The sequence below is a fragment of the Anguilla anguilla genome, chromosome 10, assembly GCF_013347855.1.
Source record: "Anguilla anguilla isolate fAngAng1 chromosome 10, fAngAng1.pri, whole genome shotgun sequence".
Taxonomy (NCBI): domain Eukaryota; kingdom Metazoa; phylum Chordata; class Actinopteri; order Anguilliformes; family Anguillidae; genus Anguilla; species Anguilla anguilla.
The window spans coordinates 4499200-4571288 of record NC_049210.1 but is presented as its reverse complement, the minus strand read 5'-3'; the positions used below and the strand labels follow the sequence as shown (position 1 = coordinate 4571288).

General features: G+C 42.4%; 1 long non-coding RNA gene across 1 annotated transcript; it reads left to right on the top strand.

Annotated features, from left to right (window-relative positions):
• The first annotated feature begins 40144 nt into the window (after positions 1–40144).
• Positions 40145–49014, top strand: LOC118206878. The gene is made up of 3 exons (XR_004761263.1): positions 40145–40275; positions 47928–48099; positions 48213–49014. It is a non-coding gene; the product is annotated as an uncharacterized LOC118206878 (long non-coding RNA).
• The last annotated feature ends 23075 nt before the right edge of the window (positions 49015–72089 follow it).

Sequence of the window (72089 nt, the reverse complement as noted above, 5' to 3'; positions counted from 1 at the left end):
TGAATTGAAAACTATCTCTGATCAATAGCAGACAACGCATGTTACAGCTGTTCTCGGCTGAGTGTCTTTTCATGTTGTGAATTATCTGCATTATTAATATGACTGATGGACAGAAAGTCAGCAGTGGCACAACACCCGTTCTTTAATTCAGGAGCTGCCTGAGACCGTGGGTGGAGAACATCCGTCATTTTTGAAGGACTTGGTTTGCTGGTCCCGGGGAGTAATTCAGTTTTAGGAGACGGGGCGCACGGCGCGTGCAGTCCTCCGGGTTATTCGATCAGAGTGTCCGAAGCAAATTTGACAGTCTCATTATAGGTGTGTTCACGACGCGATCGCCAAGCTGCTTCCGCGGCCCGTAATGCAAAACAGAAAGTGAAGTCTTCAGAGTGTATGATCCTGCATCGCGTGTGCGTGTTTTGAGCTGCCTGAGATAAGGGTGTCACGGTACACTGGTGTGATGTCATATACTGTGTTACTGAAATATGAAATAGTACTCTAATAAATTTTTTTATTTTTTAAGTTATTGCATGCATAGAAAATATTCCAGCCCATTAGCCAAGCTAAATATCCGGAGCCAACACAGTTTCTAATGTCATTTAATGTCACCCTAACCCTCCTCTTTGATTAAGTCTCAGTGCACTCAGGCAGTGCCTATTATTCGGTAGGTTAAGTGCCATGTGTGGGCCTGTTTAAAGTGATGGAACGGGATGGGGGAAGAGAACAGCACACATTCAGACTCGTGTTGGGGGTTCCTGTTCCAGTTTTTTTTTTTTTGCTGGGCTGTAAAGCTCAAATAGAAAATGCATCAATAACATTTAAATGAGGGTGTCATGTAATCCAGTAGGTTGTTCTGCGGAAGGTGGCTGTGCTTAGTGGTTAGTGTAGCTTGTGTAGATGGTGAGCTTGCTAGCATGCTAATGGGAATTTTAAAATAGATGACAAGATGCGTAAACTGTTTAAATAATTCCAAAGGTTAACTATGTGTGGTTTTGTTGTTTACCTTGTGTTCAGATTACATAGAGACATTTACAAATAATAAAAGCAGCCCATAATAATTGCAGATAAATACAGTCATCAGTGGATTGCCTATGAATTCATTTTGCAACATTTCTATAGCGGGATCAGCTTTTAAAGAAATCTAAAGAAACTCCAGTGAGCTGATCCATGCCAGGGAAAGATGACAAAAGACAGAAAGACAAAAATGGAGACAGCAGATTTCCCACAGTCTGATCTGCCTGAAGTGTTTTGAGAGACAAAAATGACACTGAATGCTGTCAAAAGCTTACATAAGCTGTGCAACTTCTTTCTACACCTACTAACAATTATGAACTATCTCACTATAACACCATCAATGAAACTGTGTGACTGTGAATTTCAGACATCGATAAAAGTGTTTAATATCGCAGACAACCCTATAATTATGCAAAATTTTTAATTTATAAAGTACAAATGGTAAATATTATTTAATTAAGTTGTTTCATTAAGTTGGTGAAATTTTACTAATTAACCCTATCCTTTTCTCTTTTAATGAATAAAAATAGTTAATTTGCTCATCAGCTAGCTAATACTGGAAGGTTACACAGTTTGATTTTCTCTGTGAGAAAAAGTCGTGTGTGATGTAGGGTACCTTGAGGGGCTCTGTAAAATAATGTGTTGCCGCTGTATAGTTTACTTTTGTTTTTATTTTGCATCAAGTGAATCAGTCCATTAATATCTCTTCATTGAGTTTCATTGCCAATTGGCAAGAGGGAACAATGTCCCTTATTGTGTTGATTTAATTTGCTGTGTCCTGGCTGCATAGCACTCTGAAGTGATAATAAAATGATGAAAAAAACACATTTGTGTGCATTTAAACAGAAAATCTCAACAGGATACTCAAAGAATAACTACCGAGGGCCCTGTTTTGGTGATGACGCTATCACCAACGGAATCGGTTGTTTCCTCTCATGCAAATGGAATATTTTTCACCTGTGCCAGGTTTTGTGTTTCATGGTCTGCAGTGAACCTACATCAACGCTGCATCCCAACAGGTGATGTGTCAATATATAAATGCTTTTGCACTGTGCAAGTTTGGTGATTAATAATCTGTTTGCTTTTAGGCAAGCATTTCACAGGGCTAGGTCAGTGATTGAGTGAGCCTTTGGAATGCTAAAAATGTGTTTCAGATGTTTGGATGCCTTGGTGGTATATTGTAATACATCCCTCAGAAATTCAGTGGATTCTTTGTGGCAAAATACATTTGACATGTAATACAGTTCTCAAAATGTATTCATATCCGTATGTGCAAACAGGCACAGTTAAATATACACTATTATCTGAAGAACTTTTCCCTTTATCCACATAACAACTATTTTAAGTTTTCTTTTCACCTTTCAGTAAGCACACTGCAGGGGATTGTCTGATCAAGTAAAGATTCAATACTTTTTAAATGGCAAAACCCCTGAGGAGAGGAGAATAAACATAATAAATCAAGTAATGACATGAATGGAGTCTCGCTGACTATACTGCCAATACGGCAAATGGGTGAAAATATGCGTGCGCTCTGCGTGGCAAGAAACAGTAACAGTAGTGTTCGGTCTCAGGGAACCTGAGGCCACCATTACATTTCACATTACGTCCACATTCATTAGCAGGCACTCTCATTCAGAGTGACCTGCGATGCAGAAGAACATGGGCACGGTCACCTGATCTATATGAGCAATGGTGCTTTACCTGGCTTAACAGCAGTCTTGGGGCAGCGAGTATACACAACAGTCGCCTGCATAACAGGTAAACTGGGAAATAGGCAGCAAAGACGAGGACATTCTGAAGGCGGTATGAGAGCAGTGGGACCAGGCCTCACATTTATAATTCATTCAGATGTATAATAAGAGGTGCTCTACGCCCTTTTCTTGGCGGAGGACCCGAAACGTGATTAAGCTCCTCCTAATGAAGAGTTCGGCTCCGTGAGAGTGGAAGGAGGAGGAAGAAGGCAAGAGCGACTGATTAAATATTGACTCGAGATCCTCTTTGTTCTCTCGTTGCCCCGGATCAATAATTCATATTTGGTAAGAGAGACTATCTGCAATTACCTGAGACTATGCATGTTTAACAGAATCAGTTTTTTTTGTTGTTGTTGTTTAACCTCCTGATTGCCATAAAAAATGAATAGAGTATCCCCTGTAATTAGTAAAGTATCGCCCTGTAATGAGCAAAGTAACTCTCTGTAATGAGTAGAGTAACTCTCTGTAATGAGTAGAGTAACTCTCTGTAATCTTATTTAACTTTTAGAGATTTTCTGTAACCCTGGTGATGTCATGAGACGTGGAGTAATTCAGTACCACAGAGAAGAAAAAAAAAAAAAAAAAAACGAGACCTCTGGAGTCATGAATTAAATAAGCGTCTTAAATAAACTGATATAGTAAATTAGCATTTAATTGATACCGTTGCGATCTAAACCTTCATTTCCGAAAGGATCTCTCTTTTTTTGCGTCTTTCTTGTTCGTAATTATGCTCGAGTGCGTCGGGAACAAAAACAGCAATTATTTTCAGGCTGCCGCGAAAAAAACGTCGACCTCTTTCATCGCCGCCGCGCCTGGATGAAGCCCGCTGAACGGGGCTCCAAATATCAACCGGCAAACGGCTCTCGCTCTTCCGCCGCCGCGGGTTATTACCACAGCCGCGACCCCGTGGCACGCTTAAGGATCTCGAGTTGCTTCGCGATGGCGGCTCGCCCATCCGTCCTCTAATGGCAGGTTTTGGGGTAATTGTTTTGCTACTTTACCCTTGCTTGACTCCGGGGCCCCTCCTCACGCCCATGGAGAGCGGCTGAGGCTGAATCTTTTATGAGGATCTGCTCCGCATGACAAATAAGCATTCCCCCCCCCCCCCCCCCCACCCCCCCCAGGGCTCTGCTCGTGAGCATTACCGGTTAGGCCCGAGGCGACTCTGCTGTCGGCGACCGCGCGGAGCAGCCCGACACAGGGCATCGCCACGGCAACGGCTCGCCACCAGGAAGTTTGACATCGTGACCCTCCTGCTCCTCGGGGATAAGCCACTAGCTGCTACGGAAAACAACTACGGTGACTTATATTCGCCGAGCGATCCGTCTGGGCCGATTCTGGGCAATGCAGAATTTAAGGCCAAGTAAACTGTCAGGAATCATGACGGCCCAAATGAAACGTCTCGCCAAAATATTAAGTCATGGCGTGCGGAAGAAAGAAGCAAAAATTATATTAGACATCGGAGCCAACTTTTAATTATTTAGCGGGGAAGAAAAATGCCTCCCGGACACAGGAAAATAAAGTATTTAGACACCATGAGCCGATCTGTAATTCAAATGTAAACACATCAATTTGAAGAAACATCTCTGGAGTTGATTATCTGGTGCCATCGCAGCTCGTCGTACAACCTTTTTTTCCCTCCGCACAGACTGCTTTGGCTGTACGTACGCTCCGAAATTGAAACTAGTCTGTGTGAAATTTGTTGGTTTTAATAGCTTAATGTCAAAAAGCATCCCCTGGAGATGGACTCTGAGGGAGTAGCGGGATTCTTCTTACGCTGCCTATCTCTTTCAATGCCACTGACAGCCAACGTCGTCCTGCTTTTCACTCCGCTGTCAAACCCTATTTACGGATTGATCCTTGAATTTTTACTTCACATGCATATACACACACAAAAGGAAGCTTAAGATATCCTCTCCTCTGTGACTTGCACTCATATTAACCTGTACCCCCCTGGGACCGGTAATGAGCATTTGTGTCCGTCTCTTTTAAAATACACAAAATGGCCTGTGGTTGTCCTGGGTAACATACTGGACATTCCTATGGACATAGGTCCCTACTGATGAGCCACTCCTGTAAAGACAGTGTTTGGGTACTGAATTCAGTAACTTGTCTTGGAGGTTAGTTAATGATTCATTGCCCCCCCCCCCCCCCCCCCCCTTTAGATACCAAGAGGTATTATCGATGATGTCAAATGGTCATGTGTGAATCACTTTGAAAAAGGCCCCTAATTAACCTTGTAAGTCTGCTCAGAATACTAAGCACATGCAATTAATTGACTGTGCATGTCATTATTAGTGGGCAAGGCATGTATAGTGGGCAGGAGTCTGGAATTTTTGGAATCGACCCGCAAATTTCATCATCAATCCATCGATGATGAAATAAATTTGAAAAGCTCTGAGCTCTAAATTACACGCCCAAAGAGTACTCCCTACTCCATGAGAAGAAGATTAAAAAAACTATTTTGTGTTTTGTTATTGTTATTTTTTATTTTTTGGGTGGGAAGGATTAAGTTCGTCGTATAAATGAATTTAGGTTTCACCGAAGAATGCTTCGCCACTCCTCGCCCGCCGTCTCACGCGATTTCTGCGCGTTTCTCGTTGGAAGATGATATATGTGTTTTTCACCGAGGGTGCCCTCGGATTGCTAATATCCCGGCTGAAGGAGACACTCTGTGATAAAAATCAATGGTGAAGAATGAAGAGGAGCGAAGAAGGGGACAAGCCGAAATCCCCGTGTGCTTCTTTACAAAGACTCCTCTTTCCTCATACGAGGAAGCCGGCTTTTTTGTCTGAAGCCCTGACAGAGGGGTATTTGCTTCTTTTTTTTTTCTTCTTTCTTTTTTTTTTTTTTTTTTTAGGTGCAGCCATTTCAGATTTTTTTGAAATCGCTCTGTGAAGTGCTTCATCTTCGGAACTTTGAGAACCCCGTGAGTTCTGAAACTGAAAAAGAGTTCTGGAAAAAGTCTGAGACTAAACGCTGAAACGTCCACAGGCTTAGGTTAGAAAAATGAAAGGAAGCCGTCTTCAAAAGAACAAATTAATCAAGGAATTAGAAGTTTTAAATAGAAAGAAAATGCATGTAGTTTTTGTAGAGATAAAACTTCTTTTCCAAGCACCTATTTTAAATCACTTTATTTGTCACCAAAATACTTTATTGAGGTATTTTCAGGTAGTGTTCATTCGCATATCTGAAGTTTTATTTATTTATTTATTTATTTATTTATTTATTTATTTATTTATTTATTTATTTATTGGAAACAATGCATGTAATGGAATGTTCAGATGTAAGTGTACTTATAATGACATCCCATTTACTCATTTACTCCAATTATAATTCCATTTGTTTATGACATCCATTTTATTTTAAGTTGTCTACAACGAGTTCATGTAAGGCTACGATATATATCATCCTTATTTTAAGTCACACAGCAGTGCACATCTCATTTAGTCCGCAGTCATATCAGGATGACTTGCATAAGCCTGAAATCCATCCCAGTCAAGCTTAGTAGGCAAAATATATCAACTAAAAAAGATTAGCAGAAGGAACGGCATAATATGGAAACGAATATGACACTGAAAATGTTGATATAAAAACATATGTATATTTATCCTTTTTACTTCAAAAAAACACAACAAGAATATCTAGAAAGCTGGGCCAAGCAGAACCTTTATAGCTATTTTTGCAGGTTACTTAGGGTTAGGGTGGTCTGTGTTTGTTTTTAGCTGTGTCAGTATTTAACTGCTAAAGCCACAGGTTGGTTGAAGAGTCCACACATGGATTCAACAAGCTGGCCAGGAAAAGCGACAGGACGGTAGATTTCTAGCTGTTGAATAAGGTGTGCTTTGTTTAGGGTTGGAGTGAAAAGCTACAGGATGGTAGATCTCTAGCTGTTGAATGAGGTGTGCTTTGTTAGGGTTGGAGTGAAAACCTACAGGAAGGAAGATCTCTAGCTGTTGAATGAGGTGTGCTTTGTTAGGGTTTGAAAGAGAAAGGGAGTGAAAGTCTTGCAAGGAAATGAAATATTCAAGGCATGTAGATGATTTTCATAATTCATATCCAAACTGAAGAATTCATCCCGTTAGTTTGTATTGTTTGTTTTTTACAGAAGTCACTTTCTGTTGGACTGAATTTCACCTCTAGACTCCCAGATCCCCACCAAATCAGATTGCTGTGCCAGCAGTGTAGAATGTCAAGAGGCATATTTTCGTGAGCAAGGGGCATGATTCTTACCGCAATTAATACAGTTCGGCTTTGGTATGCAGATACACCCCTGAAGATATTACTGCGAAAAGCACCTCTGATGTTTAATCTTGAATAATTCATCATTCCTTCTTCTGGTGGCAAATAAATACACTATCAAATTACATTTAAGAGACTCCCTGGAAGAGAGAGACTCTCTGCCTTGAAAATACCCCCGTTACCTTGGCCCTGAAAATACCTGAAATGAATCAGTTTTGTGTAGGCAGTGATAGATTGTTGTGAAAGCTTTTCAAAGAGCTGAATTAGATCTCTTCTCCTGAAACAGAAGCACTGCACAAACGATAAAGACAATATTGTATAGCATGTGAAATGATCAGCCTTATCCTAAACCATTTTTAATATCTTTTTTAAAGTAGAATTAATCTTAAATGACCATGCAATTTATGTATTTCCAGGTTAGCCAAAGTTACTCTCCTTTGAATGAAAAATGCTTATTTATTTATTTAATCTATTTTTAATTCCGTAAATGTCAAAGAAAGGCAGACTGGAAAGAAGTTATTAGCCTTGACGAAGGCAGAGTACACCAGGCCGTCTTTCTGAGGTGTGAATAACTCTGAAAAGGTGTGATTATTACCACAGAGAAAGCACAGCATGCATTGTCTGACTGCAAGCAAACTAATATCCCCTTTGATGCTGGATATTAAAAATGAATTACGTAAATGAAGAATTTTATTAATTGAATGCTCAAGACATTTAGGAGGCTGGGCCAACACGGTGCCCAAGAGAAGGAGTCCTGAATTCTGAATATAATAATATTAATTAGGGTAGTCAGTCGATGGTATTTAAATATTGCACTCCCGCAATCATGGCGTCCTTTCAGATGAGGGGAGGGGAGGAGAGGAGAGGGCGGGGGGGAAACTCTTTCTTCTTCTGACTTTTTGAATACCCGAAAGACTACAGGCGCTCACTTCAAAGTGATTAGAAAATTGGGTCAAATATTTGTCAGGCGGAATCTGTCAACCTTGAAAAAAAAAACGGTATTAAACCAGCCTTACTGACAAGATAATCTCAATAAATAAAAAAATGTCTTCCCTTCAGGGGCGAGAGCCATTTGTTTAGAAAATCTTTATTTTAATCTTTGCCCATCTCTTCTGGGCTCAGATAGGAGTTCGGTTCCTGCCTGCTGAAGGTTAAGGCCCAGATCTGATCTTCGATTAAGATTAAGCATGAGGGGGATCGCTCAGACATTTACCGTTTGTGGAGTAGGTTCTCGGGAATGTTTCTTGCGAAAATACTAAATCAGTGTTCTAGAGCTCCATCGCCCTCAATTAACCGGCAGTAATTGTGACATCATCGTTAAAATCACACTCAAGCTCGTTGGCCCTCCCATTCCCCATATGGTCTGGGTGCTCCTGGGACAAGTCACCGATAGCTGACCTGATTGTAGAAGCAAAACGCTGCAAGCTTTCTCAGAATATGAGAATTAGGAACACATGCAAAAAAGCAGACCTTGAATTTATTTGGGAAATACAAGCACAAGCATGCTTTGGATAAAAGTGCTATATAAATGCAGTCCATTTACCATTTACCATTTACCATTTACCATATGTGTTCGTGTGTGAGTGCCTTTACACTCATTGATGGGCCTCTGTACCTCTGGATAAGAGGGTCTTCTAAGAGATTGTAATGTGACGTGTGTGTGTGTGTGTGTGTGTGTGTGTGTGTGTGTGTGTGTGTGTGCGCGCGCGTGCATGTGTGTGATAAAACTCAATTTTTTTAAGCCCAAATGTAAGCACTCTATTTGTAGTCAGAGATGCATTTACTGCACAGCCTGTTCATATCATCTCAGGAACTGTTAACATTTTAATTACTTTTTTTTCATACTAGTGTTTTGTGCTTGAATGGTACTTAACCTTTTTATTTAGAAAGCTTTTTGGTAATAACATGATTAATGCTACTCGAGCATCCCAGAGTTGCGCTTGTTTTTTGAACTGAAAACTGCCTTGGAATTTTGGAAAACGTTAATATTTTTAATAATAGATGAAACTAGAAAAAAAATAAAAATAAAAGTCTGGGCCATTTCTTTTCAGCAAACTGACTGAGGGATCTCAGCACTGAAAATCAATGAGACGTCCATGCATTTTTTATGGACAGTGTGAAAGTGAAGTGTGAAACCAAAAAACACTCTTTCAAACCCAACTTTCTAAGAACCCGAGAAGAAAGGATAAGTAAATATGTACGGGGGCGGGGGGGGGGCGGGCGTCAGATACAAAATGCCATTCAGTTCCGTCTCTTCCTTTTGTTCGGTTCTGTCTGGACTGTCAGGATGCGGTCCGAACAGAAAGCTCAGGTGGACTGTGGTCCGTTCTCACTAAGCCCTGACGCTAACTTCTATCTTTGGAAATGTTGCAAGACAACAACTCTAAATTATTTATAATCCCGCTGCCTCTTTCACCATTGCAGAGGAGTCAGGCCGGCTTCATTCTACCCTTCCGAAAGAGAAAGAGACGAGGCCTCGACCAATGAACAAGGAGAATGTTGAGCGGTGGTCCGTCAAGAGTTTCGCAAAACAACCAGCTGTCATTGGCACAATGAGGACAGAGCTACATAGTGTATTCCATCACTGACAATAATAACTGACTGACTGGAACTCAAACCGCAGATTGTAAACAGTGCAAGGGGCTGCACTGCTACTAAATTCAGCAAAGCAATAAACTAAAGAAAGACCACCTGGGGAAACAAAAAAAAAAAAAAACGCTGTCAATTTGTTATGCCAAAACGAAAGGGCTAGCTAATTAACTCATTAAAACAATAATTAGCCTTTAATGTCATAATTAGATTTGAGTTTCACATTAAATTAAAAAAAAAAAAAAAAAACAAACACTGAAACCACTATGCGTGTAACATCAAGGGATTTGTCTACTGTTGTCCTCTTAACAGAAATAGACATGGTATTTATGCTGATTAAAACAGATCTTACAATGGATGCACGGACACACGAACACATGGATTACAAGCATGGTAGCGCCAGATAACGGATTACAGCATAACTTTAATGAAAACGTTCATGTGTGAAAACATAAAAAAGACACACACACACACAGGATTCTAGTCTCTGGAAGCTCAGTGTTCTTTTTGCCCAATACAGACAGAGAGAGGCAGAATGAAGAGGACTTCACAGGAAGCGGTGACCTTTGACCTCTCCCCTCTCTACAGTTCGCACGCTGGGTGCGCGGCTGCCGTTACCGCGCATCGATTCCCATGCAGGCGAGCTGGCAGTGAGTACGGCGGGAAGAGTAAAGGAGAGAGAGAGAGAGCGGAGCGGCGTGCTGAGGTGCTTCAAAATGGACGCCCGGCGGATTTCTGAGGCATCGAGGCGTCCTTTGGACTTCACACAGGCACCCGTCTATTGTTGTGCCTTCTCCGCCACCGCCTGCCCCCTTTCACCCCCGCCAAGGTATTCTTCATTTTGGGAGGGGGTGAGGAGGCGCACGGTGGGGAGGCGCAGGGTCATAGAGAATACACAGTGAAGGGGTGGGGAGGTGCGCAGTCATAGAGAATATACACAGAGAAAGAGTGGGGAGGCGCAGGGTCATAGAGAATACACAGTGGAGGGGTGGGGAGGTGCGCAGTCATAGAGAATATACACAGAGAAAGAGTGGGGAGGCGCAGGGTCATAGAGAATACACAGTGGAGGGGTGGGGAGGTGCACGGTGTGGTGGTGCACAGTCATAGAGAATACACAGTGAAAGGGTGGGGAGGTGCACAATAGGGAGGTGCAGGGTTATTTAAATACACAGTGAAAGGATGGGGAGGTGCACATTCATGGAGTATACACAGTGAAGGCCTCATTCATTATAACCTGGCCTCATTTGGATATCAATACTTTTAATGGCAGGCCTAGATTTAACAAGTTTTAATGAATGACTTACAAATAGACAGTGCTTTGTATGTGTGAATAACTTGGTAGTTTTTGTACGTCGAAAACGTGTTTTTGTTCATTAGCAATAGAGACGGCATGTGTGTGATCATGAGTACGCGGACTCAGGGATGCGATGTGCGGATCAGAGCTTCTGATCAAAGAGCAGGAAGGGCCAGCTGCAGCCGCTCTCCAGCGCATAAAGGACGGACAAAATCAATGCTCTTTAGTTACACCAGCCTTTCTTCGCTCGGTCTTCGCAATTAAATTAACACGGTGAAAATAACACCGTCTGAAACCGTTCTTTGGCTTTGGCTTATCTAACTTAAATGGGCCTCTGGTTTTTTTAGCCATCTTTGCCATCTCGATTTTATTTTCCAAACAAGAAGAAGGAAAACAAAAAATGTAACGCAAACCAACGGAGAGGCTAATTGACGAGGAGCGGCGTCTGACCTCAACGTTTTCTTCAGCGTGAACGAGATAAGCCTATAATTTGGAGCGATACTTGTTCTGAGAGTTTTGAGCCCCACCGAAAAAATTGAACAGTGTCATCCGTGCACCTAGGCTCTCCAGAGAGATCTTATCTCAGTGGACACACGCCGCAGTCAGAAAAGGACAAATCACTCCTTGCACAACCCTGGTAATAGAACTGCATAGCGCAAAGACGGACTGCACCCCGGTCGCCGCCCCTTTAAATCGTCCACGCGGCTTTCCGATGAATGGGGTAAGCGTTATTTTTCGATATCCATTCGGCGGACTTGCGAAACACGCTGTGGGAGGAGGTCCACTGGAGCATTGATTCCAGAAAACGTCTCATTGCCTCCAAAGCCACGCCGCCAAACACAAAAATCCCCCCTTTCGTGTGAATTGATATGTAGCATAAACCTCTAGGAATTGGGCTTGTAACTCAGAGGTTGCCAGATTGATTCCTTTGGTGGGAGCTCTGTTATTGTACCTTTAAACAAGGTACTTAACCTGGATTGCTTCAGTAAATACCCTATAAATATATATATATATATATATATATATATATATATATCATATATAGATTGAATGTTAAAAAATATATATAACCTCTTAAAGCTTCCCTGGATCAGTGTTTCTCCCAAACGTGAATAGGCCTTTTTTCATTTAATGCTCAAATCTGAGAGGTCGCTTTTTGTTTAAACCATAAGAATAATGTTGGTCTTTGGGATTCTCCATTCTTCTTGCCCCGGCTATTTCCTCACACACCTGTTGCAAACCCTCCCTGGAGGCTACAGGCACTACCTCCCTGTGTGCTGGCTACTGTCAGCACAATCTGGGTTCGATGCCAAACTGCAACATAACAATACTGTAAAAAAAAAAAAGTGCTGTAGCAGAATGATATATCTCGCAGAGCATCATCTTCTTGGTTTACATTTTTTTTCAATTTAAATTTACTCACTATGAATCTTCATAAGGCATTCATAAGCATCGCAAGAAGGTTATATTGCTATTGTGGAGGTACACGCACATTAGTTTGTATGGTTGCAGTGAATATGAGTTCGATATGTATTCATGAATAAGCTCCACATTATATGGCATAGCAGTATCATAGTGTATGTGTTTGAATTGTAATGCCTTTGTGATGCTCCTGAATACTTGAAAAAGCATTCATGAGAAATGGTTACCCAAACTTTTGTACACTTGCTGCAAAAAAATTATATTTATGGAGGCTTGGTCAGTTTTTGTTCAGCAAATTATGCCCAAGCCAAGGCAGAATTACCTGCTTTCTCTTGCATCGCCCCCATATTGATAATTTGGGCATAATTACTTTGTCAGGGCTTGTGCTTAGAGAAGTAGCCATACCTGAATTGATGACACTTTTTTTTTGCATAGCTCTGAGCAGCTCTGTTTATGACACAGTAGACGGCGTTTTCAGAAGGGAAATGCAATTTAATCTACGGAGGCAGACTAAAGTAGCAACCGTGCGGCCATTTGCCAAGATCAGCATCATGTACCAGCCAATTAGATGCACCTCAGTGCATGGATTCTCCCACTGAGATTTCAGCGCGATTTTTTACAACCTAGTTTTTAGGCACCCTTACATCATGTCCTCAGTGTCCCCAGAATGGCACTGAAATGTGGAGTTGGGGTGAATTATGGCTACTGCATCGATAATCTTATTACCCCTGTTTTTATTTTGTTTTTGTTTTTGTTTTTGATGGTTCACTTTTTCTGAAGAAACTCTGTGAACTACATCATTGAATGCTGTCAACTTGTAAATTGTGTTTAATTACTGAGCCCAGACCACTGCTTTCATTTCATTCCACCCTAGTACAGGTCCCACTTCAATACTGTTCTAAAAAAAAAAAAAAACTCATATTTAGCAGTTTGAGAGTCAGGCACAGCGCTACAGCTAAACCACAGATGCCCACAGGGCTTAGACTCTTTAACCTTTTGATGAGTGCGGTATTTTTTCTAAATCATAACCCAGTGTTCTAGAACTCCATTGCTTTCAGATTGTTACATCAGCATTAGAATGTTCAGTTAAGAACATTCTAGTCACATGTTTGTGATCTTACATGTTGGGCTGAAGAGGACCTTTTGTGGAGAACCATCTGGATTGGCTGCATTAGAATTCTGCCCTGTTGTCAAAACAACTACAGCTTTTTTGTTTGTTTGTTTTGTTATTAGCTAGCAACATTAAGAATTCAAACATTATATTTTACACCATTTACATGTACAATTTAATTTTAATGAAATAATTGCTATGAATGAATCACAGCTCTGATCTGTATGCTTAGCTTGTGTTATGATGAATTTACATCAAATAAATAATATAGAGCGCTTAGCGCATTTTATTTTACCTAATCCCAGGTTTTTGATGTTTTGTTATTATAAGCTTATTCAGACCCACTTAAAGATTCAGCATGCTAAATCCATGGCCCCGTATACTGCACATTTTGTGTACACACATCATGCTCTTATTGTAGGAACATTTCACCAGGGATTAGAGAACGTAAGTAATGTAAATAGGTACTGTAGACTACCCCCCCCCCCCCCCCCCTCCCAAATGAGTCAGACACAGGTGGAAAATCATAAGCAGTGGAAGTGAGGTCCTAACAGGAAAAAAATGCGAAGTTAAAAAGGCTTTTCTGCTCATCACTGCATTTGTGCATTGCATTGTGGGTATGTCTTGGTTTTCAAAGGACCGTTGTGTTGCTTTCAGCTGTCAGCCATGTTGCATAACTTATCACGTGGAAATTAAAAGCGGTGTGTTCAAATTGCTCTCGGTGCCACGTGGTGTAACGGCAACGGCGGCCATCACGGTAATACGCATTATCAGTTTTGACACAATAATAATTAGTTGAGTCAGCTGTGAGTTCCGTGGTACCACTGCATCGCCGTCTCCTGCCGAGATAATGCTTTGAAATACTTTCTGAAAAGTAATTTTGGAAATGTATTAGTTTTTACAGAGAATACCGCAGAGAGCCTACCCATCATTGATATCTCACTTTTAATTATGAATATATTGGAATAAAACTACTACTGCTGAAGAAAAATAACTGCTTGAACTGTAATATTAACTTTTATTCTGCCGTGTCAGATATAATCCATCGTAATGTCAAAAGTGAAAGTGGCAGATGCAGGCTTGTAATGAGTGAGAGAGAACTGTGTTTTCACTCTCTTATCACTGTCATTGTGTCAGTCAGCTTATTCTTATATTCATGCCTTACATCATTATTAAATTAATGTCCAAGTATGAACTGTGGGCATAATTTCCAATGGCCTATGCCTCTCCGGTTATAGTTTGATTTTCCGCTTAAGTGCTTCCAGTTTCACCCAAAAGCTGTGTCCAGCAGCTGTGATCAGTTGGTGCTTAATTTGATTGTATAAAACTGTAATGGAGTATTACTGGGATTCATAAGTGAGAATACTTCTTTTGTGGGTGTGGCCTCCAGTCAGTGGGACCATATTCTGATAGTAGCTGATTGGTCAGTAGGGCCATGTTCTGGGTGTGGCCTCTCCTCATTTGGCCTCAGCCCTGGGCAAGGTGGCAGCAGGATCACCACGGGCTTTTTTTTTTTTGTAGAAGCAAGGGAAACAAAATATATTGTCCCGCACCACTTCAAGATTAATCGATGTTGTTGTGCACAGGAAGGAGAGAGGCACAGCACAGCACAGCACTTATGCTCAGAGGAATATTACCATTCTATTTTCATCCCAAAAAGAAAATCATTGTCATATTCATTATCATAATTATTATGAAACAATGGCCCTTTTACATTGCAACTGCCAGCCTCGTAGTCGGAATGCTAAAATATGCTCGTGAGAGAGAGAAAAGCACATGCTACATCTTAATGGGAGGACCAGAGTACTCTACAAATGACTCTACAGTCATCGTTTATTTTCAAGCCTCCAAATCTTACTCTCGAAGCGAAACTGCCGCGCAGAATCCGAACAGATGTCACCGCCGGCGACGTCGCGTGTCATTGCTTGTGATTGTCGCGGTTGGCGATACGCACAAGCGTTCAGACGCCGAACGCACGAGCCAGACGCTAAAGTGTCCCCGGCGGCTAAACGAAAGCTCTTCGCTCCAAACGCCCTCGTCTGCCTCCGCGTCGTTCCTCTTCACAGATTACGTGGCTGCCGCTGGTCATTTTCAGACGCGCCACTCATGTTCGCCATTGTCATTCTTAAGTATTTAAAAATTACAAAAGGGGATAGTCAACGTGTAAATTTATTGTGAAACTGAACACGCGTGGCTGGCTTGCGTTGTGGATCGGTACACCAGATTTCACGGGGGAACCCATATCCCACATGCACTCTTCATGGCTGAATCACTGAAGAATTTTAAAGCCTTCAAAATTCAGGCCACGATTCAGCCTGGTGTATCCAAAAATGTTATTTACACACAAACGAAAAAAAATCACTTTTTTTATCATTAACAGGCTAGCCTTCACTTTCCTGAACTGGCAGAGGGTGTATAGGCCAGCCTGAAAAAGCCTGTTGTTTCTCATAAGAATGAGTATAAGAAGTATTCCTTTCTCCAATTTGTCTTTATTTTTCAATAACGATTGTTTATGCGTCATTCAATGGATTTTTCCGGGCCGCTACAACTAAAGCTAATAGCATTCAGCACTAATTCACAAGTTTTTTTAAAAATACCTTTATCTTTATGAACACAAACTTTCTTAAAAAAAAAAAAAAAAAAAAGCAAATTTATTTCTCCGAGCACTTCTCTCGAGAGATCTGGAATACGGGGGCCGAGATTCAATCAAGCGCTCAATCAAACCCGCTTAATTAAGCTCAGCTGGCACACAAAAAGCCGGCGTGCACATGGGCATTCCGCGACGGAAAAACACCGCAACGAAGCCGCGGCGGGTCTCGCCGCTCGCAGATGTAAATAATAATTCAAACTAAAAACAATTTAATACTCGACGCGCAAAATTGCACTGCTGCCAGAAACATGAGTATAATTATACCAATAATAATTATGGGAATGTTTGGGCCGAGTGGTGGTTTGTTTAGCCCATAAAAAAAAAAAAAAGGATATTAAATCTCTCTGCGTTTGTTCTCTAATTACGCGTGGAGATTGGGTCGTCTCCCTTTGATGGTGGTTATCAAACGGTGCTTAATGAACTTATTCGTGCGACTGACGAACTGGCGACGAGCGATCAGATGACTCTTTTTTTTTTAAAGGAGGTCCTCGAGTGTGTTTCGTAATTTGAAAAGAGATATCAGTTTCTGGCAGGGACAGGTTTGAAATCACAACGCACCTAAGAGAGGGTCCTGCCAACTCCATCACGCTGATATATCTCGAGAGGTGAAAACGTATCGGCGGCTAAATTGGATTGGACTCTGTCATGATGCGCACGCTAGTGAAGTTACACCGCGGCATCATGATTTAATTATGCGCCCCCATCTTGTTTGGCCGTACATCTCTCGTTCTGGCCATTCTTCCAAGAGCCATCGGCAGTTTAAAATTGGAGGTGAGCCCAGGGTCAGTGGAAATGAGATAAAAAGTTGTAAGCGTACAGGGACACATGCTTAACAACTGCCAAACCTGCATCCTTGAATTGATTGCGATCCTTTACACTTTGAATAATAGCGCTGTGACACTGCTCTGGTTGTTATGGTATAACAGGCATACATTATATTACTATACATTTATTTGGAAGACGCTTTTATCCAAAGCGATGTACAATGCATGCATACATGCACTTACTAGGTCACTATTTTATCCACAATCCACATCCCACTAAAAGTTTAATGAGAGCTCGTGGCAAAAAAAAAAAAAATATATATATATATATATTTGTACTCTTTCAGTATTTTTGTTTCTGCTCTTTACAAAGTCGCCAGACTCATCGTGAAAACCCGCTACAATCGCTGTTTGTTCTACTGCTGGGTGGTTCATTCGGTTAAGGCACCACGCTGTGGCCAGTGCCGACTGCGCCAATCGCGTCGCCCAGGTTACGGGGAGGTTCAGGCGGTTAGCGGTTCACGTGGCCCCTAGCTAGTGACCCCGGCTGGTCGACCAGGTCCCGGTGGACTGCATGTTAAAGCCACACATGAAAGGTCGTCCTCTGACCCCAATCTGTGCGAGCTTTGCTGGAGTCCACAGTGTGAAGAGAAGCAGACATGCGACACCGTGTGTTTCGGAGGAGAACTGCGGGTGTCTACGCTCTCCTGAATCAGCCGCGGGATTTTGCGGAGTAACACGAGCGTGGTTGTGGACAGTCGGCCATTTCAGATCAAGGTGGAATCGGACATGCTCAGCCTCCCTTTGGGTACCAAGTTTAAAATAATAAAAATACTTTTAAAAAATGTTATATGTCACTGTCAGAAAAAAGCAGCTAAGGATATTTTTTCAAATGCGGAAGAGTGTCATGCTGCGTAAGGAATTGCAAAAATAGCCTTTTCGTAAATCTGCTTCTCAGAGTCAAGGATTTAGCACAGCGATTGAAAATGGATCTTGGTATTAGAGAACACCTCAATTTAGATTTTGGGCACTACCAAAAAATTAGCCCTGAACACATTGAGGGCCAGATGTGCCATAACTGAATTACACCTTGGCCATAAGACGGATGGCTTGATTGAATCTAGGCAGTATTTATTTTTGATTCAGGCGCAAAGCCGATCCACGGAATCTGCATTACATTCTTAAAGTAGTCCTCCTTCATTCCACAACGTATTTTATAATATCCTTAATATCCTTCCTCCTTCAGAATCTTAACAAGTCCCTTGAGCCAACCTTCCTCTCCAACTTTACACCTCCACATTAAAAAAATGTGGAGGTGGGGGGGGGGGGGGGGTAAAAAAAAATCACCCAAAAAATAAACTTAGGCATGAATGTGGCCACAGCTTGCGGAATAATAAATAAACTTGGCAAGCAAGCCGCCATGAATCCAGGTCAGGGTGTCTGAATTCAGACACACAGAGGTGGGTCTGTCTGAGGCAGGCTTTATAGCCCCAGTTGAATATATTAGGTTAATGAAATAGCACATTGTACTCAGACGAGGGCAGTAAATTTCCCCTGCTGTGGCCCTCTCCATGTTCCTGGCAGAATGATAAACCGGCACGCTCCCCGCCAGGCGATCGGAGACATAAAAGGGACTTAGGTTCATATAATCGACACCATAGATCCCCCCCCCCCACACACACACACACACACACACACACACAAACAGCCCTCCGCCGTCCCCGCTCTCACCTCCGCGACAGACGCCCTAAATTAACGGTCGACGTTTTACTATTTCCCCTCTCGTTATCATCCCAACCCCAGCCCTCCGCCCCCCCCCCCAAGCCCCCCACCCCCCATCCCCCCCACCCCCCCCGCCCTTCTCCCCCCATCAATCTGCCCTCTGTTGTCTGCATGCCAGAAACAGATGCGGCCAGGAGGAGGAGAAATTAAAACGGGCTTCGGGCGTCGCGCGGTGAGGGGAACTGGCAGTCCAGGCCGGCCCGGCCCCCTCCTGTTCGGGTCAAACGCTCTGATGAACGCCGATGGGTTCCCGGGCACATCTGTTAGCTCGGGTCGCTAATAGCCAGGCTCCCTCTTAACAGCGGTGGGTTAATGCCACAGAAATGCCCGGCGACATGGAAATATAAAAACAATCCCGTTTTTTTTTTTTTTTACTCGTGGCTGTATGGTGTTAAAAAACGATTTCTGTGAATAGTCCTTCGTAAGAACTGTGCCGTACACCTTCATGTAAACATTAATAAATGCTTATATCAATTACCACAAAGAGCTGCCTTATGTCACCACTGACCCTGCAGTAAGCATTACTATGATATATCACGTGACCCATGTCATATGCTTATTAGCGGTTATTGACATAAACATTTATGAACGTCTATGTGCAGCTTATGAAGGTGCTGTGTAGTTATATAGCTTTAATGCAGGATCGTTCACAAAAAGTGTTACCAAGATACATTTTATGTACTTTCTAACAGTCCCGGTTTTTGTAGGCCTATCAGTTTCCTCTGCAAAGCCCTTTTTGCAACACATCAAGATACATTTTATCCTCCAATTAGCACAAGGTAACTGGAATTTATTTTAGCATATGTACTTGATGCACACACACTTGGTTCCCCCTAAATTTATAGCCCCCCCTACATACATGCATGATATCATCAGAGGGGTCAGAGTGCAGGGTCAGCCCCAGTGCAGTTGCCCCTGGGGCAGTTATGGTTCAATGCCTTTCTCAAGGGCATTTTGGTAAGTGCTGGTGGGCACCGTAGGTGTAAACACCAGCCACCAGACCTTGGTCAAATACGTATTTGTTTAGGATTTTAAATACTTTTCTGTGCTCTATTGATCTTGCCTGGAGTAATTGTGCCTGCCAATGTGACCAGAAGGGGCGGGGTTTGCACTTTTTGAGAGTGTTTCATTGGTCCCAATACACCAGACAAGATCAGTAAAACGTAGAAAAGTATTTGAATTCAAAACAAATACGTATTTGACCCAGGTCTGCCAGCCACCCTCCATTTACTGACCCACAACTGGAACGTGTCCTTCTAACCATGCTGGGGATCAATCCACCAACCTCTTTGGCTTCTGTGCCAACTGAATTGAATGCATGACCCGATTTAGAGGTCTTGATCACAAAACAATGACATTCAGGTCATTGTTAATAGAGGTAGTAGATCGATTTGCCTACCTGAGCATTGCTTCCCTTTACCTGAAGGGAGCTGGAAAATGTGTGGTAAATGTCTACCTGAAAACAGCTCAGAACTGGCCCCCAGAGTACTGTAGACAGAATACATCCATCCTCTTATTTAAGCATGACCTTCACTGTCACTGTAGGTGAGAAGCAGAGCTTCTGCCAGCCGACTGTAAGAATGTATTGGCATTGTGATTATCGGGAAATATGCGATGTCCACAATACGACGTACAGCGTTTGCTTATACGTAATCAAAAAAAAATAAACAAATTATGCAAATACTTCCATAAAATCAATAATAAAAGCAGAGCTCTGTGTTCCTGTAAAATGATACCCAGCTACTGGCAAAGCAATCATAAATGCAATGACTATTTTGCAAATGAATAATAACTACCTCAGTGTAGAACGATGATTATATAGACTGGATGCATCTGGTGCTGTGGCTTATCATTAAGTAATAAAATCACTGAATAATCAGCTCCCAATTTACAGTGTCAAGGAGAAACCCAAGGTAACGCATCACTTCATTACGCATGACGTGGGCTGTCTCTCCAGGGCCAAAGTCAAAGACAACAGATGACGCACATATAGAAATAGCCCGTGTCTTACTGTAATTTGGGGCCATTGTTTGACTTACTGAATGAACACGAGCGCCGCCTTAGAGGGAGTCAGAGAGGGACCGTCACGTGACCGACGCGTGTTTTCGGAGACAATCGCTTCTGTAGAACATTACATGGGCACGCACGCACCCCCCAGCCTCATAAATAATAAGCAATCGACATCCATCTTTCAACAGTTGCAGCTGTGATTCCCCTGTGTCCCATTTCTGTTTCGCACTGTGTATTTTTAGAGCCCTTCTGAAATTTCAAAGTATCCTGGGGTTTTTTTTTTGAGTGCTTTTTTTTTTTTTCCCAGCGTAATCCCAGGCAGAAAAAGATGTGTGATTTATTCATTTGAGGCTTTGGGCTTTATGAGAAATAGATGGGACAAGGGTGAGGTCTAAAGGGAGATTCTGGAAATCTGGATGCTAAACTCATCGTACCACCCACATGCCGCCCACTACCCCAACCCCCAACCCCCCCCCCCCCCCCCCCACTCCACCCCAATCTCCTATCCAACCAGGGTCTCAGGTTACCCAGTTATCTTGGTGTAGCCTTGCTCATCACAAGACAGATCATCGCATTGACCTTCTTGCTCTAATCAAAAAGTGCAAAATCCAAATCCAGGGAGGGAAGGCTGTTCGCGTTTCTGCGTCAGCGTTTCTGTCCCCTCCCCCCCCTGCGCCCCCTTGTCAAAGGAGGCGTGCTATTGACGCATTTGTGAATTTTTTTTTTTTTGCGCGGTCGGGAGTTTTGGATCCGTTCCTGGTCGCGGGCCGCTCGCTCGCTCTCTCTCTCTCTCTCGCCAGGGCTACGAGGAGCCTGGCCAGGGGCCATTAGCCGAGCGCTAACAAATTCTCCCCAACTGAATTGCGGCCTGCGCGTCACGAAACAGCGTGTTAATGTACGCTCGTCACCCACTCAAGCTACCCACCCCACCACCACCACCCTCCCCAATCGCCTCCCCCACTGCTCTACCGCGCTCTCCTGGTCTTATTTCCCCGCCGCCGTGAAAGTACGAGACTCCGTTTCATGCCTGCTCTTTGTTCCCCGGCGAGGATCGTGACACGTGGAAGGGGGGGGGACGTCTTCCGTCGGCCGAACGCAGAAGGAGAGACGTTTCATGTCCGCGGCGCTGTTATTCTACGCCGCGGCGCTCTCTTTGATCAAAGGGGGGCGGAAGAACAATATGGACCAGGTGTCTCTTCAGCTTTTTCTGTAACCCCCGTGCTGTGGTATCGCTGTGCACGGGAGAGGCCAGGTAGAACAGCAAGAAACCCAAATAAAATGAATGATTTGTCCTTAATTATCATTACGTTAAAATGCGGAATTGAAAACTGGATACAAGCAAGCAGCATTACTATGAGGCATATTACTATGCAGGAATACTTTATTCCACCCTTTTCTCTCCACATGTTGTGCTTCCCCTCGTCCTAATATTTGCCTTAATCTGATTGGTTCATAATTATTTCTGTCATGTGAGGTAGCATGACCATTCATTATACAACCAACAATAATAATACAAAAAAGTTCTGAATATTAGGAACAGTATGTGCTGTTTTTATTTTTTGTATACTATCCATTACTATATATAACTGTAAGTCTTTGGAATCCCTGGCTCAATCCCGGAATGATTCAGTTTTTTAAATGAGACCTTTCAGAGGCATGATATTCTCAGTTGGCCATGCCGAAGGAGGGGAGAGATAGAGAGAGAGAGAGGGATGAAAGGGGAGAGAAGCAGAGCTGAGTCACGAACACGCTCTATCTTGACGTCTGTGTCGTCTTTTCTACAGGCACCTTGTGTACACGGCCCACCCGCCCTTGCAAAATTAGGCGCAGCTGGGTGGCCAATCAGGCGGCTCTAGCCGTCTCCTCGGCCCCGCCCTGAATACGTCCTCTCTGAGCGGCACTAACCCTTCTGCTGTTAGCAGTGCTAAGCCTTCCGCCATTAGCAGCACTGACCCTACCGCCGCTAGCATGAGCAGCACTAACCCTACCGCCATTAGCATTAGTAGCACTAACCCTTCCACCATTAGCATTAGCAGCACTAACCCTTCCACCATTAGCATTAGCAGCACTAACCCTTCCACCATTAGCATTAGCAGCACTAACCCTTCCGCTGTTAGCATTAGCGGTACTAACCCTTCTTCCATTAGCATTAGCAGCACTAACCCTTCCGCCGTTAGCATTAGCGGCACTAACCTATCCGCCGTTAGCATTAGCCGCTTCCGCTGTTTTCTTTCAGCCAAGATGCAGTGGCGGGACCCTTCTGCCGGGCCCACACTTCGGCTACTGCGATGCCTTGTTCTGCTTAACCGTCTGTTCGACCAAACGGTAGCCCACGTTTGGCTTAAATGTAATTCAGTTGAAAAAAAACAACTTGTGGGATAGTTAAAGGGTTTGCTGCAGTGCCTCTTAATACTGGAATTCACCCTTTTGCTTTTTTTTTTTTTTTTTGCAATGTTTTTTTCAAATGATGACCGCTTCAGAAATTTTCTAAATTACATTACAGCAGAAGCACAGATGCTGTTGACTCTATGTTCAGCTGGAGGTTCCAGTCGGTAACAAGATTTTTTGGTGCTGTATTACAGAACAAAATATACATTGCTGAAGTACTGCTAAGTGTTATGCCTCCTGAATATTTCAACTTCAACAACCAAGAGACAGAAAATGGAGCTGTGTATCCAGTAGCACTATATAAGTCACGGAGACATAACAGTAGTTTGATCCTTGAATGGTGTGAAGTTTGGTTGTCCCATCAGTGTGCCTGAATGAATTTATTCTCACATAATGTTTGTGTGACAAAAGTAACATAGTTGTTGCTGACCAGATGTCCTCTTTTGCCCAGACAATTCTTCTTTTTAGGAGCAAATATATCCTAGTCTAGTCAACATTTTTAAATCCCTAAAAATGTCCGGTTAGTTTCCAAAGACAATATTTGCACATTCCAAAGACTATATGAACAAATAGCCAAGTATTAAGTCCATAATGCCTGCCCGCCCCTGTCCTATTGTTTTTTTCTGCACATCCAATGAATAGGCACCTTAGACACAGTAGTTATAAATGTATTTTTAGACAGCGTTACCAAAGACTGACTAAGTGAACCCATGGAACATAATGTATGCTATGAAAGATATTGATTTGTTTAAGCTTGCACAGTACACAGTGCAAATAGACTACTAGCATACTGGTGTAGAGTTTTTGAAAAGACAAAAGGTCAAAACAAGATTTGGCTTCTCTAAAATAATGAATGAAAAAAACAAATGAATAAAATCCAGGGATTCTGGGGGAAAAAAAGTGTGCAGTTGTCAGCCAGCGAGTGCTGAGTTGTTCATGGTCTATTTTCCAAACGTGGTTTCTGTCTTCATGCCACAAGGCATCTCTGTAGCCGTCACGGTGGAAGTAATTGGCTAAGTCTCTTTGGAATGCAGAGTAATTAGTTTGAAAATGAAAAAAATAAATAAAAAAAGAGAACGGAGAACCCCTTTGGATCTTTTAAACAGTGAACAGTTTAATTGACAGACACAGAGAAAAATAAGGGAACTGTCAAAATATAGAAAGAAAAAAAAAGAGGGAATTGCCGGAGTTGAATTTATTTCACGCAATTTACAAAATGAGTTTACCATATTCATGCAAATAACAGATATATATTTGAAATGAGATGGAACTCATTTAAAACGGAACACTGAGAGGAAAATATAATTGAATTTTGGGGTTTTGGGGGTTTTTTTCAAACATGTAAAGCTCCAGAGCAAGATTTCCATTTAATGGAGGCTTTCCTTAATGCAAACCGATCTATGGAGAAGTTTGCCCATACTAAACGTAGAGCATTTTAAAAATGAATAAGTAACTAATTCAGGATGGAATAGCCCCACAGCGGGGAGGAATGAATAGCAACCGAAGCTTGCTTGTAAAATTCACATAAAAGGAAAATACATAAACGTTACCCTGGAAAGGTGTATCTGGGGTATATTTCCAATGGACCAGTAGCAGCTGGTAAATTAAAAGAGGGGAGGTAGAGAACTATTATAACTATACCTGTTTCTGACTTATTAACTTTAAGTTTAGTAGAACAGTCATAGCCCAGTTGACGGCAGCCCCGATAGTGTTAATATGCACTTCTGAGTCATGTGACATTCAAACACTGCCTAAAAATACTGAGAACATTCAAACAAATGACCCATATTATCACAGCACGCTACATGTTTGCCTGCGAGGCATATGCAGTGTTTGCAGGGGGCGTTCATTTCTGGCTGCTGTACAAGGCACCTTTCCATGAATTAAAGAGTGAATGTACTGCTGTAAAGTCAGCTCATGAAACCTGTGTACTAGTCATCAGGACCTTCTTGTCATAGAGGTGAGAAGATCTTCAGCCATGGAAAGTAAGATAACGATGATATAACTGTGGACGGAGTGTGGCACAGTGGGTAAGGAACTGGGTTTGTAACCGAAAGGTCGCAGGTTCGATTCCCGGGTAAGGACACTGCCGTTGTACCCTTGAGCAAGGTACTTAACCTGCATTGCTTCAGTATATATCCAGCTGTATAAATGGATACAATGTAAAGTGCTATGTAAAAAGTTGTGTAAGTCGCTCTGGATAAGAGCGTCTGCTAAATGCTTGTAATGTAATGTAATGTAACTGAACTGTTTCCATGGCGCAGTGGTGAAGGACTGGAGCAGGGTGCATTAAAAAAAGACCAGATCAAAACCTAGTATATGGCTGGACCGAATCGGCCAACCAATGGTGTAACTTTATCACTCACTCAGTCACAGACATGCGCGGTGTAACTTCATCACTCACTCAGTCACTCAGTCACAGACATTCACGTTTATAGGGCTGGCCCCGCTGTTGCAGTCCAGCCAAAAATGGTAATCTGGCTCCCTGTAATTGTGAAATAAAAATGTAACAGATTGACCCGCACAGCAACTCTTCATCACATTAAGTAATGTACGACAGAGCCAGCAGGAAAACGTGCTCCAAATAACCTGGAAGTGAATTCAGGTCACTGCATCAACGATATAGTGGTTCCACCTTTGCATTCATTGTAATGCATAATTTCTAAGTGAATTATTAAGACACTTCTTTTAGTCCATTGACCTTTCCCCTTTATTGACATTGACCTGTTCTCCCAGGCTTCCATGGTTAAATCAATTCTTTCCCCTACGGTCGGCATTTAAAATGATACACGGTGTAATTGAAATACAGTAATAAAATCATTATTACATGTATGTACAGAGGCAGTCTTTCAGTCTCCAAACAACAGAGAAAAAAATCTGCAACCTGGATCTCCAGGAATCAGCCATCAAAACGAGAGCCTTTGATTTATTTGCCTATTTGGCTATCTCCAGTGACTTTTATATCCGGTCACAAAAGTTAAGGGGATGGGGGAGTCAATGGCAGAGCAATTTTTCCTTCACATTAATGAGCTTTGCAGTGATGTTTAATTGGCTTAACAGGAGATTGGATTAGTAGAGGGCCCCCCCTAATTATCTACGGGTCTCCAGGGGCATCCAGGGAAATATATTAAAGCGTGATAATGGCGGACGGCCGTTGGCAGAGCCGGGGCAAGGGGGTGGTGGCACGATAAGACGCTGTGTGAGGAAACGCTCTGAACCACAGCCAGATTGGACCGGCCCGAAAGAGGACTTCGGCTCCTCAGGCCAAAGGGTAATGAGGGAAAGCAAGTGAGCCAGACCTATACCCCTACCCCACCCACAGAAAATAAATAAATAAATAAATAAATAGATTTTTTTCGTTTTCAAATAATATATTTATGATTATTTTCATATGAAACTGTGATTTAAAAATCCCCACCCCCCAGGCCGCAGTGTCAACCCCCCCTTCAACCACCCCAACCCCCCCACCCCCCTGCTCCCCTGTATTTTTTTTTTGTAATTTCCTTTCCTAGGCACAGAAATATATATGATCATTGTCATATGAAAAACCACAAATGAATTTTTTTTTTTCATTTTTTCTTTTTCATAAAACCACAAATTTCAGCGTATGCTAGTGCTCAGCCCTGTGTATGTCCTGCCGGGACATATTAAATCTGAGATGAAGTTGGTCGGTCTGCGACCCTAGCATCAGTGCTGCACAAATGCAATATCAATATATGCAATAACTTAATTGGGCTCGCCCATGACAGTGTTTTTTGCCCAATGCATGCTGGGATAGGCTCCTATCCCCCGCCCCCCCCCCCTCCCCCCCCCCCCCCCAAGCAGTCCAGGCCAGGAATAAGCAGGTTAGATAACAGATGGATGAAAGGCTGGATGAATGGATGGATTGATGGACAGAATCTGTTTTTCTGGGTTGTAGTTTTCCTGGGTATTTTTTCTTAGCTTTTCACTGTAATTTAAAATTGGACGCACATCCGTAAGAACATCCTGTTTCGAATATTCCTGAACTAGTCTCATGTTTATCCAACGGCAAGCCAATTTAAGCATTGTGCATTGCGGCGCCTTTGCTAGCATCCAGACTTACAATGACTTTCCACAGAACTGTCTAAAATGTGGCAAAGACAATGACATCATGAGTCGTGCGCTGGATTAAGTGTACTGGGGTAACACCGGGGTGAAAGATGAGAGTTCCTAAGCACCGGGGTTTTTTTTTTTTGGTCGTATTTTTAGGAAATCCAAGTTTGTCGAAAAAGCTTTCATGTTTCCGCGGAAACCTAAGCTGCAGCCCACTCTTCTCACATGTGCTTAATGATCTCCCAGAGGAGGCGATGAGACACTCGCTTCACTGCGAAAATCCAGAGCTTTTTTATTCTTTCCGGCTTGAGCACAGCCTGAGAACTGCATATCCACAGACCTTTTTTTTTTATAAAGCCTAGCTACACTGTACGTATTTCCATTTGAAAACACTGGGTTTCTTACTGTACTGCGCCCCATCTGCGGCTGACGATCTTAAGCCCCACATTTTAAATCACACTGCGCTCGTTCTCTGTTTATCCAGTATGACTGGGCTGATTCGATGAGCTGTTTATGCCTTGGGATCACACACACACACACACACACACACACACACTCACACACACACACACACTCACACACACACACACACAAACAGTTGTGTGTGCGTGTGTGTGCGTGCGTATGCATGTTTGTGTGTAAATATAAGCATGGACAGCCTGTTAACCTTTACAGGTGAAGACAGTGCCTGTACTAATACCTGAACCTGTGTTGGCAGCTACCTGTGCACATTCAACGGCAGCTCGACACAGTCCTCCATAGTCAGGGCTACCTGAGGATGGTCACATGGGGCGAACACACCTGGAGGGCTGTGGTTAGAGTGGGGGGGGGGGGGGGGGGGGGGGGGGGGGGGGGGGGTGGGGGGGGGGCAACAGGAATACTGCAGTCCTCCACCTGTTTTGGCATTTTGGGGCACAATGGAATCCTGGGGCGGGGCAGGCTGGGGCAGGGCAAGGCCACCCCGACAGCCTGCTGACAGGAACATACGGCTCGCCAGAGGGTGGAAGGTCCGCCCGCCCCCCCCCCCCCCCCCCCACCAAACGAGGGGGGCTGTGACGGTGACACTCGGCCAAAGGGCCTCCCTGCCCCACGCCAGGAACACAAAGCGATGGGAACAAATTTTCCAGGACCAAGTCCGAGGAACCATCTGGAATCCATTCTGGAATCTGCAGCAAGCATCACCGTACACACTGTTTCCATACCAGTGGTTTAATTGATTTAATTGCGTTGTATTGACAGCGGTAAAAAATCTGATGGCAATGCACGGCACCATTATGCAACTGCTACGTCACAGAACTGCCTTCACTCTGGGTATTAAAACGATAATCTGTTTGTTCAGAGCATCCCTTCAAATTTATATTCATATATTTCAAAATGAATGCCAGAGATTATATTTATGTATGCAGACAAGCTGCGAGTATGTGCACCCCCCCCCCCCCCCCCACCCCACCCGCAAACCTACTCACACACATTATATTTTGACAGCTTATCTCAGCATATATCGACTACCAACTAAAAACAAATTATTTAAATAATTTACTTCCGGCAGCCTGCACCCCCCTCCCACTCCGTGTCTTCCTCTTTTTCAGATTCTACCAACTCTTCAGAGCAGAGAATCCCCAGATTTCCATCCACTAGTCGATTTTTGAGTGACAAAAAGTCACTCTTTGGGGCGTGCGAGAGAGCATAAATAACTGTTTTGCATTTTTCCTGGGAACTGTGTGCATCCCTTGCACCTGCAATGTTGCATAGTCCTATATGTTCCCAGTGACAGAAGCACTACATTAACCACACTGGCAATATAACTTTTTTTTTTTTCCCCCACGTGTGCAATTGACAGCTAGCAACTATAAACGATGTGGATAAGTCAAAAGGAAACTCATCATTTTTTCATCTACATTCTCATGATTGATGTCCTAGATAACAGGTTTTTCTCATTTTTAAATGGATATTTATTCAATTGTATGAATAATTCATGAAAGCACATATCTGAATTAAAAAAATAACCTGTAATTCCACAAGAGTACCTTTGGTATGTGCACCTTTTTATAAACTGACTATGCCAAGGATGCTGTGGAAGATGCTTGGTCTTTTTTTATATATATAATTTCAGTTTTAGTTAATATTTTTTGCTTAACCCACAGTTTTTAGTTTTTTTAATTTTTATAGTTTCTCCCAACCTGCTGGATGGACAATGGTTGGTATAGTATATTTGGGGGGAGGTTGGGGGCCTTGCCGTTGTTGAAGAAACGGCTTTGGAGTCACTTTAATTGTTTTTTCTTGCTTTAGATTGCAAATGCCACCCGTGATAATGCTGGCAGATTGTGCATGTAAACACCACAAAATGTCCTATATCACAAACAAAAACTTGGCTAACTGAAAACATACACAAAAACTGGAATAAAAAAAAAACAGGAAATTTATTGTCTCTTCAAGGACAAATATTTATTCCAGGCCTTAGTTACACATTGCTGTAGTTAATTACCTTTCCAAATATATTGCAATACATTTCCACAATATTGATATAAGAGAAACACTCTTTGAATTAAGCGGGCAGTTGTTTAGTATACCTGGATATTGTAAAACCAGCTGTAATAAAGCCTGAGGGTTAAGCAGACAAGCTATGAGGATAATGCGGGTCAGGCTGCAGTCCTCTAGGACTGGTGTTTGTGCTGTTTTTCCCGTGCATTTCAGCAGTTAGCGCTTAACAGCTAAATCTTCCAGCACACCTGGTTTCCAAGGGCCTCATTCTGGCTGCTGATTGGACGGAACCCACAAAAAAAAAAAAAAAAAAATCCTGCAGACACAGCGGCCCATCAAGTGAGAAAATTCTCTGAATTGCACATTTTGTACATTAAAAAAAATCTGCACGGCCACATCATTTGCAGATGACTGAGGATGTAATGTTTTTTTTAATTTTTTTTATTCTGTTTACTGCACTGTCAATGGGGTATGAAGGCGTCCCACGATTCATTACGTAACAACTTTTCATTTGATCCAATCGGGGAACAGTGAAATCTTCTCTCTAACCCTCTCCTTCGTGTTAATGAGACCTCTTGTCAAATTAACATTAATCATTTCAGGACTTTGACAATCAAATTTTATTGGTTGAAAAAAAAATGTGTATCCATCGCACAGCAAGGCTAACGCTGCCGTCGAACAGGTTTAAGATCACGGATGTGTTGCCATGGTAATAAGCTGGCCTGAACGCAAGCTTGGTTTTTTGATGAAACCCAGAAAGTACAAGTTGTTCCAAAATATTTACAAGAAAGTCGCCTGCTGAGTCATTACCGCTGCCTCAGAAACAGCCCACGCGCGCATCGAGTGTTTTGTTTTGACTAAACCGTGGTAATTCTTGATTTTGTTAGATGTCATCTAATTGCCTTTGTGTACGCATGTAACAATGTAAGTGTGTGTGTGTGTGTGCGCGTGTGTGTATGTTGATGGCAATATGACACGATAAGCAAATAGATATAGGCTTTTGCGCAAAGTTTTCAACAAATAATTTCGACAAATCCTTGGCTCTCGTGGTTGAAGACACGTAGACGTGTATGTCACAACACTCAGTGACTCAAGCCAGCAACTGCCTGGGATTAATATAAAAGCTGAATTAGCACTGCAGGCCACTTCACATTGGAGAGGATTTGTAGACTGCAGTGCCTTGCTACTGCCTGGTCTTACACTCAGGTAATATTATAGAGGAGAGCAGCATTAACCTTGTTAATTAATACGCTCAGCAATTGGCTCTTGTAGGGCTCACAACAGCTTTGTTTTTTATCGCTATTGATATTTCTATAAGTTCAAGGAGGAATGGAAAGCTTAACATGAATATTATTATATAAGGAAGAGTTTTTGGGTACACTGCATTAATGGTGAAAACTTTTTTTTTTTAACTGTTCATTTCAACTGACCTTGCCTTGATACAATGACATTTGTACTTGATTTTTACTTACAGGTAAAAGCATGCAATGTCTCAAACTGTTTTTGTTGTTTATGTGTATTTATTATCCAGAAGAAACAGATTCTTGCATGTTTTGGGACTGCAAAATGTTCCGCTGTTGTAGTTCACAAAAATATTATAGCATGAGTGACAGATTTCGTCCCTCAAAAGCACTCCTGGAAAAAATAGACGAGAATAAAAATGCACCCCTTTGTATTTTCAGATCATCCCCCATTTAATTGGTTGTCTTTGAAATATCAAGCAGAAAAAAAGAAAAAAAAATGAAACATTGATCATTGCTTTATGAAGACTTTAATAAGATCCCTCAGTACTTAAATCTTCCCTAAGGGAGACGTGTCCTCCTCATATAAGTCTCCAATCACTCATCCACGCATAGACTCTCTCTTTATCTGAAGAACTCAGAGAATCTATTTCGCCTTTGGTCACACATTCAGCAGTGGATCTCTCCCTGTGTTCACTGAGAGAGTCTGTGTGTCAAGCGGATCTGTTTTCTTCATTTAAGGTTTGTGTGAGAGTATGACAGTATGAGTCATTTTAAGTTGGACTCCTTAATAAAAAATTCATCTAGTAAAGTAAAAAAAAAAAAAAAAAAAAAAAAAAAAAAAAAAAAAAAAAAAAAAAAGAGGTTTATAATTTCAGAAACTTTCCTGTTTCCTGTGAGCTATTTCAAGTCCAGTGCTGATAAAACCCACGTGGTACCGCCGGAAGGAAGGCCTTTCCGAATGTCAGGATTCAGATAGGAAAAAAAATTCATTATATCTCCTTTAATTAATTCTCCTTTAGGGTGAAACCCTTTTCCCCCAAGGTAGAGGAGCACTTGGCAAATCAGAATGCTCAATACCCCCAAAGTTAAGTGTAAAAAAAAAAATTGAGAATGGACACAAGATTGTTGAACTGATGAGGGTTCTGAATGTGTAATGTTGGCATCAGCCATCAGCAATGTGTGAAATAATGTTAATAATGTACATTTTACTGAGAACTACAAATGAACGCAAGAGTACAACATGATTTGAAGAATAAAGAGTTGTAGATAAAGAATGAGATGCAATGTACCAATATAACTCTGTTTGTGCATGTGAATCAAAAAAAAAATGTTCCTTCCTTGTGATACACATAATTATGGTGAGTCTGTTAGAACAATAAACATAACTTAGCTTCTCAAGCCTTGTGGTTTGCATAACTGCACATGGCTTTCTACAAAAATTAATGAAGGGACAATTGCATTTTCTTTAGTTGCCAAACAAAAAAGAATGTAATATATTCATTATGAACTCCGATACATGGTACTGAATCAGTTGTTCTTAAGCCACTCTTCTGTGTTTATATGGGGCTTAACTTATTGAAATAAATTGAAATAAACTAATATATACATGTAGCTGTGCAAGGAAATATATCATTGTTTTCCAAAAAAAAGTCCATATATGTACAATATATTGCAGCGTACTGAATTTCTGTGAGTATCAGTGAAGCACATTAATCATCTTGTAACTGAATTTTATGACAGTTGAGCTTGCTTCGACCGCTGCGAGTGGCATGACTTTTTGACTTACTGACGTTCACATTTAAAATTGATATTCAAATTCCTCCGACCTCGTGACTGGTTTTGAGTCTTCAATAAATATATCTACGTGCGAAAGATAATTGCGTGAACATATTCCTATGAAAAAAAATTAAATTATGCTGAGGAGATTAGAAACATTGTTTTTTTTTTTTTCCCATTCCACCACAAAGGGCTTTCCTCGAGTCATAAGTCTGCCGTTTGTAAGTCTTAGTAAAAAGGCCCATGTTTTGGCTCCTGCATTTAAATGCCTGGAGGTGTACTGAGAATGAAGAAGGGATATAAATCTTGCATTGTATCAGCTGCATAAAGCAGACTTGCCGGGGACATTCGTAACATTATCATACTGTAACTTTTCTGCCGCTGCTGCAAACGTTAAATAACTTTAGAGATGTAACAGGGTGAACTACCCACCGCTATTTCTTTATTCCTACATTATACCGGTATGGATTTTCTTGTCTAATACGTTTTAGCTTTTTAAATTCAGTTTATTCATGGAGACTTTATGTTGTACCAGCCCCGTTTAAAGCTCTTACAGTGGTGATAGTCAGTGATGGTGACACCGCCCCCCCCCCTTTTCCCCACCTTTTGCTCATTGTGTGTGTGTGTGTGTGTGTCTGCATGTGTATTCTTTAAAGGATCGGTTGATTATTCTGGAAAGGATTTATTTTCATTCATTTCTGTCTTCGTGTTTTGTGACTAGTTTTACTGCCTTATACCATTTCCCCAGAAATAAATACTTTTTCATGTTAGGTGAATTAAGTAAAAAAAATAATTTAAATGTGCATTGCAGTCGTTGTTATCAGAATTCTGACCAGGTGTGTGTGTGTGCTTTATTTTTTTAATGATTGTATTCCATCTGTGTCCACCAGGGCAAAGCACAACCAGGCCCAGCCTCCCCCCCCCCCTCCCCAAGCCCAGCGTCCTCCCCCCTCCCCAGGCCCAGCGTCCTCCCCCCCCTCTCCAGCCCCAGCGTCCTCCCCCCTCCCCAGGCCCAGCTTTCTCTCCCCCCTCCCCAGCCCCAGCGTCCTCCCCCCTCCCCAGCCCCAGCGTCCTCCCCCCCCTCTCCAGCCCCAGCGTCCTCCCCCCTCCCCAGCCCCAGCGTCCTACCCTCCCTCCCCAGCCCCAGCGTACTCCCCCCCTCCCCAGCCCCAGCGTCCTCCCCCCCCTCTCCAGCCCCAGCATCCTCCCCCCTCCCCAGCCCCAGCGTCCTCCCCCCTCCCCAGCCCCAGCGTCCTCCCCCCCCCTCTCCAGCCCCAGCGTCCTCCCCCCTCCCCAGCCCCAGCGTCCTACCCTCCCCTCCCCAGCCCCAGCATCCTCCCCCCACCTCCCCAAGCCCAGCACCTCCGGTTCCAGGCTGGCAGGGACAGAGCCGCGGCCGAGCCCCGGTAGCGTAGCAACGCGCGTTTTTTAGGCGATGTGCGCACGTCGTGTTTATTTTTAATTTGCCACCGCCGCGGCGAGCCCGCGGACCGGCGGGACGTGGGGGACCGGGCCCTCGGTTTGTCCGCGGGGCGGGTAAATAACAGATGGGCCCCCGCGCGCGCACAAAAACGCCAGCCCCCGCCGACACGTGCGCTCTCGTCCGGTCCTGCGGGGGCCGCTCCCGCTTCCGCCCCCGCCCCCACCAGCGAAAGCGGAAACTGCACATAGAGCTGTGTACCTGACTGTGCGATGTTTCTAAGGCAAGCGACTCCGTTTTTTTTAACAGAAATCTGGGTCCGGGGCGCTGGACACGACAAATTCAGAGGAGCCCACACGGGAGTCTTTTATTCAATACAGCGCCGCCGAAAAGAAAATAAATACATTAAATTAATTAGTTTATTTAAAAAAAACGCATTAGTTAGGCCTCTCGGGAGGGGGGGGGAAAAATAAAAATCATTGCGATATGATTAAGGCAGGTCTAATTACCGAAGAGAAACCTGGGCAGGTGCTCTCCTGTTTCCTCTTCCTGCTGTAATTTTAAAATGCAGCTGAGATATTACCGTAGCAACTGAGCACCGCAGAGGTGCTGGGAGAGACCTGAACAGAGAGAGAGAGAGAGGGAGAGAGAGAAAGACAGAGAGAGAGAGAGAGAGAGAGAGAGGTGACAGACGGAAGCAGACCAAAGGAGTGTGAAAACTGCAGGGGTCCAGTCCATAAAGCTCTCAACATCAGCCTTTGGGATTCAGAGTGACAAAACCCTAATTATGGATAGCTCCTGAAAAAAAATAAAAAAATAAATATATTCATGTTAAAAACAAAAAAAAGAAATGTGGGAAATGGGTGGAAATGTTCGGCAGATACGGTGCCCTCACACCTATTTCAGAGGTGTGCGTGAGAACGTGCGGTTCGGAAAAGGCAAAAAAAAACATGTGAGCAAATCAGACTGCAGAGCATGAGGCTGACATCTCCCTCTCTCCCCCGAAGCCTCACAACATGATATGAACCACTCTGCAGTGCTCTCTCTCTCTCTCTCTCTCCCCCTCTCTCTCTCCTTCTCTCTCCCTCCCTCTCTCTCTTTATCTATCTATATATCTATGTCTCTCTCTCTCTCCCTCTCTCCCTCTCCCTCCCCATCTTTCTCTCCCTCCACCTCTCTCTCCCTCTCTCTCTTTCCCTCCCTCCCTCTCTCTATCTCTCTCCCCCCTCTCTTTCCCTCCCTCTCTCTCTCTATCTCTCTCCCCCCTCTCTCTCTATCTCTCTCTCCCTCTCTCTCTCTCACCACTCTCTCCCTCTCTCTTCCTCTCTCTCCCTCTCTCTCTCTTCCTCCCTCTCTCTCTCTCTCTCCCTCCCCCCCCCCCCCTCTCCATGGCACAGGCAGATGCCTCCATGTCGGCTCTAGGCCCATGGCGGGTGACTGGAGTACTGGCGCACGTGGGTACCCTGTGATAGCAGTCCTATAGCCGAAATGTCACAGCCAAAGGGACTCATTATGGCCAAGAACTATCAGCTGGAAATAATCTAGATGTTCTATGCACCATCCCTTAGCAAGACTAATAAAATAACTCTATGTATATGTATATATATATATATATATATATATATATATATATATAGTAGGTCCTTAGGGCACAAGTATAACAAAGAAAAGTTAATGTATTCTGTACAGAACACAGGAATAACTGCTGCATAAAAGTGGCAAATAAAAAAGGAGAGGCTTAATGGGGTTTGCAGAAATCTGCAACACTGTGCTGTAGTGTTGAATATTGCATAAAGCGAGCCTAATCCTGATAAAACACTTTCTACGTTCCCGACTGCGTTAGAGCTTGACGGACAGTCAAGTTCTGCAGCAGAACGCAGCCGCGCATTCGCAAATCGATAGGAAGCGTTCCATCGCCGAGAGTGATATTTTTAATTTATTTTCGTAATAATTAAAATGCGCCACTCGGGAATAAGAGACTGCGGAGTGCTGAATGAAGTTTATTGCGCAACACAGGTGGCAAAGCATGACTTGGATGCATGTTCCCAACAGTACACTAACTGTACGTGTGTTTTGGCAAAAAAAGAACTAAGTCTTCATCGCCTTCCTTACTTCTCAAAGGCTTGGAGTTCTGTCAGAGTTATGTAGTTAATATTACATACTCCGTCACATTTCTGGGGGCTTTATGAAGCGTACCAGAGGATCTTATGAGAAGGCAACATTAGCTTAACCGTTAATAACCATTTTAATACACTTCATGGAAAGAGGCCTTGAATGTCATGACAAGCAGTGGCCAGGATAAAAGCATAAATAGCATGTAATCATCATTATATGGTAAAAAGTAAATAAATAAATAAATAAAAGAGCATGTCAAAAGCCTGCTGCGTTGGAGAAATTTTATTTCCTTGGTGAACAATTTGGCTTGCTTCAATTTGGCTCGTGTTGTGCATTCAGAGATGCTCTTACCTCGGTTGTAACGAGTGGGTATTACCAGCACTCGTCTGGCACCAACAACCATGCCACATTCAAAGTCACTTAAATCACCTCTCTTCCCCATGCTTGGTTTGAACTTCAGCAGATCGTCTTGACCATGTCTACATGCCTAAATGCATTGAGTTGCTGTCACATGATTGGCTGATTAGATATTTGCATTAACAAGCAGTTGAACAGGTGTACCTAATGAAGTGGCCGGTGAGCGTATACAGGAAGTTAAAGCTTTGCCTGGGTAGCCTTGAGCCTTTTACAACAGAGCACACAGGGCGTTTTGTTGTTCTTTTAAATAAAGTTTCTGATAATAGTTTAATTGTTCTTTTGTTTGTCACTGCTTCACTGGAGACGTTGAACTGCAGAACATTGAATTCTGGGTTCTCTGGCACCATTGTCTAAGTCTCTGATAAACATCCCAGTTGAACAGAGGTCCACAAACTGCGGTGGAAATTATTCATGTTTATTTGGGTAGGGTGAATATCCAACACCCCAGCCCATTGCTTGCTCTTTGTAGTATTCTAATTAGCTGATTTGACATGAAACATTTCATGGATGATTAAATATTGCATACAATGGTGGTCATAACCAGTAGCACATGCTCTACAAACCTTGAACATAGGATCCTTTTGAGAGCAATCAAACCCTTTTGTGTTTGCAATGCACTACGCCTTTTTAAGTCTGTTTTCTAGCAAACAGATAATGTATAACGTAAAAGGATTCCAAAGCCTGGAATTGCTTGGACCCTTAAATAACTCACCCGAAATGGTAGTTAACTGCAATCAATAGGCTATAGCAAAAATAAAAAAATAAATGAATTAGAAATGAGAACCCTAGCTATTTTTCTTTTCTGTTACTTTGCTGGCTAGCTTTTTGATCTCAGACAAATGAGAAGTTTGTCTTATGATTTCTATCAACACAACAACAAAAAAATGCCTCACCCATTAACAGCGTAGCTGTCACTCTCTTTGTTGGTCTATGCAGTTACACTGCCCTCAGTTATCATAATGTTCAATTTGTATGGAATTTGTAAACTGGATATAAACAAGAGAAATGCTAACAGTAGCCTCTTCATGAATGCCTCTATCTCTCAGGGTGGGAAATTGTTGATCCTGGAAATACAGTTGGATTAATTAATCTTGAAAGGCAGCATTTCAGATCACAAAATAAACTCCTGTTGGCACAGACCATGTTCAAAACAGCTTCCGTAGTCAGTCACTTCAAAAGCTCACCTCTCGGCTTTTTCAAAAACAAACTGTTGAATGACTTTCATTCACAAAACAGAAGGAACGTTTAACCTCTCCAAAAGGAAACGCACAAATTGTATTTAACTTCTTGTCTTTCCATTGACAATGCTGTTTTACTGTTGTGCGACTGTCCGGATAGCCTTATCTGCTAGCTCTATGCGAGCTGAGCAGTGAGCTGCACATGCTTCAGAGTAGAATCATCAATGTTAACATCATGCATGCATGTGGCTGCAGTTGCAAATAGTTAAATGGACCTTCCAAATTAGAGTGGGAATTGGACATGTTGGACAGCCCCATGTCTGACACCAGTAATAATAAAAATAAAAAACATGTCCATTTCATTTTACTGTTTGTGACAGGATTTAATTTGGCACACGCACTCATATTACTAGTTCATTGCATTATCAGCAGCCCTTGTAAAAAAAATAAATAAAAAAAACTATTTTCACTCGAATATTCAATTTCAACAGCTATAATTTCCTTTAATAGCTGAACATTTTTTCAATGTACAATATATTAGTATATTAGTTATTTTACTGGGAATTGATTTAGTCCTCTCCTATGTACACAAAGGGATATTTGGCATTAGCTTTTGTACAGCTGAAAGAAAATTAGATTGGTTTTTCCAAAGCATACTTTGATTCAATTTTACAATTACGCAATCTTGATATATTTTGAAATCCCATTAAGAAGCGAAATTGCTGTTATTAAAACCAAGACACATATTGTGTAATCAAATCCTTCTTTTTTTAAGAATATTATCAAAACTGGTCCACTGTCTGGAAATCTATCTCATGCATTGAAATTCGGTGTTAATTCCACTCTTGCCGAGTTTATGTCCAAATAAGTAATAAAATTTACTTTGTCAGCAAAAGATTTACTTCTCCCAATTTCGTTTAGCACTTTAACTTTTTTTCTGAGAAGATGTCAATAAAGTTTAATTCTCTTCGATGGGGATGTTTTTCAGGCAGTACAATGAGCAAACTATGAATTTGGGTGGAGTTATGTTAACCTATGAGGGCTAGATATGCCAACATTTACAACCTACAATACAAACATTTCATATTTTTTTGCTACGTGGTTCCAGTTATGCATTATTAGCAATAAAGAGAAACAGCTATAGAAATTATTATAGATCTAATTATAGTTTTGTTGTTGCTGTTAAGATGCAAAACAAATGTGCGGCCAACATAGTTGGTGGTCCACTGTTAAAAAAAATAAATAATTCAGAGGCATATGAAAGAAGAAGAAAATCAAAACACTAAATGACAAGAACAATAGACTTCACCCACAGAGGTGGAAAGTCCAGGGGTCAGAAGGTAAAAGTCCCGCCAGGTTTTTCCCACCCATGAACTTCTACCTCCTGGCTGAAGAGCTGTGCTAATTAGCAACAACTCCAGGTGGTTAGAGCAAAATACTGGTGCGGATTTTGTTATTTTATTTTTTTTCCTCCCTGAACCTGGATTTTCCACCTTTGCTCAGACACTCTTGGCTTGATATTTAGCCTGCTGTCTGGAGGGCGTCCAGCACTGCAGCAAGCCTGGTCTTTCACACCCCCAGGCTCTTTTGCACATAAGCTGTTCCCACTCATCAAAAGCTCTCCAGGTCCTATTTTAATGGTGCATAATGGCGGTGCAAACACTGCCGCTTGGAACCGAATGCTGATATTTCCTGGTGGCACAGGTGTAATTTTTTACAGGTCGCTACCTTGCCAGGTTGTGTTTTTATTTTATTTATTTATTTATTTTTTTTTTTTTAATAATTTTTTACATTCATGCTGTGCATTTCCACAGGCTGGCATCAAATATAAAACGGTAGAACCTTCTTGTCGTGAGGATATTCTTTGTGCCGCCCTGCAAAATATTTCTGCCACTTATTCCACCAGACCTTCATAACAAGCATTATATATGTTTTGTTTTTTGTTGTTGTTGTTGTTGTTGTTTTTTGTTCTTTTTGGCCTCTGGATGATCAGGAGGCCAGCAGTCTGCTTATTCCAGCTGTGCTCCTCTCAAGTAATAGCTTCGTAAGGTCAGTTTGGTGGACTTGCAAAAGTGAAGGGGAGGTGTTTCTGGTCTCGCGCATTCCCTGGGAAAGTGCCTGCTTCTCTGCAGTCTCATGAATTTATGAACGATGCAGCATTTTTGTAAATAAGCCCGTACACAGTATTGAGCGTTCTAGGTTTGGAGGAAAAATTGATTGCGCTTTTGTTTAGGGTTTTCTTAGTTTAAATCAGGGTCTGCGTAGATATAAGGAGTTGGACTATTAGTCTATAGCTAAGTACACAGCCTACCTGACAAGCAGCTCTAATTGGTAGTTAATTAGCATATGCACCTGTGGTGACACTGCCATGAGCACACAATATTATTTTACCGGCAAAGCAACATGCCGGAACACTTTTTTTTTTGTCTCATCTTAATAAGATAAGGTATCCCTGTTTGGTGTAGATCTTTTCTGAATGCAGTAACTGAATTTCTTAGTTCTATGCACCTGTTTTTTAAACTAACCCGTATTATTCATTGGACCGTCTGCCATGAGGTAAGCGTTCATTGACACCTTACCTGAAAATAGAAGCTCTAATTTGTAGCACCTTTCTAATTAGCATGAACACCTGTGGTGACACCGAGTTATGCATATAGACCTGCCTGGAGAACAAAAGCAAAGGGCTGTAATGTTTTAATTGTTTTGTGTCATGTTCATTTTTAACAAATGTGCCGTATAGATCTCTTCTGAATACAATTCCCTTAGATTAGCATAGCCAGTCTTTAATGCATATTAGTTAATAGATTTGCTGTCATAACTCAGGTACTCTGCTAACATAAAAAATGTATGCTCTGATTGGTAGTGTCTCTCTAATGAATCTGTGGTGACTCGATGGAGTTAGGTATGCAAGACTACCAGCAGCACACAACACTGTGTCACTGATGAAGGAAACATGGTAGAGCATTTGGTTCTTTTGGCCTTATCTTAATGAAAAACATGGAGGCACTAGATCTTTTTCTGAACAAAATGTGGGGTTAAGAGAGGTAATCAAAACGATTAAAGAGGTTAAAAAGATTTAAGAAAAAAACAAGGCTGTTATGAATAGCCCATGACAGACCCAGGGGAGTTGTTTGAAAGGTATTAAAGACTTGATGTCTCTTTTATGTTGAGCGAACTCGATGTACGCAAGTCATTAGGACAACTGAAAAATGTTGGCAGGAACTGGCATTAGCGCTGTGTTATTATCAGCCATTTTCTGCTTTTATTTCCCCATGGTGCCTAGTGAAAGAGGCCAGGAAAATCTGAGGGAGTCCCCAGGATCAGTTTGCCATACTCTGACATCTGGTGACAGCAAGAAGGCATTGAAATCTGTGGGCTTGTGGCACACAGATCTTGTATTTTCTTTTGTTTTGTTTTTTTAAGCCTGCTGAAAAACAGCCATCTGTGTAGTACGAAGAGCAGATGAGTTTGCTCTTCTCAGTTGGAACTGAAAATGACTGCGCTGTGATTCGGAATATTTACAGTGTGCAAAACCTTTCATTCTCCATCTACATTGAGGCTTCAGTCAATGGATGGAGCATTGCGATGTACTACAGCACCCCGCTTTCGTTTAACTTTAAGTTCAGTCTGCCAATTATGAAGTGCCAATTAAAATTTAATTCCAGCTGAGACCAGCATGAAGTGTGTTGCCTAATGGTTATGTGCTAATTAGCTCCGAAGAGATATTTTTAACGACCGCCCCAACTCCTGAATATTCTGGTAGCGAACGGCAAACACACCTGAGCTACGAGAAGCTGCGACTCTCTCAAGGCATTAGACAATATATCTGAGCTCATATTTCAGGTGCTAAAGAAGTACATGCAGAACTAACAACATTACTGCTTCTGTGCATTGGCCCACAAGCATTTAAAATGCCAGCTGAATGAATTATCGATCGATAAAGGTGTCATTGCCTTGTCGCTTTAATTAGCCGCACTTTTATGTGAATGCTTCACGGTGATGTAATGTGTGCGCCTGCTATCACAACGTAAAAGCGAAAATGTAGACGTGCCCGATGTGTATCCCGTTAATAAGATGCTTCGCATAGTAGCCGCTAATTAAGAGAACTGCATCTGATAAATCTGATACTGGGGCGTGGCAAAAAGGTCACAAGGGGTTGGTCGTCGTTCGCGTAGAGACCACAGCTCACTCCTGAATGGGCCCATATTGGCTCAAGCTCTTGTTTTACATCACACATTGAATAATGTGCGTTTGCATGAGCAGCAAAACGCACGTTGATTAAGGCTTAGGCCGCCACGTTGATCCCACACCAGCCTATTCCTCCGCGTCAGATATAACAAATATTGCCAGGGTGTGAGAACCCTTCCTCGCTAATTTCTTAGCACAAGCCTAACACAATAACTAAAGCTATTTAAAAAAATAGTGGTTTCCAAGGACCTGGGCTCGGGTCACACCTTAAATGAAGTGTATCTCATGAAGGCTTTATACAGTATACATGAGGCCTTCATAGAATGACATCATGGCTTCATAAGACATACATGCTTCATTAAGGGTGACATAAGACCGTATGCAACATCCATCCATCCATCCATCCGTTATCTATACCCACATATTCCTCGTCAGGGTCGTGGGGGGTGCTGGAGCCCATCCCAGCATACATTGGGCAAGAGGCAGGAATTTTTTTTGCTTTTTATGCAATAATTTGCAATATAGTGCAATAAACACAGTGTGACTTATTTCACAGTATGGGGCTTTTATTCTTAATGGCATGCATTGCTACCTCTGACATAACGTGGCTTCAGAGGGTAAATTACCCCCTTTAAAAATGCTTCTAATTAAGGAAGATGGACAGCTCGTTAAAATTCTGGGAACGAAAACCAGGATACGCAGGGGTCCCCTGGACCGAATTTGAGAACCTCTGCCCCTGAGCGAAAACTTAACCTGAATGTGCCAGTAAACATCCAGCTGTATAAACGGACTGTATGTTAAACTCTAATCTGTGTGGATAAGAGCGTCTCCTAAAAGCCTTAATGCAATGTGATGGACTGAATTTGCCCGAGGAGGCAGCAGGCTAGCATCGCATGGAGGAAATGGCTGCTTATCTACAGGACCTTTCTGTAGGATTCTGTGAGCTGTCGCATTAGTGCGGTGGGAGAAGTAAACTTGAGACTTAACCCCCCGTTCCTGGCGCGGGGAACAGGGTCGGGCCCTTCCCTCCCTGGAAGGGAAGGGTCAGCGTACCGTGGTGTGCCCGGACACAAGGCGCCGTTTTTAGACGGGAACACGCTGTACCGGGACACGCCTCCTCAGCAGAGTCGATGGGGGCTGTTCCACATCAGTTACCGACTGGCCGAGTTTCAGCTTCACTGACAGGATCCTCCTGGGAAGGGCAGGTAGGGGGGGTTGGGGGATGGGGGGGGGGGGGGGTTGGTACAGAGCTCCCTCAGGAGATGATGAGGAGGAGGAGGAAGGGGGGAGCGGGGGTGCGGCAGTCACGACAGGAAATGGAGCACCGCGAGCTAATCTTGACAGGAGAGTTTTCTGGGTTGCCGGAGAGGAGAGGATCCTCCAGCAGTCAAGATAGAACCCGGGCTCCACAGCCATCTGGCCCAGGCACTGATCCAGAACAAGATGGGGAGGGAGTGGGGGGGGAGGGAGGGCGTTGGAGTTCAGAAGCCCGGAGCACTGATTTTCTCGCAATCAGCAGGCGCGCTACCTTTGCTCTCTTTGTTCTGCAACCCCCCAATAAAAAAACAACAATTTCGGTGTGAACTTCGTGTCCGGATTCGTTACGTGTGATGTTTGTTTTTTCCCCATTTCTGGCGATGTTCGAGATGCGGGACACGTAGGATCGGGCCGAACGCAGCTGCTGGGTTTTTTTTTTTGTTTTTCTTTTTACAATTCAGGCGCCGTGCTCTGAAAAGGGCTTTGAGCGAGCAGGACTGACCCTGATCGTTTGCTGCTCCCCCCCTACCCCCCCACCCCCCCACCCCACCTGAGTAAATATGTGCATGTTAAGCTGTGGAATAGAAGTGGACCAACTGCAAACCACTGGTTAAAATGCCAGAGTGATAACAAATTGCTGTGAGATTCTTTTCTGAACATAATAAAAGTGTTCATACATGATAGGATACCTTCACTTGTGGAAATTAAAACATTCAAACCCAATAAAAGGGCTAGCGTACATGTGCGCGCATGCGTGTGTGCGTGTATTTATACTCATCGTCAATAGTTTCGAGGTTTGAAAGTTTTAAATTCCACAAGCCAAGTCGTTCTATCATGTATCGTAAAAATGCATTATGTTCATGAAAAATATACACTGAATTGGCATTCAGAATATAATACAATACAGACAAGCAGATGCTCTCTGTTCTTTTCCACACACACATAGGCAGTAGCTCTTATCAATAACCACTGTTGATACACATTTGGGTGAAGTCACATGTTCAGTTCAGTAAAATGTTCAATGCAGGAAGAATTTTGTGTCCAAAAGGGATTTACTATGACAGTAAAATGTCTGTCTTTTTTTTTCAACATATTTTTCTGCGTGCAGATGAGGAAATATTGTAATTAAAATGGTAAAGGTCACTTAAAGCATTTATAACATATCCTCCTGCTAGTTAAGATGCACATCGAATTGGTTGCACTTCATTGTTTGATGGAGAAAATTCACATTTTTTAAAAGGCCATTTCCTGAAGCAGGGAAGACTACTGAGGATATACACTTAACGTGTTTTTCTTTCTTTTTTTTAGGGGAGAAATTAATTCTGCAAAAACATCTAGCAAAGTTCATGAATAAGGATTTTTTGACAGCAGTAATGAGCTAGTTCATTTTCTTTAAATGCAGCAAATATTTGGCTAAATGGATTCTTGCTCTAAACCCTGTCAGGGGATTCAACTTCATTTTTTAAAAATGTACACACACAAACACGCATACACACGCACGTACACACACAAACACGCATACACACACACACACACACTTACACGCACACACACACAAACACGCATACACAAGCATGTACACACACAAACACGCACACACACAGGCACACACAAACACACACACACACACACACGCACGTACACACACAAACACGCATACACACGCACTGACAAACACACACACACACGCACATACACTCCATGTTTAATTCACTTTTTCCTCAATGCATGGTGCAGTTATGAAATCACAGCAGATCGGTTTCTCCCACAATATGGACAGATAATTATGCCAAGATTCAAGATCCATTCTTCGCTGCGTGAAATCGCGTTGAGATTGCTAGGCAACGCGATCTCGCGAGAGATGGCGAATGCCTCCCAACCGGTGGGAAGGACTGACCCGGTCAAGAGCCCGTATGGCCCACGCTATCATCTGATAGGCTGTCAAAGTTTGACCTCGCAAAAGCGTGAGAGGGCATCCAAACTCCCAACATCGTAACCCATGAGAAAAATGTATAATGTATGCCTTCCCTGAGCGGGGAGACGAGCAGTGAAATGAAAGTCTACGCTGCATGAAAAATCGAGTTTTGGAAGATATCTGACTAGTGAAATTTTGGGGTGTGTCGGTCGTGAGCGGTAGTTTTTCCCATGAGTATTTCCAGAACCTTCTGCACACTCTCGGGTCACGTCTGTGATCGGGGATTTCAGGACTCGGATATGCCTGATTAATTCATGGCCTCTGCCCGCACTGAAATTTCACAAGGCGTGTCCAGAGACGTGGACGGCCATGTCTGGTCATTTATGCCGAGTGACTCGACAAGAACACCTCCGCGCACAATATGATGTCCTTTTAAGACACAGAACCGTGGTTTCCGGCAGTGACACATGCCGCACTGCGCAGGAAATAAACCAATAAAAAAAAATAATAATTCAAAAACTTTTTAAAAATTTGGATTTGTGACCGCCCCGTAAATGCACCTTCACAACTCACAGCGCAATGCAAAACTACTTAATGCACGCCTTGACATGGTGTACTCATGATGACTTGAGCAAAGGACCATCATTTAGGGCTTATCAAGCAAGCAGGAGGGGCATCTACTGCTGTCAAATGGGGATAGGAAAACAACTAAGGCAGGGGTGGGAAATTCCAGTCCTGGAGGGCCGTTGATTATCCAAATTTTTGTTTCCAACTAATTACCCTGGCTAAATGAGCTAATTGGCTGTATCCAACCAACTCTGGTTCACTCATGGATTAGATCACGGGAAAATATTTCATATAGGGACACAAGAACATTCTTCAGCTGCCGTTCTTTCACTTCATCATTGAAGTGTAGCTAAAATGGCAGACGGAGTAAATGTTTGGGCTGACTGAATAATCGAGGCCAGAAGTTGGCATGAAAACCAGAAACAGATACGGGCCTCGTTGCCCACCTCCGAAGAGCACTTGACCCTGCAATTGAGTGCCTGCTGACTTCTGCCCCGTACCTGTCCAACGGTGATGTGCAGAAATCAATTTTGCTGATCTGCTGGATGCAAATGCATCCGCGCTCATGCACATACCAAACGTGCACGCACACACGTGCACGCGGTGTTTTCTCGAGGGACGCTGCTCTGCTGCAAAATGTGTGTGTGTGTGTGTGTATATACATTGCGCAAGAGTCATCCAGTAGTGATTTTTTTTTTTCATTGTCAATTCTCATGTGAAATCCATTACCTTTAATGTGATAATTATCAGATTGCACGAGAGTCATTATGATTGGTCTCTTTAATCTTCTTGGCTGCTACTTAAGTCCCACCAGTTACCTCGTTACGTGTTCAATTAGAGCAGCTACAGCCTGATATCAGACTTCAGTGAAATTACAGGGTTCAGAACTGAAGGCTCGAGAATATGCAAAGCTCGAGTCATAATGTTGTCCAATGGAAAGCGCCGAGAAATTCATATTCAATTTCGGCTGCCATTTAAAACATGTTTTGGTTTGGATTCCCATTTTATAGTTTCAGGTCACACCACCCATCCTCTGCACACACTCACAGACTCACACACTCGTATGCTCACACTCAAACACACACAGATACACTCACACACACAAACAGACACACTCACACACACACAGATACACTCACACTCACACAGACACACTCAACCACACACAGATACACTCACACACACACAGACACACACACACATACGCACACACACTCATACAAACACACACACACACACTTACACACACATGCCCAGACACACACACACACACACACACTCTCACGCACCATTCTCCTTGCTTTAAACAGCCGTGGCTGAAGAGTGCAGCACTAGAGCCGTTTCTGAGGCTGCTCTGGGGCCTCAGCTTACAGTCAGCTTATGAAACTGCCAGATCGCATTTTCCATCTTATCAGTTAAAGCCACCGATACCAATGATACAAGGTCAGGAGCATGTCTCCAGGATTCACATTTCTCCTCCGCAGGACAGCTAAGGTCAAAACCTCTCTGTTTGCATGCGTGTTTGGAGCGGTTGCAACTCCACATCACCCCCTGGGGGGGCGGGGGGGGGGGGGGGGGGGCTTCAGCGCACAGAAAACCCACCTCACCTCTCTAATAAGCTCGGGCATAAAAATTTTAAATCCGACAGCAGCACTTTCGGCTAAGCCGCGGTTACATGTGCTGCACGTAGCGTTCAGCACGCTCCGCGCGTTCCCCGTGGACAACGTATTCACATTCAATTAACATAGTGTTGCATTTCACCACTAACCCCAATTAACTGGAGGCAAGCGAGTTTGCAATAATATATGCGTATCTCCATTATGTTTATGTGAAGGGGCACCTGACACCTTTCAGTGAATGCTAATTTGTTGTCAAAATTTGGAGGCTTCTGAGAATTTCCACGGAGGCCTGCACAGAATGTGGTATACGCTGGGTACAGGCTGTAGGTATACACATGTTTAATGCATCGCCAAGAGCTGATGCCTCTGTGAATACTCTGACTGATCCCTTTTCAGCCAAATGACTCATGGGATTGTTTTGGAGAGGGAAAAACAACCCGTGGTCCTGTCAGAAAGGCATAAAACGGAAAAAAAAAAAAAATCTAACTTTATAAATCGAGTTTTCTTTCGTGTTATCGCCGCAGTGAAAATAGTTTCTTTTCATAAAAAAAAATGTTTTCAGAATGTGTTCTAAACGTTTCAGCTTGACGACTCTGAGGGCTTTCACTGCAGCACTCGGAGCGAAGTTTCGCGTCTGAGGCAGACTTGCTTTCTCCTCGCAGGCCTGGCTCTTCTCCCCGGTAGAATGAATCACTGGAAAGGAGGGCGTTTCACGACGATGACCTCACAGTACCCCTGCGTTGCCCTGGAAACCTGTGCCACACGGTGACCCGCTCCCACTCAATCTCGTGAACCCTCTGCCGGTTCGAGGATAAAGACGGAAGGATGTGTGAGGTGTTTTGGGGTGGGGGGTGGGGGGTGGGGGGGTGGGGGGGGGGGGCGAAGAGTGAAGATTAAAAAAGTTTGGTTTCATCCGTTCACGCCACGAATGTCTCGCTCTCGCACAGGGACAAAGGGGAATGAAAAGGGAGGCTCGATCTGTGAAGGGATTGGAACGCCTGCGCGTCAAATTCACCACCAGGAAAAGTGTCTCGTTAATCGACACCTTTTGATTAACATCGGTACGTTTAAGGACAAGGCACTGGATGTTATTTCACTGCAGTTCGCCATTTAGAACATAGCCACAAAAATACGACTGACTGTCTACAGCTGGTACTGTTAGGATTTAAAATGGTAGGAGGGGAAAACTAAAAAAGACTTGTGATTTAGAGTTGTTATTTCATTTGCTAGCATCTTACTGATTGCAAACTGTGCCAAAGATAGATGATAGACATCCGGGATAACATTTTTTATGTTCTTTTACTTTTTTTAAGATTGTCAAGTTCTTATTTTGTAATACGACAACAACAAAAAAAAATAATCATTTTTTTCCCCCAGTTTCTACCTTGGCTGGGTCCACGTATGGCTACCAGTCTAATTATATAAGTGAATCAGTGATAATTAAGCATCAGTAAAATAAAGACTCATTGGCCAGAACAGCAGCTCATTGGCGATAACAGCAGCTCATTGGCCAGATAAGCAGCTCATTGGGCTGGCAGCCATTTTCCTATTTGGTTCATATGATAAACAGAAGAAGCGGATGTTCATTGTTAGTGCCACACAATTGAATCCCATTGAACTTCGAGATAAGTAATATTGCTCTAGGCTATTGAAAAGGCCTTGAAATTATAGTTAAGTGTTTCCGCATTGTGACTGTTATTTCTGTGTATCACTGCATCCATGTCAGTGTTCTTTCATAGCCAGTCATTGAAAATTACAGGTAGACATCCCAGAATGCTTTTCTACAAAGTAAAAAAAAAAAAAAAAAGAATGATTAAAACAAAGCATCAGCAAATTTGCCTGGTCATAAAATATAAAGCTGCGAGCTCAGGCCATGTTCAGAGGTCTGTCTTTTTTTTTTGTTTGTTTGTTTGTTTTGTTTTTTCTTATTGTCTCTCAGTTTTGTGTATTGAGTTACAAGCAAAGCATTAGCACCCTCTGTGGATTGTGTGATAAATACTAATTATAGTTCTCCTGCAACACGTCGTCATGTACGCAGCTCTGGATGCACGTCTCTTTAACGACTGCTTCTTTTATAGTACTTAACAAAAACAGTTTACAAGGAAATCAATATTGGGCAGTAAAAAGCTGTTTATTCTGTTCAGCTAAAGGCTGTAATCAGTGACTCTGTGTATTAACACACAAATGAAACACTGTGGGGAAATCAAAGCGCTTTACCGATACAAACTTCAAATGGCTGTGCGATCAACAATTTCCGCGGGCCTGGCTATATCTTAAAAAACACCTTTCCCCAGTCATTTGTTTTATTCCAGGGGCACCTTAACTCCCCCTGACCGGCAGTGGGGAATGTCAAACAGCTTCATCGCCTGCAGTTACCAGGCTGCGTTTAACTTGGAAGAGCCAACTGCAAGGCGTTCAGCTTGTGCGTGTGTGTGTGCGCATGTGTGTGTGCGTGCGTGTGTATGTGTGTGTGTATGTCTGTGTCTGTGTGTGTGTGTGTGTGTCTGCGTCTGTGTGTGTTTTGATGGCTGACAAATAATTACAAGTCAATTGTAGACTGCCACACAAAAAATCAAATCCCCATTTCTTCTGGTTTCTGTTCCTTTGTTCTCACTTGTCTGCAATGAATACCCTCGAGCACTAAAAAAAACAATAATCCCCACTGTCTCCAAGATCATTCACAGATGGATGTGTTCCATGTAAAAAAAATATGTATTTTAAGATTATTATTAAGATTTATTTAAAAAATATATAAATAGTAAATATGTGTATCATAAGTATTCATATACTTTGGAAACAGTGCTGAAATTCATTATGAAATGTACAATTTTGCCCGGCATTAGAAATACATTTGAAAATGAATTCTAATAATATATGTGAAATGTATTTAATTTTTTTCCATATGGGTTGTTTTGCCTGGAAATATTATTTTTAGTGCCTCTACTAGAGGTAGTCGATATGAGACGAATTACAATGGAGAACATGATTGCCATGGAGAAAAGTGATTTCACAAGCAAAGGAGGCTCCCGCACGTTTTCACAGGTGATTGGGCTCATCTCTCGTTGCACAGCCGTTGCTCACGCTTGAAGAGATCGTCCAAATAACTCACGACCGGCTAGGAAAAGACGAGAAGTTACCGCGATACGGCTCTCCTCTCCTGTAGACCCTGGTGTCGACCGTCCTCCCACGAACAGAAAGGACGCGCGGTGTGGCACAGAGTGTACGTGGGAGAACCTCCAATCAGCCTTCATTTTTTCCCATCGATAAAGTGTTGTTAAAGAAGGGGGCTTGTTTTTTGCAGTCTGTTCCAGTGTCATTTAAATGTGATCTAACTGACGGGAACTGATAGAACAGACCCCCCCCCCCCCCTGCTGTGTCATTTCCAATGAGTTTGTACGCGGTCATTATGAGCTACAGACAAGCAAGGCATAGCCACAGATTCATGGAAATGTCTCATTTAGAGAGGCATTTCAAGCTAGACGTCTGGATATTGTATGATATTAGGGAGGATTATATCAATGTAGCAATAATGCCTTTATTATGATGCCATTTGCAGAAGGCCAAGAGATGGCAGTTTTATACTGCCATTTGAGTTCAAGTTTTTTGGGGGTTTTTTTGCGGTTTCCATCTCTATTCATTTATTCCTGATAGTTTCAGTGGGTAAAAAATGAGTTAAAGATGACCCATCCTAACCTCGAACCAAGATCCAATCTCATTTTGCAGCTGGACTGCTGCGTAGAGGGTGTGACAAACCGAATGAGGGGTTTGCTTAGAATGTGAATGTCTTACCTTACTACCAATCAGGCCCAATGACCACCGCATGGCAGACTAATGGTCTATGCACAAAATAGCCTGGATGACATTAAATAAATTGGCATCCGCATGGACGCATCAAAAAGGTTAATCGCAGTAGAAATGTAGATGCAGTCATTGTTATTCACAGACAAATTTGGCAGGGTTTCTTTGGAAATGTATCCCTGATTACAGAATGCATACTAGTATAGGGACCGATGACCATAACAATATATGGAATATATACATATTTTTTCAGGGAAAACATTTTTTTTTAAGGCCTCAAATATATTTTTTAGCATTTGTACTATGGAATTCACAGTCTTGGCTTAGTTTCTCCACAATTTTAAATGAGTAATCACATGTTTTCAAAAGTTCCTATGGCTTCAATTACGTTTTAGGGCTCAACTTAGGGTTAGGGTTATGAAACGATAAGTCTGAGGGTCGAGGCAAGTTTACGGCTGTGTTCAGCAGGTTAAAGAAAGGTTAGGACATTGGTTCTTTTTTGATTTTGGACGAGCCAAAAATTTTGTATATACTAGTATAGGTACCTATGACCATAACAAGATATGGAATATATACATATTTTTTCAGGGAAAACTTTTTTTTTTAAGGCCTCAAATATATTTTTTAGCATTTGTACTATGGAATTCACAGTCTTGACTTAGTTTTTCCACAATTTTAAATGAGTAATCACATGTTTTCAAAAGTTCCTATGGCTTCAATTACGTTTTAGGGCTCAACTTAGGGTTAGGGTTATGAAAACGATAAGTCTGAGGGTCGAGGCAAGTTCACGGCTGTGTTCAGCAGGTTAAAGAAAGGTTAGGACATTGGTTCTTTTTTGATTTTGGAGGAGCCAAAAATTTTGTATATACTAGTATAGGTACCTATGACCATAACAAGACATGGAATATATACATATTTTTTCAGGGAAAACTTTTTTTTTTTTTAAGGCCTCAAATATATTTTTTAGCATTTGTACTATGGAATTCACAGTCTTGAATTAGTTTTTCCACAATTTTAAATGAGTAATCACATGTTTTCAAAAGTTCCTATGCCTTCAATTACGTTTTAGGGCTCAACTTAGGGTTAGGGTTATGAAAACGATAAGTCTGATGGTCGAGGCAAGTTTACGGCTGTGTTCAGCAGGTTAAAGAAAGGTTAGGACATTGGTTCTTTTTTGATTTTGGACGAGCCAAAAATTTTGTATATACTAGTATAGGTACCTATGACCATAACAAGATATGGAAAATACACATATTTTTTCAGGGAAAACTTTTTTTTTTTAAGGCCTCAAATATATTTTTTAGCATTTGTACTATGGAATTCACAGTCTTGACTTAGTTTCTCCACAATTTTAAATGAGTAATCACATGTTTTCAAAAGTTCCTAGGGCTTCAATTACGTTTTAGGGCTCAACTTAGGGTTAGGGTTATGAAAACGATAAGTCTGAGGGTCGAGGCAAGTTTACGGCTGTGTTCAGCAGGTTAAAGAAAGGTTAGGACATTGGTTCTTTTTTGATTTTGGACGAGCCAAAAATTTTGTATATACTAGTATAGGTACCTATGACCATAACAAGACATGGAATATATACATATTTTTTCAGGGAAAACTTTTTTTTTTTTAAGGCCTCAAATATATTTTTTAGCATTTGTACTATGGAATTCACAGTCTTGACTTAGTTTTTTCACAATTTTAAATGAGTAATCACATGTTTTCAAAAGTACCTAGGGCTTCAATTACATTTTAGGGCTCAACTTAGGGTTAGGGTTATGAAAACGATAAGTCTGAGGGTCGAGGCAAGTTTACGGCTGTGTTCAGCAGGTTAAAGAAAGGTTAGGACATTGGTTCTTTTTTGATTTTGGACGAGCCAAAAATTTTGTATATACTAGTATAGGTACCTGTGACCTTAACAAGATATGAAAAATATACATATTTTTTCAGGGAAAACATTTTTTTTTTTAAGGCCTCAAATATATTTTTTAGCATTTGTACTATGGAATTCACAGTCTTGACTTAGTTTCTCCACAATTTTAAATGAGTAATCACATGTTTTCAAAAGTTCCTATGGCTTCAATTACGTTTTAGGGCTCAACTTAGGGTTAGGGTTATGAAAACGATAAGTCTGAGGGTCGAGGCAAGTTTACGGCTGTGTTCAGCAGGTTAAAGAAAGGTTAGGACATTGGTTCTTTTTGATTTTGGACGAGCCAAAAATTTTGTATATACTAGTATAGGTACCTATGACCATAACAAGATATGGAAAATATACATATTTTTTCAGGGAAAACATTTTTTTTTTTTAAGGCCTCAAATATATTTTTTAGCATTTGTACTATGGAATTCACAGTCTTGACTTAGTTTCTCCACAATTTTAAATGAGTAATCACATGTTTTCAAAAGTTCCTAGGGCTTCAATTACGTTTTAGGGCTCAACTTAGGGTTAGGGTTATGAAAACGATAAGTCTGAGGGTCGAGGCAAGTTTACGGCTGTGTTCAGCAGGTTAAAGAAAGGTTAGGACATTGGTTCTTTTTTGATTTTGGACGAGCCAAAAATTTTGTATATACTAGTATAGGTACCTATGGCCATAACAATATATGGAAAATATACATATTTTTTCAGGGAAAACATTTTTTTTTTTAAGGCCTCAAATATATTTTTTAGCATTTGTACTATGGAATTCACAGTCTTGACTTAGTTTCTCCACAATTTTAAATGAGTAATCACATGTTTTCAAAAGTTCCTATGGCTTCAATTACGTTTTAGGGCTCAACTTAGGGTTAGGGTTATGAAAACGATAAGTCTGAGGGTCGAGGCAAGTTTACGGCTGTGTTCAGCAGGTTAAAGAAAGGTTAGGACATTGGTTCTTTTTTGATTTTGGACGAGCCAAAAATTTTGTATATACTAGTATAGGTACCTATGACCATAACAAGATATGGAAAATATACATATTTTTTCAGGGAAAACATTTTTTTTTTTAAGGCCTCAAATATATTTTTTAGCATTTGTACTATGGAATTCACAGTCTTGACTTAGTTTCTCCACAATTTTAAATGAGTAATCACATGTTTTCAAAAGTACCTAGGGCTTCAATTACATTTTAGGGCTCAACTTAGGGTTAGGGTTATGAAAACGATAAGTCTGAGGGTCGAGGCAAGTTTACGGCTGTGTTCAGCAGGTTAAAGAAAGGTTAGGACATTGGTTCTTTTTTGATTTTGGACGAGCCAAAAATTTTGTATATACTAGTATAGGTACCTGTGACCTTAACAAGATATGAAAAATATACATATTTTTTCAGGGAAAACATTTTTTTTTTTAAGGCCTCAAATATATTTTTTAGCATTTGTACTATGGAATTCACAGTCTTGACTTAGTTTCTCCACAATTTTAAATGAGTAATCACATGTTTTCAAAAGTTCCTAGGGCTTCAATTACGTTTTAGGGCTCAACTTAGGGTTAGGGTTATGACAACGATAAGTCTGAGGGTCGAGGCAAGTTTACGGCTGTGTTCAGCAGGTTAAAGAAAGGTTAGGACATTGGTTCTTTTTTTATTTTGGACGAGCCAAAAATTTTGTATATACTAGTATAGGTACCTATGACCATAACAAGATATGGAAAATAGACATATTTTTTCAGGGAAAACATTTTTTTTTTAAGGCCTCAAATATATTTTTTAGCATTTGTACTATGGAATTCACAGTCTTGACTTAGTTTCTCCACAATTTTAAATGAGTAATCACATGTTTTCAAAAGTTCCTAGGGCTTCAATTACGTTTTAGGGCTCAACTTAGGGTTAGGGTTATGAAAACGATAAGTCTGAGGGTCGAGGCAAGTTAACGGCTGTGTTCAGCAGGTTAAAGAAAGGTTAGGACATTGGTTCTTTTTTGATTTTGGACGAGCCAAAAATTTTGTATATACTAGTATAGGTACCTATGACCATAACAAGATATGGAAAATATACATATTTTTTCAGGGAAAACATTTTTTTTTTTAAGGCCTCAAATATATTTTTTAGCATTTGTACTATGGAATTCACAGTCTTGACTTAGTTTCTCCACAATTTTAAATGAGTAATCACATGTTTTCAAAAGTTCCTAGGGCTTCAATTACGTTTTAGGGCTCAACTTAGGGTTAGGGTTATGAAAACGATAAGTCTGAGGGTCGAGGCAAGTTTACGGCTGTGTTCAGCAGGTTAAAGAAAGGTTAGGACATTGGTTCTTTTTTGATTTTGGACGAGCCAAAAATTTTGTATATACTAGTATAGGTACCTATGGCCATAACAATATATGGAAAATATACATATTTTTTCAGGGAAAACATTTTTTTTTTTAAGGCCTCAAATATATTTTTTAGCATTTGTACTATGGAATTCACAGTCTTGACTTAGTTTCTCCACAATTTTAAATGAGTAATCACATGTTTTCAAAAGTTCCTATGGCTTCAATTACGTTTTAGGGCTCAACTTAGGGTTAGGGTTATGAAAACGATAAGTCTGAGGGTCGAGGCAAGTTTACGGCTGTGTTCAGCAGGTTAAAGAAAGGTTAGGACATTGGTTCTTTTTTGATTTTGGACGAGCCAAAAATTTTGTATATACTAGTATAGGTACCTATGACCATAACAAGATATGGAAAATATACATATTTTTTCAGGGAAAACATTTTTTTTTTTAAGGCCTCAAATATATTTTTTAGCATTTGTACTATGGAATTCACAGTCTTGACTTAGTTTCTCCACAATTTTAAATGAGTAATCACATGTTTTCAAAAGTTCCTAGGGCTTCAATTACGTTTTAGGGCTCAACTTAGGGTTAGGGTTATGAAAACGATAAGTCTGAGGGTCGAGGCAAGTTTACGGCTGTGTTCAGCAGGTTAAAGAAAGGTTAGGACATTGGTTCTTTTTTGATTTTGGACGAGCCAAAAATTTTGTATATACTAGTATAGGTACCTGTGACCTTAACAAGATATGAAAAATATACATATTTTTTCAGGGAAAACATTTTTTTTTTTTAAGGCCTCAAATATATTTTTTAGCATTTGTACTATGGAATTCACAGTCTTGACTTAGTTTCTCCACAATTTTAAATGAGTAATCACATGTTTTCAAAAGTTCCTAGGGCTTCAATTACGTTTTAGGGCTCAACTTAGGGTTAGGGTTATGAAAACGATAAGTCTGAGGGTCGAGGCAAGTTTACGGCTGTGTTCAGCAGGTTAAAGAAAGGTTAGGACATTGGTTCTTTTTTGATTTTGGACGAGCCAAAAATTTTGTATTTCTTAGCCCTGTGTAGTTCCTAATACACACAGTTATATTGCTCAAACCAGACCTGCTTACGCTCAGAACTGTTTTGGGATTATTTGCTGAACCTGATTTGCATCATAACATGCCCAGCTGTGTACATGTCTACTGGATAAAAGCTTCTGCTAAATAAATGTAATGTAATGTCAGAGGTGTCATGTACGTTTGACACATAAAATGTCGATTACACACACTTTGCAGGTTTGCATGTGCAAACTTGTTCCCATATGTTTAATATGTTTAATATGGCCCAGGTCTCTATAAAATGCCTTAGACAACTTGCCTGGAAATTGTGCCCAGTACTTCTACTGCAAATGACCTTCCTAGACCCATGACAACCACTTTTAAGGGGAAGGAAACCGCTAGAAAAAGAAATAAATCATTCTGCTGGTCCCAGAGCCTCGAGGACAGCGAGGGTTGGGGGTGCATGAACTTACTAAGGACAGGGAGAAAGTCCACATTCCCATGGCTTCTACACGACCACCAAACTCCACAAGAAAGTGTGCCCCCTATCTGTGGTGGTATGGAATGCGGCTCGGTCAGGCTCTGTGCTGCTCCTGGTAAGGATAACTCCTCCTGCTCTCTGACTTGCAATGGCGGAGCTGTCCGGTGCTGAAGAAGAGGAATACCGTCTGAAAGGAACAACGTCAGTGCGTTGCCGTCTCAGTCCGTGATCACAGAGAAAAAACAAACAGAATGTCCGGTGTAATAGGGAGAGAAATCCTCCTCTCTTCTGGAGCCTACAGGGCCTAGTTTTTCTTTTTTTCAGTCGTTCTCTCTGCAGATACAGATACAGCAGTTATATAATCTAACTGTTGACTACTCAGGCCAGTAGAGGACAGGTTTCTCTTCCATGCTGGATTTCTTGGCACTTTTACATTTTTTCACACTTTCAAACTGAGTTTTTTTTTTTCCAACTGGAGTTTTTCTGTGTCTGTGTGAGTGTGAGTGTGTGTGTGGGGGGGGGGGGGGGGGGGCAAGGCCTTGGGGATGTTGCCCGTGAAAGGTCTTTAGGACAGCATCTCTTAAAAGCACTATCCAAATAAAATTCAGCTGGATTGAACTGAACTAAAATGAGAGATACCGCAGCTGAGGACCTGGAATGACCAAATTCCCTGCTCGTTCGACCGTGCGGAGCAATCCCCAAGTTCCCGGCGATAAGAGGCACAGACATAACCCCCCCCTCCGCCTACCGCCACCTCCCATCCCCTGGCCTAAAAACCTGTCAGATGCCTAAATGGAACCTGCATAGAGTAGGAAGAAAAGGTCGAATTTTACCAGTTTGTCTTTTTAATTTGTTTTTACTGAACCTAAGTGCGGATTAAAGATACCTCTGCGAGACTAACTCTGGTTTGTCAGGTTCTCCATCGTTCAGCATGGTCTCACGTGACACTTCACCTCCCCAAGGCCTGTTAAACCACCCTCATGACACTGCTGTGTATCCCGTTACGGGCTTGTTATCCATCATTATGCTTTGTTACTCCCAGCCCTGTGCACATGCAGTTACTGTTCAGTAATATTGTGTGAATATTATGTGTAATTTAGAGCGTTGCCTATCAAGATCTAGTGAAGTAAATTGCTTACAGAATTAAAAGCCTATTTGTTTGTTCCTGCTTTGTATTTTGGTTTTATTGTTTAGTTTATTTTTTTTTGGTTTTTTTTCTGCATATGAGCAATTCTTTCTCAATTTCCAAATTAAGTGCCTTCTTCTTGTGTCCCACAATGCGAGAGACGATCGGTGTTAATAATTCCTGAGAGAAGCTTTCAGCACGTGGTCACTTTATTAAATTCTATCTTTGTGCTTTTTTCTTTAAAAAAAAATGGTCTGCATAAGTAATTTTTTCCTTTATCTTTTCCCCCAAGCAGGTAACTTTGACTACTTCATCCACCATAATGTGAAATTGAATTTGACATGTCTTTGATGCGACTCCTGGTCCCATCAATAATGTCATTTCATTAACAGGCTTTGTGAAGTTCTGCTATTTCACTTGATAGCTAAAGGAAGAAAAAAACGAAGAAAAAAAAAAACAATTCAGCTCACGTACTTTTCCGGGGTTAGCCGCAGAATAAATTAAACCATAAATGAAAAGGGGGATTCTTCCAACTGCCTCCTAATACGGTTTGATGCTTTCTTCAATAGCCAAGGGTCCGAGGGCTGCCCTCCAACGCCCCCACAATTCCCGGTTGCATTCGCCCCGCGTCGTCCCGCCACAGACGACCGCCTCGCGGGCCTGTCAGTCACAGCTTACGTCTGCGGTCTCTGGGGTGCCGTGGGGAGGCTTTCCTCTGTCGGCTCGCTCGACGGACACTGGGCTTACCGACGTGTCCAACAGATCTCCCCTCCGAGCGAATGGAGTCTTATTTTTCCCCCACAAACTCACTTCAGTTTATCTTTCTTTTTTATATATATATATATATATATATCTCATTGAAAAGCTAAGATGAAAGTGTGCACTGGTAACAAGACAGGTCCCCAATCTTTCCTCTCGCTCTCTCTCTCTCTCTCTCCGATCTGTCAGTGTGCTGTTGTCGCTCAGTCTGTTCTCAACCCGGCCAATGATGAGATCACGAGTTCAGGTCAATGTGAGCTGTGCAGTCTTTCACCTGAGGCCAATTAAATCTGACCGAACCCCAGGCTCTCTGTCGGGAACTCTGTCAGGTCAGCGCGATCGTGTCGGTCAATCCTCCTAACGCGCCACGCCGCCGTCCGATGACGTTTGTCGTGTTTTTCGAGAGAAAAGGGGCTGGAAGCTATCCGTCCGTACGCCTGAGCGATTCTCAGACTTGGAAAGAAAAGCGTCCGTTTCATGAACCCCGATGGGTCGGCAGTTCACAGAAGCAGAAGCGACAAACCCTCCGTTGCCCTCTCTGAGCGTCTTCCTTATAGCATGCCCTCTGGTTTGAATCAGAAGGAAGCCTTTGTTAATAACCCCTGTTCTGTATTGAATTCTATTTCGCGTTTGTGTAAAATGTCTGTGGTCGCACTGGAACCCGGGGCTCTGCAATATAAGAGAAGAGTTTGTATTGGGCAATTGGAAGAGAAATTAATTTAATCTCTCTCTAGCTGTAACGCAAATAAGTGGCAAGACCCTACACAGGAAACACTCCTGGAGGATGAGTTTACACGAAAGGTTGCGAAAGGTTTGCTGCTGTGTTCGGATTTCAACTCTGGGTTGCTCTTCGTAACAAACCCTCCCCGACTCCTTTTAATTTATGCAATGCCAAGATGATGAGGGAGGGTTGGTATTGCTGCTTAAATCTCCCCTGCGGGCTGACTTCCCTGTGATAACCTTGGTGCTCTTCATTATTCCTGCAGGAGTGGACATTTATTAGACATCATAAATTTGGGGGGGGGGGGGGGGGGGGGGGGGTACGGCGGTGCAGTGGTTAGCACTGTTGCCTCACAAGAAGCGGGTTCCGGGTTCGGGTTCGAGTTCAAGCCAGCTCTGATCCTCTCTGTGCTGGGGGTTGCATTTTCTCCCCATGCTCACATGGACTTCTGGTTTTCTCCCACTGTTCAGAAAATATGTAGCCTGGGGTCTACAGATGAAAATTAGCCTCTCCGGCAAACTCTGGCATTTACAGAAATGTTATTAATGTGCACTGACTCTAGCAAATAAAATTAATTAGGTACACTGACGCTGTATCCCTGAACCTGTGGTTTCAGCATATGGGCCTGTGCTGAAGTCGAGATATTTCACACACAGTTGCAAAAATGAAAATAATAATAATAATGTTTATTTTTTTCCCATCATCTTTGATGAATATACTTTTTATTTCATTCAGCATATAGGAGGCTCAGCACATACTCAGTTTCATGACTAGAAAGGGTTCCCTGTGGAGCGTGCTGTTGATAATACTGTAGAACAGTGCGACTGGTCGATAAGGATAACCTCGACATGTCCATGGGCCGGAGCGAAATGACACGAACGTCAATGGCTGAAGGCCTGGAGTCAGCACTCAATAGCCCGACCTCAGCTGTCATTATCAATGCCCCGGTCAATCAGACGCGGTGCCGCGTGTGAAGGGATGCTGGGTGGTACATACAACTGATGCAATCGCAATGGGTGGGTGGCAGAAGCACACAGTGCTAATTAGTCACCCTAAAAAATAAACTAATTTGACAAGAAGAACTCTACTCTACTCTACTCTACTCTACTATACTATACTATACTATATATAGTGTATATATAGTATAGTATAGTATAGTATGCTTCCTTTTTTTTCCCCAGGGTGATATTTAGTTTCATATGTGAACCTGGGGTGCCCAACACGCAGCCAACGGCTTCAAACTTAACAATTTATCTTAATGCCCCCCCCACCCCACCCCACCCCACCTCACACAACCACCCGACACCACCCACCCACCCCCTGTCTTGCGACCGACCTAACAAATTGGTCAGTGAAAACTTCCATTTTGGCCTTTTGAGGTTAATCAACTCCATACGTCTGATGACACCTCATTTATTCTGTCCGCGGCCCGCAATTTGTCTTCCCCCCCGACTTTGAAAGCAAACGTGCGCAATCGCACATTTTTTTCTCCTTGGCCGAGACTCAGTGTAGCAGGTTAAAGTCTGAAGTGATTGAATATCTCTTCTGAGAAGAGGCAATCACACAATCTTACCTCCTCGTTGCTTTAAAAAAATATATAATTTCAGCTACTTTGTGAGTTTCATAACGACTCGCCATCCCTAAGTAACATGAGGCCAAATATAAGTGTTTTGCCCCCTTTGTTTCTCCAAAGAGATAACTGCCATTTTAGATCGATAATTGCAATTTTATTGTCTTTTTAAAATGTATTTTATTCTATTGAGCAGAGGCAGTCGACTCCGCAGGGATATACCGGATTTTTCTTTTGGAAACACTTTTCTTTTTCTTCACAAATGTATTTTGTCCCTTCTGGGGGGGGATAAAACAGCATTTGGACTTTTGTAACTCCTCCTTGAAAATTGAAATTGTATCTTATGTATACAGATGAGCTCCGAGCAGGAATGCCGCGACGGCTGAGATGGATTGGCTGGCCTTTTTGCCTTTCCGCGATTGGCTGTCGCTATTACAGGAGCTGGCAATCTAGTATCATGGCCGGGTGTGACATAAACTCATTCTGTTTGGGTCACTTTCGCAATATTCTTTTTTCTTTTTTTTTTTTTTTTTGAGAGAGATGTACCGATATTATTGTATGCAACTGCACTCGACACAAGTACTCCTGGATGTCCTATGCCATATCTAGCTTGCATAGGGCATATCCTAAAGCGTCTACATTTCACACAAAAAAACAAGTATATGTTTGAAGTCACGTCTGTCTATTTGACCCAAATTCCACATGATGCGCAGGAGGAACGGTGAGAGTGAGCGCCTCTTCATTTTTAAGGATGACTTTCTCCGGTTGACCAAAAACGAATGCAATTTGAAATGTATAACCATATTGAATTGCTTACCATTTCATTTCCAAAGTGATTTAAGGCAGTATTGTCACGTGCACGGGGTGAGCTCGAAAGAGTGTGTGTGCGTGTGTGTCTGCGTGCATCCATGCATGTGTGCATGCATGCTAGCAAGTACGCTAGCCTATGTGTGCCAATGCTCGAGTTCTTTCTTCGCTCAATGTCTGAGGCATCCAACATATTCAAATCTATGCAGGGTTAGTTTTACTCAAACGCTGAACTTCACACAACAGGCGAAAAAGATAAATAATAAAAACACTGCTTCCTGCATATGGTACTTCAGCCGTATCGGGAAAACACGACACGAGAAGAGTCAAAACTTGTGTCGCGGCAAAAAAAACCGTGCGGTCGGAAAGCGACAGCCGCCCAAACTACCGAGACAGCCGCCGCGCGCTCAACGAGGAAGCTTCACGCCGGCTGCGTCCGAGGAGGGAACGCGAGGTCACGCGCTCTTTTTCCGCAGTCCCCTCGAATGCTCCTCTCCTGACCGACGCCTGCCGGCGGGAGGCCGGAGAGGTCCGATACGCGCTGAAATATTTACGTCCGCTTGGCGTGTCCCAAAAATAGCCCGGGGGGAGCGTCCGTTACGTTGTTGGGTGCGGCGCCGCTTAAGGCTGCACTTCCCACAGATTTGGCTGAGCGCCAAAAGAGGGCGCGGTCTCTTGGCCTTCGCCCATGAACTTACCGTGGCCTGATTCCTTCATTCCGAGTGTTTTTGTCGCCAAAGCCTCTCGTCTTTTCGGGTTCCAAAAAATCTTATTTACTGACCCAGGTGGGGGGGGGGGGAGGGGTGTCTGAGACATCAGATGCGGATTTAAGCATGAGGTCTGGGAAGTGGGACCCTTTTGCTCTGTCGCGTTCGCAGAGGAATCGAGTCATCCAAGAAAAGGATCCCTGCTGCAGTATTGCCTCATTCATTAAATGCTGACATTTTGCATTTTTGTTTTCTAATGCAAATGATTGCGCTAATACCCCCCCATTTTAGACAGCCTTCTGATCGCCAGCTCGCTAACGTTGGCTACCAAATGGCTAGCTTTTGCCAAAGAGCTGAATAAAAAAATGTTCAAAAAGCAAACTGTGGTAGATGGCAGATGGCCTAGATTACATTTCCTGTCACTCAATAACACCAGTTACCAAAAAATATTCTGTCGTGTAGATTTAATTTTTATTCCTTATTTCACGGTCCCATTGGAAAAAAGATTATTATTTATTTATTTATTTCCCACCAATTGCAGGGCTCTTGTTAAGGCTCTCCAACCACTTGTTAAGGTGCACAGGCTGTATAATAACTCTTTGAGAAATACTTGATTTAATCAAGGGTTATTAAATCCTTTATCAAGCTTTTTTTTTATCTTGGCGTAATTAATCAGCTAGAAAGGTCACGGAACAGGAAGATTTAGACAGCAAGCGAAATAGCATTACGCTTAACTGTGATGCAATCATCTCCACGTTATCTGCTACACAAGGCACTCCATGGTTTCCCCAGCTCATTATTGCTAATAATTAAGGCGATATCCCATTACGTTTATATTTCCAAGCATGCCAATAATACAGTATTTAATTATATATCCAACAGAGATGAAAGTATGGCAAGAATTATTATAACCGTTGAATTTAATTTCTAGGATTGTTCCGGAAAATATTCAGCAGTAATAGTCCAAATGTATGCTCTAATGTGCATTTACTTCTCCAGTGCTCAAGCCTCAAAACTTTTAAAAATGATTTATAGTAGTGCTATTTTTAAACCGTGAAAGGTCTGCTCAACCAGGCGATAAAGGGGTAATTAAATCAAATGTGTTTTTTTTTTCTTTTATTTTTGATGATCGTGTGAAGTGGAAAAAGCACTTTATTGGGTGACAAAGCTAAGAACTAATGTTGATTGAATCCGGGCCAAAGACAAAACAAGGGACAGGAAAGAAAGGTCAGCAAGTCTATTCACATGATGAATACTGTGTCATCACTGATAGCACAGAAAGCTTTGTTGGTAGATGTTGAATAGCAATCCTACCCTCCCTATTTTTTCACGTTGTCAGTGACTGTGAAGGCTCGAAACACGGTGATGCCAACTGGTCCATCCACATGGTCCAAAAATACTTTTTAAATAAACACTTGCAATCAAACCCCATCCATCCTTCCATATCTAACCTACTTAATCCTGGTCAGGGGGTTCTGGAGCCTATCCCAGCATGCATTGGGCGAGAGCCAGGAATAAACCCTGGACAGGCCGCCATCGCAGGCACACACACACCATTCATTCACTCACACACTCATACCTATGGGAAATTTAGTCTTCAATTAGCCATACCTGCATATTTCTGGACTGTGGGAGGAAGCCGGAGTACCCGGAGGAAAACCACGCAGACACAGGAAGAACATGCAAACTCCACACAGAGAAGGCCCCGGGCCAAATCGAGGGCCTTCTTTCTGCGAGGCGACAGTGCCACCCACTGCACCACCGTGCCGCCCAGTGCAATCAAAACACTCTGGTAAAACCCTGCAAAAGGCAATGGCAAAACAAAAACTATATTTCCTGTGTTCTTTACTGACTTATTTAATTTTTGGTTTCGTTCATTGCGTTTTGTAGGGAATCCAGAGGAGAGAGAACTACGTAAGTTTTTGTTTATTTCATTTGCCTGCGACTGCCGTTGGGTGTTTCTTTATAAACAAAATGGCCGTATGCAGAGAAGGGGATTGAATGCCCTGCGCCTGCCCTAGGCTTAGCGAGGTATACACGATATATATCACCTTCGTGTGACTCGTGTGAGCCCCGGGTTCCGTGCCCCGCTTGGTAATCAGGAACACAAGCAGCCCTGCAGTACCGACCGGCAAAGCCCCCGACACCTCTGTTTAACAGCACTGGCTCCTAAAGGCTTCCTGGCGCAGATCAATGTGGGCCGAAATGAAAATAACTGACGTGCCCACAATTCCAGTTCAACTTGAAAATGTAATGTTGATTTTTTTTTTTTTTTTCGTGGGTAGGGAGGCTCGGATTGGCGTTTGCTTTGTATCCGCGGAACGAATGAGAGGACTATTCAGGTGCGCTGACAAGAAACGGTCCTCTCATCTTGACACAGTATAGTCATCATGTCAGATCAAAATGATCCTGCCGTCCTGGAAAGGCCACACAATCAACAGGGCACTTTAGACTGACAGCGATTGGTTTTTTTTCCCTCAGCTGACAGTAAGTCAATGGAGCTGAGAGGGGATGAAATCTCTGAATCTTAAAGAATATTATTCATTTGCTTATTTATTTATTTATTTATTTATTGAAAATCCAACAAAGTGTTGCATACTAGCAAGTCATTTATGGTATCTGAACAATTTCCAGGACTGTTTTACATCAGTTGCAGGCATTTGACTAGAACCGTTCATCTGATGATGTCTGGTTAATCAAGTCTCTCTCTGTGGGCCAAAAAACCTACATCTAAGCAGGTTTCAGCACAACTTATTTTTCTTTTGCAACCAGAGAATAACAACCTCATAGTTTTTCATATTAAATGAAACAATTAAAAATCATGTTGACCTGGCTTTTGCCTTCTTATAAACCCGGAAACATTAACTTCTCCTCAAGATGTTTTTGTGTCATTGGGTCAGCCGGGTCAAAGAAGGTTCACCACAGAGTGTTAGCATAATGTCCTACTGGGTCATGCTCATGTACAGGAATAGTCAGGCGTAGCATGAAAATTCTAACCATGATAAAAAGTAAAATATCAGCGCTGCCTCCAGCGAATCAGAGTTCATTTGCATAGCACCCATCCGGCTTTCCACATTTAATGAAATATTATTATCCCGTTACACACACACTGAGCGTGCCTGCATCAATCAGAGCCCGCGGTTCGCAAAATGCGAATACTCGGCACGAGAGAATAATCTTTCAGATGCGTGCGCTTTCGCGGCTGCCCGTGAATCCGAGGAATCCACCAAACGGGGTCATTCCCATGTTCCCAGGGTCCTATGTTCCCCAGATTTATATGGCACATAATGGGAACATGACAAAGGGTCCTATGTTCCCAGGGTCCCATGTTCCCAGGGTCCTATGTTCCCCAGATTTATATGGCACATAATGGGAACATGACAAAGGGTCTTATGTTCCCAGGGTCCTATGTTCCCAGGGTCCCATGTTCCCAGGGTCCTATGTTCCCCAGATTTATATGACACATAATGGGAACATGACAAAGGGTCCTATGTTCCCAGGGTTCTATGTTCCCCACCTCTGCATATGTGATCTCCCAGGGTCCTATGTTCCCCAGCTCTATATAATTAAATAAAATTATAACCATTGGTTTTGTTGTGTTTATATAGCTGTTTTGAAGCCTTGTTCCAATAAAAAAAAACCTGGATAATATTTATGAAATATTTTAACTTGAAACGGGTCAAATATGACCCGAACACAATAGGAGGGTTAATGTGTGTTAACAGAATATTGAACTGGGGAACATAGGACCCTGGGAACATAGCACCATGGGAACTTAGGACCCTGGGAACATAGGACCCTGGGAACATAGGACCATGGGAACTTAGGACCCTGGGAACATAGGACCCTGGGAACTTAGGACCCTGGGAACATAGGACCATGGGAACATAGGACCCTGGGAACTTAGGACCCTGGGAACATAGGACCGTGGGAACTTAGGACCCTGGGAACATAGGACCCTGGGAACATAGCACCATGGGAACTTAGGACCCTGGGAACATAGATACGTTCCCCGCTGAACAATCTGCGCTGCAAGCCCGCACAGCGAGACGCGATAAATTAAAGTCCAGATAAACCGAACAGCGTGTGGAATCGTGTCTGGTTGTTTTAGTGCACCAGTAATGTAGAAAATATGAGATATATATATAAGATGTATCTATTGATTTCCTGGAGAATATACGCTCTGTGTATGTGACGAGGAGCCTAAAGGTACATCACAGAGACGGCCTCTCACCATAATACGTCGTTGCCCAGTCATTACCAGACATAAATGTGTGTTAATGTGCATTGTGATAAATCATTACCAAATTGCTGTCATGTCACAAACAGGCATAAATATGTGAGGTTAGATATATAGCTGACATAAACTAGCATGGCGGTAGTAAAGAAATAAGTTCAACGGTAAAGCTCGTAACTGCCAAAGCCTTTTGGGGGAATGTGCTATTCCTGACTGAATCAATATTTTTCATGCATGAGACACACCAGTTCATCCGTGACACAGATGAGTGTCCTAGCTGTGTGTGTGCTGAATGGTAATTTCGTTTGCCATTGCAGTGACAGTGCCAACATTGACCTCCAAGTGTAAGCAGGACTGGTTATTTCCGCAAGCTTTCCCTGATTTTTTTTTATGAGGTACTTAACACAACGGCCGTCTTGGTGTGTCCTTAATTAGATTGCAAGAAAATCTGATTATGAAGCGTGCTATTATTTTCACAAATGGGATAGAAAGATGGCCGTTTGTGGTCATAAAATGAAATTAAGCAGGTCATTAAACATTTCTTTTTTAAATGTGGCATGTTTTTTAAAAAATAATTGAATCGTTGCTCATGGTGGCATCAGTTAACTGTGTCAAGGCAAACCCAGCCTGGGGTTGAAAGGGATCCGTTTCTAATGTGTTTGCAGGCGCAAATCCTCCATAAAATGTACAGCAAGTGCAAAGCATGTTCATGGAACCATAAAATTACGGTGAAAACGATTTCTGATTTAAATATGTGCCCATATAAATGACATATTATTATTAGTCTGGAGTGTATCACACATGAGCCATGGCATCTTTTGTGGTCTGTTTATTACAAATAATTGCAAATTAAGGCTGTTTATCTAGAGTGAATTTTAATATATACAATAAATATCTGAAGCATTCAAAATGTCGTGTTTATCTGATATGAATGAAAATTGTATGTCATCGTCAGCACATGAATAGATTCCTCATCAAAAACCGAACGGCATTGTTTTTATGTGCGTACAGTTTTTGAACGGGGGTTCTGCTACTGAAACTAGTAAAAATGTTTTTTTTTTTTTTAAACGAACGTATAGACTCCTACAGACTGTTATAGATCCCTCTGTCCGCTGAGGAGGTATATAGACATCAGACCTGAATAAAATCTGTAATTGTAGAGTACTGTTAGCAAACGCAATTTACAGTCGCCGTGGCTGTTTTTTTCTGTTAAAGGAATTGGATCGGGGGGGGGGGGGGGGGGGGGGGGGCGATGATTCCTCCGCGTTATCACCACCACTTCATCAGACCCGCACCGCGCTCGCGTTCAGCCGACATTTGGCCAGGGTTTCACCGATCGATCGCTCCGCATAAGGCCCGAAAGCCCGCGTACCTCTCGAGGTTAGGGGAAGAACACAAGACTGAGCTAAACGGACAAATCTAGAAAACGTGAAGTTTCCCCCCGCTTTGAAAATAGAGCTTGTCTAATTAACGTGAAACCCCTGGGTTTTTAGCATTGTAGCGTGCCATCATTTTATTAGTAATATTGCAGCTGATCGCCAATTTTAGTGTGTATGTGAGTAGAAAACGTTTTTATTTAGATACATGAACACTTCTGTGCGTACGTTTTTAAAAATTGAAATCTTAGACCCTGAAAAAAAGCCTTTTTTTTTGCATAGGAAAAAATAAATTCCCCATAAATATGAATGACCTTTGAAAGGTCCTAGAAGTGCTGAACAGCATTCTATAACAGGGTACAGCAAAATGATTCGAAAGTGGAACTTGAAGAAAGATTTTAAAAAAGGATAACTTTCTTTCAGGTCCACTTTCAAATAACTGAAGGTACGTTGCATCTATTTTCAATGCTTATCTTCACAACAGAGCTGTAAGTTTGTTTCGTGAAGTTGGTTAGAAAGATGCAAAAAGTTCAGACAAAAAGTCACACATACATACACACAAACATTTAGAATATGAAGGCAATGAATTGTGATAAATTAATGGTAAAACAAGTCTGTCTGGGGTTCGTGTTGATGTTATTTAACTTGTTTTAGACGCACGGTCACTGTGCAGAGCGTTCTGTTCCCGTAAGCCATGATGATGAAAGACGAAAATGAAGTTAACGGGGGGAAGAGAGGCTGTGCTGTTCTTAATCAGCTCCCTGAATAAAGCGGATCGCCTGCGTCATGGAAGGAGATACTGGGACAGAGACGGGGGGCCCCTGTCCTAATTTACACACTGCACACCGCTGGGGGGGTGGTGGTGGGGGGAGTTTCTGCACTGCGGGGCCCATGAGGAGCCAGGGGAAAGGTACGCACGCTGTCCCGAATTAACCTCAACATCCTCGTTCCCTCCTTTCCTCTAAACCGCTATCTGGTTGCTTTTCTGGCTTTTTAAAAAGAAAATATCACAAAGCAGGTACGCTGTTGCGAGTAAACACAGGCCTCTATTCAGTGGAACGGAAATCTTCATCCATTTTGTTTCTGAGTGTGGCAATTTCCTCGAATCAAAGTAAATGTGGCATGTGATTAAAAAACGGTATAGTTAGTGAGCTGTGTTATAGAGAAAGTGATTTATGGTCGGGTTAAATATCGGCCTTACTTGCTTAGAAGTGCTATAAGGAAGGCACTTAGAATGCTTGTTTATATATACTTATCTATTCATGTTTTAAGTGTTTTTGCGTTAAAATCTTTTCAGTAAGAAGTATTGATAATACATACATCATACTGGATATTAATTTACTTTAAAATAAATGGCAGAGCACTCATTTAAAATGTTTTGAAGACATACCGTGTAATTAAAAGTGTTACGTAGGTTTATTTTCCCATCTCTATTCAGAAAAGTACTGACAATTCATGTATCATATTGCATATTAATTTACTTAAAAATAAATAACTTAAAACATAACTTTAAAATGTTATGTACACATACTGTGTAATTAAAAGTGTGTTAAGTACGTTTAAAGCTGTGGTCTCAAACTCAGTGCCATGGAGGGCCGTGTGTATGCAGGTTTTTATTCCAGCCTCAGATCTTGATTATATATTTAGTTCAATTACTTGCTGAATTAGGGATGCATAGTTTGCACGTAATGGTGACCCGACGTCTATGGTGACCCGCATTGTCTAAATGAAAACTTGCTTATGTTCTGTGCTTCAATGCAGTTAAACGCATATGGCCGAATGAGTAATTGGGCTCAATTAAGGCAGCATTAATTGGTGGGAATGAAAACCTGCGTACACTCAGCCCTCCATGGCAACGAGTTTGAGACCTTTGGTTTAAATCGTGTTAAGCAGGTTTATTTTCAGTGTGTTAAGTAGGTTTAAAGCGTGTTAAGTGGGTTTGTTTTCCGCTGAACGCTATGTGGCGGTCCCTGAGAGCGAGTGAGGTGGGCCAGGCTCTGGAAGGCAGGCGGGACTGGTGCCCCTGCCAGCTGAACCGGGCCGAGCCTCTGATTACGCGGCATCTGCTGCGCGTTATCGTCTCATTGACTCTGGACCGGGAGGATGCCCGCGGGAGGCCCGGCCGCCACACGGACGCGGCCGGAGGTGGAGCGCGTAGACGCGGAATCAAGGTTCTGGTCAGGGGACCGCGGGACCGTCGGAGGGGGGCGGTCGCAAAAATGAGGGGCCTTGGCAAACAGCCACCCCCCCCCCCCCCCCCTCCGCTAGCCCAACTGGCTTCGCTTAAGATGATTAGGGCGGTGCTGGCAGAGGCTGGGGATGGATCTGGAGGGGGGGGGAGGGGGTGGGGGGCTGAGGGTAGGGGTGTGAGGGGAGTGGGGGAGCGGGGGGGGGGGTTGATGGATGCATCTTCAGTGCCATAAAGCCCCATCGCCTCGAGTCACGGTGCTGTAATTCATCATCGCCCGCCAGCGTTTGAGGACTCCCGAATACCGTTATTTTGAATTCAGGTCCTGACTTCCCGCGCTAAGCCCCCCCCACCCCCCACCCAGTCCCCCCCTCCTCCCCTTCCACCCCACAGCCCCTCCCACCATCACAAATTCATCTCTGTCACTCATACCAGTGCACATTACTGGCGGGCCTCTCGTTTTTTTTCCCCCCAGAATCCTTCATTTTGAGAAGATTACTCACCCGGCCTCAGTCTGCGGCCCAGGTCTGCCAGCTCCATACGTTAGAGGAGGCGAGTCTGAAATAAGAGCCTTTTATTGCCCCGTGTGGCAGAGGCCCAGGCTCAGATCCATGCATAGAAAGTACAGCTTAACTTCCATCCATTCCCTGTCAATAAAAAAATGACCCCGCCCCGCCCCGCCCTGCTCCCCCCCCCACCACCACCTCCCCTCCTCCTGAAGTGAAATATTCTCTTATTCCCCAGAGTCAACTTTCTCCAAGTCCAGTCAAAGAAGCCCCACCCCCTTTTTGTTCTTACGTAATACATCACCAAAAAAAAAAAAAAAAACAATGGGGAATAAGCCAAAAACTTCACAGTGAGGATATTTACACTCCTGTTTATTAGGGCCATTTTTCTAGTCGTGTCAGAGAGTAAATTTACCGTCCGTTCGTCGGCCTCTCTCTCTCTGTAACGGGCAGGCTGCGGGAGGGACTGGGCGGAGGTAAAAACACCGTGTTAACTTGATCGAAGCTAAAGGAGCTAGCCATCCGTTACGTTTAAACACAGTGCACCGCGTGCCCCCGACGCCATTTTAAATAACATAGGCCCCGAGAAATATGCGGCACCAGCTTTCTCTTTAAAAAATGGTTTGCTTTCCTCAGAAAGGAATCAAAAATGGATGAATGCAGATGCCAACTCAACCGTTTTCATGACAAAACTTATTAGCAAATTATTGTCATTTACAAAGTACTGTGAACACCACTTCAGAGCAAAACCAAGGCACTCTACCATGTAGCAAAGAAATCTGTATAGGTGCTAAACTAATTTTATTATGATCAGCATTAAGAGGACAGGAATGAAAGCATTTTTTTTTCATTTTCAAGATATCTAATTTTATATAGGCAGCTTGTTTATAGGACAGTAGTGTTCTTTACATTTCATGTCTATTTAGAGTTAATACATTTATGTGGATATTACAGAGGGTTTGGGGGACTGATGCTTTCCCTGTCGCATGCCCTGCTTCTGTCTCAGACTGCAGGCTTTTAATTTTCTGCTCTTTATATTTTGACTCCTGAGACCGTCTCCAAAAATTGTTCAGCGGTAAGTCAACTGCAAACCCGATCTTCCCTCTGTGCGTGGTTCATGGCCTCTCCGGCTGGATTCCAAAGGGAGTAGAGAGGCAGAGGCATATAAAAAATAACATGGGAGATGCGCTAACAAGAAACTAAATTTATGTAGAAACGTTCAACCGCATCCTCCTCCAAATTGATATCCCTGCTAAAAATTCCAGGAAGAAAGACCGGCTGGGATTCTAGGCCGGTTTGA